This window comes from Pteronotus mesoamericanus, unplaced genomic scaffold (assembly GCF_021234165.1).
Source record: "Pteronotus mesoamericanus isolate MK-2021 breed Mesoamerican mustached bat unplaced genomic scaffold, CSHL_Meso_final contig_22, whole genome shotgun sequence".
NCBI classification, from domain to species: Eukaryota; Metazoa; Chordata; class Mammalia; order Chiroptera; family Mormoopidae; genus Pteronotus; species Pteronotus mesoamericanus.
Genome location: NW_026555090.1, coordinates 4,260,291 through 4,329,798, shown reverse-complemented (window position 1 = coordinate 4,329,798; position 69,508 = coordinate 4,260,291). Strand labels below are relative to the sequence as shown.

Here is a 69,508-nt window from a genome sequence, read left to right as displayed (position 1 = left end):
TTCCTCGGACTGGAGTGGACAGATCTAACAGGCCCTTCTTGGATGGGGGTTAGGAGGTGGAAGGAGAGCCCTGGCAACTATGGGACAGCCTGTCCTGGGGTCCAGCTCCTTCTAGCCTGGGCAAAACCAGAACGCAACCCGGTAAGCTCTGGGCAAAGTTTGCCTGGCTTGACTCCCAGCCTGGGCTGGCGTCCCTGCCAGGAGGTGGGGAGCTGGCCATTTGAGGTGGCAGAAGAGCAGCCAGGGGGATCAGCTGATTCATAGCTGGTGCCTGAACTTGGTCCGCCCAGCGTCCCAGGGAGAGAGGCTAGGCCTTCCAGGCGTGGGGAAGATGCGCTCAAATAGGACACTGGCGAAGAACAGCCGAGATTCGTGCACAGAGAGCCCAGTGTGTGCGTCAAACATCTTTGCCTACTAATGCACTACACACACACACACACACACACACACACACACACCCCTACCTGCTAGTGAACTGTGTCATGAAACACCATCCCTCGAAAGGATTCAAGACATTCCATGTTATTATACTATTTGAAAGTAGCTGTTAGTTGCATATTCTTATCTTTAAGTGAAAACAAGTTATTTGAAAAAAAGTTCCAACAATGATCTTTTAAAAATTATATTATCAGATTAAAAAGAAGAATCTTGGTAAAAAGTGTGTTCAACGCCCACCATATGCAGGCACGTTAGCGGGACTGTATCCAAGCTCTGTGGGAGGCAGTGGGGTCCAGTGGTTATGCCCTGGGCTCAGCAAGTCTGACTGCCCTGCTTACTCAGAGCTTATGAATTTGGAAAATCAGCTCAGGGCCACTGAGCTTCCCTTTTCTCTCTGCAAACAGGACAAATAATGCCTATTTTAAAAGATATGAAGCAGCGAGCATAGTGTCTGAAACATAGTAAGGGGCCAGTGCCCAGTAAGGTGTCACCATTCTTATTAGGATAGCACATTTAACCATTGCAACAAGTTCAGGGGCGAGTCTGGCTGCCCCTGAACTAAAACCGCTCCCAACATGCCCGTGGGTTGAAAGTACACGTGCAAGTGGTGTGACTAAGAAATGAAAGTGGTTTTTCTTCTTCCCGGGTCGTTTTATAGTCAGGTTTGCCCTAAGAGTTACTGCTTTGTTTTATGCCATTTAGACTTGTATTTAACTTATTTAACCAACATTTATGTACCCGGTACTATTCTAAGCACTTTACAAATGTTAGCTTATTTAACTCATTTTTAGAATAAGTATATACACCTACAAAAGTGTACACATTGTAAGGCACAGCTCATACCTTTCTTTCTTTTGAACCCACCATCTTGGTCAACGCCAGGTCAGAGCCACTCTGTGGGCTGTGGGACACGTGGACCCAGCCGCCCTCATACCTCCCCTGCTTCCTCCCGGCGGTGGAGGGTGAAATGCCGCCGCTGGGTGCCGCGCTCCGAAGCTCCACCACACCCAGGGCGGGCCAGGGCTCACACAGGTGGAAGCTTCTCTCTGACCTGCTTGCCCCTGGGAGATCACCTGCTAGGCATCTATCCAGAGCTGTTTCCCAGCAGGGAAGGAGCACTTGGCCCACGTTCGCCCTTCAAATCTGACATATGGGGCTTTCTAGGTGCCCTCAGTCATTCTCACCACATAGCCAATTTGTCCAGCTTTTAACCTAGGATTTTTTAAAAGTCTCTGACTCCCCAGTCAATTCCAACACAAGCACACTGTCTCCACTGCAATCCTTTCCATTTGTGGTTTGCAGGGGCTGGGGGATTGGGCAACAAACACCCTGTAAAGCATAAGTACACACCCCCCAGGGGCAGAGTTTGCAATAAAACTCACCAGACCAAACAGTGTAACCCCTTCCTCCAGGCGGCTTTCCTTGCAGTCAAATGCAAAGGATGCAAAGGCAAGGCCCTCCCCACGGGGCAGCAGAGAGGCCAGCGGCTGGCAGGCCCAGCCCTGCCGCTTCCAGTCAGGCTCCCCAGACGGTCCCTGGTAGTCCCCCCTGTCACTGAAAGCCAGACCAGGCGTCCTTCCAGTTATTCAGGGGCTGGTCCAATGCTGGGATATGTCATGGTGGCCTGAGAGTGTCTCGGCCTCTACTATTTAAAGAGACAGCGCCCAGCTTTGTGCGCTTTTCAGAACACAGAGATCCCAAGAGGCCCTGAAGGGCATGTAGAACCTGAAATCAACAAAGAGATGAGCCTCGGGTACGTCTGAAACCTGTGATGCCAAGTCTGTTCTCACGGGAAGTGCCAGCCTGAGTAATAGCCAAGAGGCCTCCTGGGTTCTCTGTGCCCAACCCCCGCCTCCCAGTGAATTCTGCAAAGACGAAATATACTGTGGGAAGGGTCTGTGTCCATAGTGTTGTATGTGTGCAGACAGATACTTTTAATGAACATCATTTCCAGGAGCTCAGACATTGCACAGATTATCTCTCCTCGCATCATCGCAGGGAACCAAGTGTCTCCGTGTCACTCAGTCATTCTTAAATGTTGATCTTCATGAGATGATTCAATTCAACTAAGCAATCCTCTGTTGAAAACTTTCTAACCTGTCAGGCAGGATAGGCTAGGAGAGGAATTGAAAAGTCATGAGGAGGTGGACAAATTCAGGCTCTTTGGAGCTTGGACCCCTTCAGGCTCTCTAAAAAGAGTCCTCCATGTCTCACAAGTTCTCCCGGATGGAAACGCCAGGACGAGGGGAGTTGATTTTATTGAATGAGTTTCTGGAAATTCTGGCAATTTCCCCACCTCTTATGTTAGGGACTCCCACTCTGGAGCACCCTGTAGGGTTTGGAGAAGTGCCCTCAGCCACAGTTTGTTTTGTTGGGCTGTTCAGTCAGAGTGTGTGTGGGGGGTGGGGGCCGTGGCCCAAACAGCCCTCTCCCCTGTGCCGCTCCTACCCAGCTTTCCCAGGCCCAGTGAAATAAGTTAGCCTCCTCCCTTTGAACAAGTCATTTTTATTGTTGCCAGCAGTGGTTCTCAGCCCTGAATGACTCCAGAATCACCCGAGAGCTTTGCAAACAGCCTCTCCTGAGCCTGGGCCCCTAGCAGCCGCCACTGTGGTCTGGGATGGGGCTCAGGTGTGCTTAATTTTTAATGTTCCCCAGGATGGTCCAGTGTCCAGTGTCCAGCCAGATTGTCATATGGTGTCACATGGTTCCTTGTCTCCTTCCAGCTGCCCTCTGCTGTGGAGCCTGAATTGAAGCAAGTCGGGTGCGGGCTGCCGTGTTCTGTATGTTCTAGTTCACAGTCCTGCTAGGCAAATCCGGGGTATGTGCACATTTGGGGGGGGGGGTGGTGTGTGAGAGAGAGAGAGAGAGACAGTAGCCTCCCTCAATCTTATCCTGACATGGAGGGGACCTGGAACATGGTTTGGGGGCCTCCCCAGACAGCCACCTTCCTACAGTGCCCCCCACGATGAGACCCTGAAGGCTGCTGCCCTCCAGGCCAGGACGAAGCCTGGAGACCTTTGAGAAGATCGGTTCTGCTCAGAGCAAAATGGCAAAGGGGTGGGGTGGGGGTGGCCAGCATGCACTTTGCTTCTGATCGGCTCTTCCTCCTTCCTCGAGCTCCGTGTCTCAGGAACCCCTTTGACAGCCCATCTCGGGCAGCCAAGCCCTAGAGAACCTGCCGGCTTTGGCTGCGACCTGTCTGACGTGATCCTTGAGGCTTCAAGGCCCCAGAACTGGTCCCTGCTGTGCTCCACTGCCCCCGCCCCACACCAGGCCCCGGCACACCTGTCCTCAACCCAGGCCAGGCTCTGCCTCCCCACAGCCACCGAGGAAATGCCTTCCTGGCTCTCTCCTCCTTTCAGCGGCCCCCTGCTCAGCAAAACAAGGCCCCCATTCCCAGCATTGGTGTCAAGCCACGTGTCTGTCCTCAAGATTGTGGAGAATATCCCACCAGGCCACTTGCCCTAAGAATGAATAGAATATTCACCAAATCAGCTTGATCATTCTTGTTACAGTCCTCATCTTCAAAAAAAATTTTTTTTTGTTTATTTATTTTTAGAGAGAGAGGGGGGAAGGGAAAGAGAAAGAGAGGGAGAGAAACGTTGATGTGTGGTTGCCTCTCACACGCCCCCTAGTGGGGACCTGGCCCGCAACCCAGACATGTGCTCTGACTGGGAATCGAACCAGCGACCCTTTGGTTCGCAGGCCAGTGCTCAGTCCACTGAGCCACACCTCCTCACCTTTTTGATAGGGAAAATGATAATTAGGCAAACTTCCTGAGGAAACCTAGTCAAGTCATTTCAGATGGACTCGTTCCCACACCCAAGCTTTTCTGCTGCACCATGCTACTTCTGCTTATTAGAAGCAAATCATCTCTAAGTCATGGATAAAAATCCTTATAGCAATAGCAGCTTATGGTTGCTTGGTACTGGCTCTGTGTGAGGCACCATTCTGAACATTTCATACAAATCAAATCGTTGAATCCTCCCAACAACCTTAAGAAATAAGCATCTCATCGCCCTCTGTTATGTAAGAGGAAACTGAGGCACAGCAAGACATTGAGTGACTTTCTCAAGACAGCCCCCAAAGGAATGGCAGATTGAAACCAGCTGTCCTGGCTGCAGAGCCCGCACTCCATGCCCTGTGATGTTTTGCATCCTACGTGCCTCTTCCAGGTTGTGTCTAGCACATCCCTACTTCTCTCATGCTGCTTCCATAGACACTGGATAATCTCATTTCCTTTTTCTTTTTCTTTTTACTGAAGTTCCCAACACATTATACCTACTTATAGATTCATGTTTCTTTTTCCATTAACAAACCTAGAAAGTGCCCTGAAACCTCCCTGATTGCATCTGCCCTGCAAGCCTCTGGCGAGGCCCCTGCCGCGTCCTGCCGGGGGCAGCGTTCGTGGGCTCCCTCGTGCAGCGCCAGTGCCAGCGCCAGCGCCAGGTGGGTCCTGCACGGAGCTGACAGTCATTTCGCAGGGCTGCTGTTGCCGGTGGCCCATGGGGAGTGGAATCTGGGCAGACTCTGCCCGTGGCAGGCTGCCCTTCCTAATGCACTTACAGTGACTAAAATGCTGTTTTATGCCGTGTCTTATTTGTCAGGGAATCATTAGGACCATTTTCTCTGTGGAGAAACGGAGGCTTGGAGAATTTGCAGAGTTCTCTCCAGGGACCAGCGAGGAAGCACCAGGACTGGGACCTGCAGCCAGTTCCTCTGGTTTTCAAACCTGTGATTTTTCCATTATGCAGACTCCCCACTCAGAAAACAGAGGCGAGTCTCAGTTGGGCCTTTGCCCAGTTCATGAAGTTGTCTTTGGAGTGTCTGTCTCACCAGGCATTCGGTCAGTATCTGGGCGTGTTTACACTACACACGAAGCCTTTCCTGTCTCATTGCAGCCAGCAGCCTGTGTGGGTGTTCTTGGAGAAGCTGGGATGCAGCTGGTCTGAAGGGTCCTCAGATGTCAGGCTATTGCTGCATCCAGTCGCTTTTAGACTCTTCTGACCTTGGGTTAGAGCAGCTGATTATTAAAAGAGCGAGCAAACAGGGAGAAGATGGCAAAGGGGAAGGCAGGGAGGGAGGGAGGCAGGGAAGGAGGGAGGCAGGGAAGGAGGGAGGAAAAGGAGAAAGAGAGAGAAGGGGAGAAAAAGAAGAAAGGAAGGACCTGAAGGAGCCAACTTGCCTTCTAAGAGCAGATCCCTTTGTAAATAGTCATGTTTGAAATCATGTGACCTCCAAGACCCTAAAAGGTGTTCCCAGCGAACAACACAGAAGCAGGTGAAAGCAGCTAAGACACGGGAACTCAAGTGGGCACAGGCTGTTCCCTAAATTACATGAATTTTGCATTCTTTGGGGGATAAGTTGCATCGTTTGCTCCTTCACCTGTGGGAGAGAACAAGCACAGAATGATGATGTTGTGCCATTGGAACAGTACAAAGTACAAAGGATTCCTTGTTCCCAGTGCAATGTTTCTTAGGAAAGCCAGATTCCATAGATGCAAGTGGAGGGGGAGAGGGCGGTCCGTCCTCTGACATCTCATGAGCCAGCAGAGAGAGGATTTGAGAACAATTTAAGCAAGAGAGCTTCCAAAACTGATTTGTACTTGGGATTAAAAATTCTGAAACTCTCCAAAGACCCTTCCTCCTAAGGGACATTTTTCTACTCCAGCTGGGGATACACTCATGGAGGTAAGGGAGTATAAGCTAGCCGGCTGCGTAGCAATGGATGGACTAAGAGAGGAATGCACAGATTTTCCAGGCCCCGCGGACCAGGCACGACAATGCTGAAGAAGGCAGTCTGCGCCTATTGTCAGTGGCGTCCTCATTGAGGGATGAGGAAGGAAAGGCAAAGGGAATGCTTGATTCAGGCAGACAGAGCCAGGCCAGGTTGTGGGACATTAATCTCCCGCAAAAGGGAAGACTTCACGAGCTGCTCTGGAAGGGAACCGGGGAGAACATGATGCCCCATTGTGCGCCACCCCTGGTCCCTCTAGCATGCCTCTGAGCTGGAGGAGCAGCAGTCGCAGATGTTTTCTTCATCTCTGAGTCCCTGAACCACTCACCAAGTGTGAAACTTCAGCCAAAGCCATGAAGATTCACAGACAAAGGCCAAATCCTTTTGAGAGGTTCAAAGCAACACTGGGCAAAGCGTCAAGTACTTTTACTCTTTTAAAGACTAGGAAATCCCTGCCCCTACCCAAGTGGTTCAGTGGATTTGGTGGCATTCCATAAAGCAGAAGTTTTCCAGTTTGATTCCCATTCAGGGCACATGCCTTGGTTGCACCTCCCGAAGACAACTGTTCAATGTTTATCTCTTACATGTATGTTTCTCTCCCTTTCTTTCTCCCTCCCTTCCCCTCTCTCTAAAAATAATAAATAAATAGAATCTTTTTTAAAAAGGACTAGGAAATACCCAATCCAGGAGACTTCAGTGGTGATCCTGGGCCTCATGGCACCATCACCTTAGAATTTTGACTCAAAATTAAAATTTTAGAAATGTATCTTAAAATAAGCATGGGTATGTAAAAATGTGGCTCTAAAGGTATTTATTGCAACACCCTTTAAAAAAAAAACATTTTATTTATTTTATTTTTAGAAAAGGGAAGGGAAGGAGAAAGAGTAGGAGAGGAACATCAATGTGTAGTTGCCTCTCACATGCCCCCTACTGGGGTTCTGGCCCTCAACCCAGGCATGTGCCCTGACTGGGAATCGAGCTGGCGACCCTTTGGTTCAGAGGCCAGCACTCAATCCACTGAGCCACACCAATCAGGGCCGCAGCACTTTTTATGATGAAGGAAAATATGAACATTCTAAATCTCAAACAATAGGAAATGGGTAAATTTGGGGATAGCGATAAGATGAAATGTTATGTAGATATTAAAAATAATGTCGAGGAAGATAATTTAGTGAAATGAGAAAATCAACAATGTGGTTATTTGGGAAAATGTTACAAATTACTCTACCTGCGATCTATGGACACTTCCCAGGCACTGTGCTTCGTCTCTCATTTATCACCGGCAGCATCCCAGGAGGAGTGTGCTGCTATGACCCTTGGCACCAAGAGGTGAAGGTAGTGCCCAAGGGCACACAGCTGGCGTGTCATGGAGCCACATGGAAACTGTGACACCTGAGGCCACGGCCCTGTCTTCTTAACCACTAGCCTCCACTCGTAGGCATACCCCACGTTCCGGTGACAGAGATGAGAGCAGAACCTGAATGGCTGCACAGCTTGGAGGGTGCGGCATGAAAGAATTTTCTTAACACTTGTTTTCAACATAAAAGGCAAAAATAAATTTACATGGAATTGAACATATCACGGGGCTAGTCATGATTAATAATCACACATCTTACCCTCATGCCTTCATCATGATAAATCTGTGACTTTCTGGCTGAAGTGGAGGGAAAGGACTCAGGGCCTGCCCAGGGCGGGGCCGGGCGGTCACACGCCAGGCCTTGCTTCATCTTTTGTGCTGTCTCCAAGTGGCGTCACATGCCCAGGCCAGGACTGAATTAAGTTCTGCATCCTACTTAATGTTGATGGTAAAACATAGGCATTTATATGAGCCATGAGTTTGGTAACCTTATTTTATACTTATGTAAACACACCAGAAGACTTGGAGGAGAGTGAGTATCCTGGACCATTACTGGTCTGGAGGAACCTTGAATGAGCCAACAATTCATTGAGTGAGTTATGTGACTTTGAACTTGAGAATCCCTGTAACCTACACCAAGAATGTGGTCACATGTGGTTCAGACAATTAAAGGTACACTGAAAATTGTTGTCCATTTGCCCAAGGTGGGAGACTCTACATGATTGTCAATGGTCTCTCACTACCACATTATTCTCACAGTTGATCTCTCCTCTCTCTCTCACCTTATTCATCCATTACAATGTGCAACCATAATGAAATCAAAATACCATTCATATCTGAATTTCATTGCCTTGCAAGCTCCTCAATGATTGGGAGACGTCACGACTTTCTGAATTTTCCTTCCCAGCACGGTATTTTCAACAGTCTTCCCAGGAGTGGTCTACTCAACACAGTCTCTCAGCTGACTCCTATACAACCATGGATCATTGACTATGCACCTGTCTTGTGGTCCCCCAGGAGGGGGGCTCACTTGAAGCATTTGAAGCATTTTCTAAATTTATTGGACCAGGGAACTTTTGTTCCCAAAACTTCATTTCCATGAAACTCCCCATTGGAACCATGGGAACTTCCTCTGACCTCTCCAGCTCCAACAGTCTAGTCTTCGTTGGTGAAGGCAAATGGAGGAAATGGCATTTCTTCAAACTGACTGTAGACACCCCAGGAAATGAAGAAGCAGCTGTGAAGGGAGGAGCCGGTGAAGGGCTATAGACCAGGTAGCATTTCCCAGGCAGGTAAGAGGTTTGTCACTGTGATCCCAAGTAAGGAATCGGGTGGGCGTGGTCTGAGGTCGCACTGTGTCGTGTCCTCCCCAGTGGCCACTCAAGCTCTCCCTTGTTATATGTTTATTCTCCTTTTGGGGGCACCACAGGGACTCAGCTCAGGGGTGGCCTGATCACAGTCTTTGACAGAACACCTGAAACCCGGTTACAATGCTACGTGAATGATCCAAAGGTGGCCTCCGTGTACTGGCTTGGACACTGTTTTGTTTCTTCACTGCAGGCTGAGACCCATAACAGCCAAAGCCTACTGGCATCTAACTCAAAGTTTTACATAGGCAATTATTTTAAAAATATCCCACATGAGAATATTTTTAGCCATTTAGATTCTGTATGCTTTGCATACGCCATGAAGCCTCACCTTACATCTGCTGATCATTGATGAAATAGAGCCCCGGGTTGCTACAGTCCTTTGGGGTTCTCTGATGTAGAGATTCCCAACGTGCAGCTGAGCAACATCGCCTAAACAAACGAGCCCCCCTCAGACCCCCTTCTTTCCCAGGAGTCCTCTTTCCCTCTTCCCATTCTGCATGGTAGGCTGTCTGCTCACTGTGGCCACCTATAAAACTCATTGTGTGAGACACCTTGCCCCTCATGCAACCCTGTCTGAGTGCCACCTATAAAGCTTGTTGTGTGCCACTGCCTCTTGTTGTCATATTTTTTCCTACATCATCCCCAAGACCCTCTAACAAACCTCCCACTTGTAGGGAGAGGTAAGACACAGAGGGGTCTTGGAGCTGGAACACACAGATCCAGCAATGCCTTAGGATTCATGTGTTCAGAGAAGGACAGGAAATCCTCCAGAGAAACAGAAGCATCCTGGTGGTATCATCACACTTCCCAGCTTCCTCAAACAATTCAGCTGAAGAGTTTCTTCCAGAGAACCCAGGGTGAAGGTGGTAGACATGGATTGCCAGTGACGGGCCCTCAACTGGAAGACCTCCTTCATACCTCCAGTCTGAGGAAGGTCCATTATGAGGCTACATGCGTGGACTACTCAGTTACGGAGCAATGGAAAACAATAACCTCTACATAAATCTGCGGGTACACTTGGTCCGCCAGAGCCCTACGCTAATGGAGTATGTACCACTCAGATGACTGACAGGGCCATTTTTCACCCCTCAATTTCTGCAGCTGGTCCCTAACCCTTCCTCTATACACAATGTTATGTATGAATACAGAAGTTGCACTGTAACCGGCCAGTACAGTCTTAACTACTGCCCACCGGAGCATTACTAGTGGTTGCTTCTCTAAAGGAAACAAAAGCCATGCCATTAATCTGACTAAGGTCCCTGGACTTGGTTGGCTTCTCCGTGATGACAGAGTAAACAGAAGATGACTCAGTGTTTTTGGCACCCAAGGCCATCCACAGTCCAAACCAGACTCTGGGAGAAGTGTGTTTTGAACATCTTAACCTCAACTATGCAAGAAGAGAAAAACCAAAGGCCTCTTAAAACAATATTTAGTCAATAGCTATTTATTGAGCAGCTACTATGTGTGGGCCAGGAGCGAACAACGTCACTTGGCCTCCTCAGTCTTCATTAAATGCAAAAATAGCTACAAAAGCCTCTCATTCCTATATGTGTGTCTCTTTACGATGTAGCTGTTATGTTCCCTCCATGAAAAGGTGCACTCCGTTCCTCCACTCTTTGAATCTGGGTCTGGCCAAGCGACCTGCGTTGGCTAATCGGACACCAGCAATGTGAGGTAAGCAGAGGCTTGCATGGCGTTTGCTGACTGGGGCTTGCCCCCTTGGTGCTGCAGACTGTTCCCCATCATCGGAACAAGCCCAGGGAGGCCTCAGGGAGGCCTCAGAGAGGCCTGCTGGGTATTGACCACGTGGAGAGTACTCCCAGCCAACTCAGCAAGGCCCTAGACACGTGAACCACCCCAGGAGAGAACAGCCAATTCTTGCCCAGACCAGAAGGGATGCCAAACAAGGCCAGGCCAGCCCTCAGGATTGGGAAAAGCAGTAGTTTGTCTCTTTACATCACTAAGCTTTGTGGTGATTGTTACACAGCAAAAGCACACTGACGCATTGAGAACCTGAGAAGTCGGGGTTGGCACCAAACACGTATGTTCAGAAGCAGGGCTCTGCGATAAATGACTTCCACTCTTGCTTGGTGCTCTGCAGCCTGGAAAGCGGACTCGACCACTTGGCTCAGCAGCATCTTTGAGGAAGGGGAGTGGTAAGCTGAACGAGATGGAGATGATTCCTGGGGTTCTGTGGAAACTGCTTGAGTCTGTGGAGACTCTTGAGTCTTTTCTGAGCCTGTGGCTCTATGGAAAAGCCTGTGGTCTGTAAGGGGTCCTGGGTGCCTGTGGAGTGTGCCCTGCGGTGCAGCACAGAGCAGGCCTTCTCACGCTCGTTTCTTCCTCCCTTCTGCCCTTTCTTTTTTCTTTTTCCCTCCTCCATCAGTTACATGATCCTGCTACACATGTGAGAGGGACATGTGCACTGATCATGCACGAGCCTGTCATGTGACATAAAGTTGCTATAAACGTTTCTAAGTTCTCCCTCTCGAGTTCTATACTTATGCCACAGCAGCCCTGTGACAGCTTGCAAGCTGGCTCTGGTGATGCGTGCTGGCCACACTTTGAGCAGCTGTAGAGAGGGCTGAGTTTGGCCCTGGGGCACGTACGGTACCTACAGTCCCTGGCCTAGAACCACCCACTCAGCTGGGGCATGAGTTTGACTATTGCAATTTTTCTTTGAACCCTGAGCCAAAGGACATTTCTTCAAGCCCCACTGCACGATCAAATAGCAGGGAAAGACCCCTTTCTTGGGAAAGGCACTGAATAATAAAAATAATAACAACATATAGCAGCTTATTGGCTAGAAAAAGCAGCGGTCTAAGCTGTGGGAGCAGCAACCGCAGCCAGTGGAACGACGCGGCTGCGCCTCAAGCCGCCGTGCCCCCTCCACCGAGCCCTCCTTTTTGACCAACCTGCGCACACCAGGAGCACAAAGGGTGTCATTCCCAGAAAAGTCTGCGGAGTGCTTTAAGAAGTGTCCCTCGAAGTGTCTTCCTGAGGGAGGGTCCTGCAGTGTTAACATTTTCTTTTCTCGGGTCAGAACAATGTTTGATGTATTCTGCACTGCTCTGCAGAAGGGGTGAAAATGAGAACAGAAGATGACCCGTCAAAGAGGCAGGCCTGCTGCAGCTCCTTGGCAACAAACCTTCCTGGGGTCCAGGACACTCTAAAGGACACTGTATTCTTTCATCCATAGGGGACAGGCCATTGATTTAATTTGACAACCACATTCACCTGTGCAGTACAGAACATTATCGTGAGCCCAGAGCGCTTCTTCAAGCCCCTCCCAGTCAATCCCCAACCAGGACAACCGCTGTTGACAGTATGATTTTGGGATCCATTGTTTTTATAGTGATTATGTTTAACAAATGAGGAAAGCAAAGCCTAGAAGAATTGAACCATTTTCTCAAAGTCGAAAACTCCAGGTCTTCCTATTTTCAGGAATTCATTTCCCCGCCCTGGCTGTTTTCTCTGTGCTGCCTCCCGGTGCTTTGCAATGCAGCGTTGTCCACAGACGGCTCGTCTTCCCATAAATACTCTGAGCTTTGTTCTAGAATGCAGTTAAATGGCTTGAAAGCAGTTTGATCCTTTCGGGCTTTGCTTCTGAGATTAGTTAGCAGGCCCACATTTGGACTGTGTTCAGTCCAAAGCCAATGACTGCTCCCTGCTGAAGCAGGATCTCCTGAGCACTCTCCCCAGTGGCCCCTGCATTTTTCCCGTTTGGACAGTGGGAGCAGGCGTCGTTCGCAGCCCCGTGTGGGCCCGGAGTGCTGGCCCCTCTCATCCCTTCAGGTGCTTTTCCCCTGGGTCTCAAGTGGCACACACACAGGTGCTGCTCAGTATTCCACTGACTATTTGAGGGTTCTCTCTCTCCGCTGCTCTCTGCGCCCTGAGCTCTGGTCCTGCCAACGTTGGCCGCTTTAGTCTTCTCAGAGGCTCAGCTCTGCTCCTGTGTCTCTTTGCAGTTCCTCCATGCATTCTCGCTTGAAAACTCTCAGTGTTGTGAACTGGGGGGCTATAAAAAGGGTTACCTAATTTCTATCTTGTCTCTCGGGATCACTGTTGTTTGTTCTCTGGTGTCCATTTTCTGTATATTTTGAGACGGTTTCTGTGTAGTTTTTGGTTGATCATGTTTCTTCTTGTTTTTGTTGTTTTAGGGTCAGAAGGTAAATAGAGTCCCTACCACTGGCTTCTTGTCCAGAAACAGAAGTCTCTTTGTTTCGTTTTTGACCAGCATTTTCCAAACAGGCCCTGTCGGGTCTTTCTCATCATTTGACCTCAATCACATGGTCATTATATGACTTACCTTCCAAGTATCAGCTCACAGATGACCCCCTTCCTAAAACTCCTCCTGACTCTCTCCCTAGCCCTCTATGCCTTGTAGAGAACAGAGCCTTCCGGCCCATGAAAGATACGCTCCGAGCACTCCATCCGTGTCCACATGGCTGCCCCCGACAGTCAACCCTTCCTCTCGAGAAGCCTCTGATTTCTGGAAAAGAACAATGGCTTCTTTAAAGGTCTTTAATGTTTTCTCATTATTTATCATTGTCACTAGCAGCTGGCTTTTGTTCAAGATTGTATTTCACAACAAAACTGAGATAGAATTTTACAGCTTTGAGAGGGTAATTGTGCAGGTGGCCCCACAGACAACCAAGCTTCTCTGGACATGGAAGAGGGGCAGGCAGCCACCTCCTCGCCAGCACGGTGACTTGTTCCTGCCCACACGTTTCACACTGTGCTCTCAGCCAACCAGTTTACACTTTGCCTTAGGGCCAGTAAAATCGCTACATATATAAACAAACTGTGGTACCTCCAGGCAATGGAATATTATTCAGCACTAAAAAGAAATAAGCCATCAAGCCATTAAATGACATGGAAAAAGCTCAAATGCGTATTACTAAGTGAAAGAGGTCAGTCTGAAAAAAGCTACATACTGTATCATTTCAACCACATGATATTATGGAAAAGGCATAACTATCGAGACAGTAAAACTATCAGTGGTTGCCAGGAGTTTGGGGAGAGATGAGGGATGAATAGGAAGAGCACAGAGGATTTTTAGGACAGAGAAACTATTCTGTGCGGTATGGTAAGGATGGATACATGTCATCATCCACCCGTCCAAACCTACAGAACGCACGGCACCAAATGAACCCACGTGTACACTCTGCACTTTGGGCGATTTGATGTGTTGATGCAAGTTCATCGACTGTAACGAAGGTTCCAGTCTGCCGGGGGGTGTGGGGGTTGGGGGACACTGGGCCTGTGGGGGGGCAGGGACTATACGGAAAAATCTCTGTTACTTCTCCTCAATTTTTCTGTGAACCTAAAACTGATCTAAAAAACAAATTTTTACAAATAAATCTCTGCGTGTCACACACCTGTGTGACTTCTCAGAGGCTGCCAACACCACGGATACCATATCCAGTTGTAACGGATCTACTTACACTTTATGGCATTTATTTCTTTATTGGGTTCCGCCTTCTAGGTTATAAGACTGTAGAAGCCTCTGGGACTTGTCTTATTATTTTCCAATTCCTACAGCTAAGGGCCTGGCATGTAATAGGTGCTTTGCTGATACCTGTTGAACTACTGAATGAGCCAGACTTGAAGCTGCAGTTTTTTCTCGTGTCGTTAGAAAAGCATAGAGCTCTCTCGCCTCCATGTGCTACTAGAAAGACTGCCCCATGGTGACCGGAGTCTATATGCCCCACACTGTGGCTGCTGAACATTGCTTTGAGCTGTTTTGCAACTCATTTACTTACATTATTTCAAACATTTTAAATTTTCAAACTTGTCAGCAACTTTACCTTGGACCTCCAGCCTCCAGAACCATGAGGAATAAATTTCTGTGGTTCAGAGACACCTAGTTTATGGAATTCTGTTATAGCAGCCCAAACGGACCAAGAGATTGACTCAGAAGATAGCAGCAATAAAGAACTCGAATGAACATCAGGGCTCACATAGCTGGGGTAGCACCTCTAGACGGGCCATTCGTGGGCACTCAGAGTGAGGTGAAGAAGAAATGGGCTGCCCTTGGGGTCAAAGGGTCATGGGAGTAGAAGACAAAGCAAGATCCGTGTCATTCAAGAAAGATAAAGTGACAAGTGATAACAGGACCAAGAGGGGAAGGGGGAGCTTTGGTTATTTGGATCAGGAAAAGCTTAATACAGGAAGAGAATTTAAAGGCAGAACAGATGAATAGTATGAATTGTGACAGAGTAAAGGAAATGGAAAGAATAAAGGCATAGGGAGGGGGTGGGGTTTTCTCGTTGGCTAGAACCAAGGGTTCAGGGAGGAGAGCAGTGGAAGGCATGCTGGGGCCATATGGGGGAGTAATCTGAACTTTGCCAGCCAGCCCATGAGGACTAGGGCAGAGCCGTGCTTTGGGAAGACGCCTTTGCCCACGGTTGCTGTGTCTATAAAAGGAGGGGTGGCTGGAGGGCTGATAGAATTAGCAATGAGTGAGATAAGGTTTGGAAGAAAGTAAGTTTTCCTAAGAGATAACTGCAAAGAAATGTAATTTCCATTTAAAAAGAAGACATCAAAGAAAGAACAAACTGACAGTATCGGAGGGGAGGGGAGAGGGGGGTGATGGGGGAAGGAAGGGGGAGGGTCGTCAAGGAACGCGTATATAGGACCCATGGACAAAACAAAAGGGGTGTAGCTTTGAGGGTGGGGCGAGGGAGTGGTGGTGCGGGGGAAGGAGACACCTGTACTTGGACAAGAATAAAAAATAAAAAATAAATAAAAGGAAGAAACCCAGAAACTCCAAGGCTGGTCTGGAAGGACGACCTCTTTTGAGGGAGGCCAGACTTGGAGCTACAGTTTTTTCTCCCCAAGGTTCTTCCTTCTGGAGATCTCTCATTAATTGCTGAGCCCCTCTCCCCCCACCACACACACACTATTTAGGGATGTGTTCTGGACTGAACTCTGTCTGCCTAAAATTCCTGTGTTCAGGTACTACTGCCTCGTATCTCAGAATGCGATGTATTTGAACAGGGAATCCTCAAAGAGGTGATCACGTTAAAATGAAGTCAGGTGGGTGGGCCCTAATCCAATATGACTGGTGTCCTTAGGAGAAAAGAAGGTTAGGACAGGGACCAACGCAGAGGGAAGGCCACGCAGGGAGCACAGAGCCATCCACAAGCCAAGGAGAGGGGTCTCTGGGGGAAGCGGGCCTGCTCACATTGTGATCTCAGACTTCCAGCCTCCCGAACTGGGGGAAAATCAGCATCCGCTGCCCAAGCCACTCAGCCGGTGGCATTTTGTCCTGGAAGCCCTGGAAGACTCACACGGTCTGTGTGGGAAACGACTTCTTTTGATATCTTACTGCACAGCCAAGAGAAGACATATAAGGCAGGCTTTCGTAAAATACGAGAGAGAGCAAAAGGCGAGCAACCCAACAACTAAGGTAAAACTAGTTCATCAAGCTTATAATAAATGGCTTGCTTTTCAAGACTTTTATGCCCCATCCCATTCATAAAATAGTCTGTCCAGGCATCACCACCTTTGGCTCCTGCCACTGCTTCGGGCATCAGGAGGTGAAGCCTGACATTACAGCCCCATCAGGTTTGTCACGCAGCCCTAGGCTCACATGTGCTCCGAGCGGGGTTAGGACTCAGGCCACAAGTGGCCTGTGGCCGGAGTTCGTGGCCAAGAAAAGAGCAGTGGAACCTGGTGTCACATCCCAGGCTTGTCCACAAACCAATCTGGACACCCTGGGCCTCTGCGTGGCCATGGCGTCCCCTGCCCATGCTGCGAGGCTCGTGCGCCGAAGGGGGTGCTCATAAGCGTGCAGACGAACGCTGTGTATTCCACACCCCCGGGCCTGTCTGTGAGCCTGCGGAACAGGCAGCTGCCCTGCTCGCACGTACAGAGAGGAGCATTACAGGAACATTCTCTGGCACAGGCTGACCCTCCAGAGCTCCAGGAAAATAGCTTTGAACACAGGAATTGCCAGGTCTGGATAAACATAGTTCAGTCCCTCAGATGTTTTGAACATGACTGAATGTTCATACTGCACAGTCTTTCATCAGAGGCCTTCAAATAGTTCACATAAAATCCTGATCCGGTTCCAGGCGGCGCTGATCCCCTGTTCTGGTGACCAGTGCCACGAAAGGTAGATCCTTCTGAGAGGCAGTGAGCAAGTGAGAAAGTCAAAGGTTTAGCCTGAGCTAGCGGTGCACCGTCTTGCGTACACGGGGTGGGGGGCGGGGGGGGCGCGGGGGAGGGTCCTGTTCTGGTCTTCCAGCTCATGGACTAGGGAAACATTGTGACACCTCAAAACTCGTTTTCCTCACGTTTAAAATGGGAATAATAAAAAAAAAGTGTGTCTTCTCACACACGGCTTCTAAGTTTTGCAATCAGATTGAAAAGCAAAAAGGACTGGACTTTGCCGTGGAATTCTGTTACAGCAGCCCAAGGTCCCTGAACACAATGAGCACTCAGGGAGCATCACAGGGCGTGGTGGCGAGAGGGCGGTGGCCCAGAGGTCCTTTGTGGGGGAGCAGCATTCGTCCCCGCACTGGGCATACCAGAGACACTCCACGCTTTAAGACCCGGGTGAGCGTCCTCTTCCCGGCTCGCAGTCGGCCGCCTTTTCCTAGTGTCCTCACTGGGTGGAAGGGGCCAAGTTGCTCTCTGGTGGCTCCTTTATAAGGGCATTAATCCCATTTACAAGGGCCCAGCCATCAAGACCTAATTATCTCCCAAAGACCCCACCCCCTAATGTTACCCCCTTGGGGGTTAGGTTTCAACATATGAACTTTGGGGACCACAGACATTCAAACTATAGCAGTCAACAATGTGAGTTCCTGGTAGAAGAGAGATTTTTCTCTACCACTTCATATTTAGGTTCATAGAAGAATAGACTTTGTCCTCTCCGCCCTGTGGAAGAATGTTGAAGAGAACACGCTGGCCTTTCTCTACGTACTTCAAGGGTCCTCCTCAGAAATCAGTGGGGATCACTGATTCAGCAACACTTCAAATGCATTTGTCCGGGCAGGGTCGCAGAGTTGAAGCCCGAGTTCCTGGGCCACACACCCTCTCCTGTATTTTCAGTGGCTGTCTAAAGCCACCTGGGTCTCCTCCATCGTGCAGGAGAGTCAGGGAGCTGGGTCAGGATGTCTCTCATATTCTCTCTCTCTCCTCCCACCCCCTTGGTATCTGAGAATGAGGGCTCCCAGATTTCAATTCTGGGGTAAAAGTCAAGAAGTAAAAGATACCCCCCACCATCTTGTTCCAAGCTTGGGAACTCTCCTTCAGCCCAGATACCACCTGCGCTTTGCATTGGGATGGTGGGCTCTTCACGGCTGTGCTCAACAGCCCTTTGGAAAGGAAGCACAACAATGAAAATGTTTCTCTGTCAGTTAGAGAAACATGTATAAACTCCACCAAGAGGAGGAGAGAATGGCCCTCCAAACCACTGTTCGTGCCACGGTAGAACACTCAGAAGGTTAAAGGAGGGGGATAAATTAAATAATTGGGGCAGTTCTTGCCATAAAGGATAAAACATAAAACCAGTTGGAGATATTGCAAGGGACGTTTTCTTATTAGCACAGGGAAAAGTCAGATTCTTTGGAGGTTATCCGCTTTGACCTTTTCAGATTGTTCCCCATTTTCTGAGATTCAAAGAGGTGAGGTTTTCTATATCATCTGCCCGAGGGAGACAGAGCTCTGCCTCTAATGTTTTCACCAGTCACCAAAGTACAGAATCTTCCAGGCACAGGGGCTACCTCCCCACAAATTCTTGACTCAGGAAGATTCTGAGCTTAATTTGCTGGTAAATTACCTTCCCAACCCATCCACCCAATGGGAAAACATTTTCCAATGAAGACTGTAGAAAACGGGATACATTTTAGTCAACTTTTACTAAATGTATTCATCCTATACAATGTGGTCTACCTAACTCAGCTAAGCACTTAATTTTGTTTTCTTTGCAAATTATTCTTTTTAAAATTTATACATTTTTGGTGTTGTTATTATCCTTTTGCGTTAAATCCTGGTTCATGAAAATAAAAGAATCAATGACTTAAAAGTGGTTTGTTAGACAATGAGTGCGACGAAGACAGTAATATAAATACTACAGTTCAAAATAACATCATATACATAAATAGGAAAGAAGGCTCCATTTGTGTTCAAATATAGACTATAATCTGCATGTCCTAGAACAAGTAAGTGATAGGCAATTAGGTTTCCCACAAACAACCCACTGAAAAGTCAAATGGGACACCGGACAAGGAAGCTTTCAATCGAATTTCATTGGACCCAGGGACTTATTTCTCTGCTCTACAATGATTTGTCTGTTTAGAAACTTAAATAGGAATATGAAGATTTTGTATTATTTTTTCGCAGTGACCTTTTAAGTAAACCTATTGAGAATGGTTTGTTTTTTTTTTTTAAGAACAAATACAAAATATGGCTTTCCAGTTTTACAGTGAATATCTTTATCTAAGGGTCTAAAACTTCAACGTCTTCTCAAAAGCATAGCCAGGTTTGAGTCAACATATGTCCCTGAAGTTTACAAAACCAGTTTGGAGGACAGGCATGTGGAAGTCCTGAGGCCCTGTCGCTGCCCGTTTCCGGCGCTTCGCCTTCCACGCGCACGGCGGCGCGGCGTCTCCCCGCCGCCCGGAGTTAGGCACGGCCACGTGACCGGCGCCCTCGGAGGGAGGAAAGCGGAAAAGCGGCCGGAAGCCCCGGCGTGGGTGGCGCGCTCTGTGCCCTGCTGCCGGGGCAGCTTGTCAAAGCTCCACAGCGGCCATGCCCCCTGCCGGGACCCCAGGGAGGGAGACGTGGCACGGGGCCTTCAGCTCGCCTGCGCCGGACTCGGGGTTCGCTCAGTGAGCTGTGGGGTCAGTTACCGCGGCGCAACGTAAGCCTGTCTTGACGATCCCCACTGATGAAGTGCTTTCACGGGTGGACTCAAGTTGGACGAGGTGGAGGATTAATAGCACGCACTATGGAAGAGCAATGTCACTGGCGCTAGGCGGGCCGTGTTTGCTTTTGGTTTGTGGTTAAATGAAACCACCGATGTACCAATTTTTGAACTACCTCCTGGAATACGAACGACGTTTATTTAAGGAAGACGAGGTTGGAGATATTTTTCTGTTAGAATCTTCTAGCACAGGAGAAGACGGTGTTTATTTGGATTGATAATTGCTGTGTGAGTCACGGTAGGGGCTGGAAAATGTGTGTCAGGGTCGGGGACAGGGAACCCTGCTAAGGAAGCTCTGAGGAAGGTAGGTGTCGTGCAAGAAAAGAAGTCACTCCTGAGTGTCCGTCGCCTCGGTGTTCCGTGCTATACAAACTAGTAGAGTTGCCCTAACACAGAAAAGACACTAAAACTGGGGAAATTAAAATTGAGTGGTACCCATTTGGTGTATTTCTTTCAGCACATGGCGTGAAGGTGCTGACAGAAAGTACAAGGCTTCATTTTCCACACCAGCTGGATTGGGCCGACGCTCGCCAATGAGTATGTGAAATAGAAATGAACTTGGGGGCTTTTCTTTAAGCGTCACTTCGTGGCAGCGGTCATATCAGTCAGGGTCCGGTTACTGGTATCAGATGATTTGCCCGTGTGGTATGTGGAAAATCTAACTAAAACTTTGTTAATTTATGAAGATTCGTAAAGATATGGACACAGTGCAAATGACCTAATCGTAAAGAATTTGAATACTTTCTGATATTTGATACCTTTTGAAAATGACTACACGGAGAAAGAAAGAGACGGCATGTTATTGGGTAGACTATTTTAAAACTGTAACCAAATGATTCCACAGAATTTTTAAAATTCCAAAGCTCGATTCAACCTAAAAGCAGATTAGTAACTATTCACTGCTACCTCCTATCTTTTGAGTTTAATATACTCATATTTTACTTCTAGACGTTTTAACTGATACAGAAAGTATGGGAGGCTTTCTTACAAGCTATTTAGTTTTCCATCAGATACTTCCTGACAGAGCCACCTAGAATTTGCTTCTAGTTTCATTGGCCAATAATTGTGAGTTAGAATTTTGTGCTTTTGGTATTTTTACATTATTATTAAATGTCCTCCATTTTCTTTTTGTGCATTCATGTTTTTTAAGATATGTAATCTAGAATTTACATTAGTATATTACATTAAATTACTTCTAAATTTATTATTATTATTTTTGCAAATAGCCTTCCTTTCTCCAACTATTGTAAACATTGATTTTTATTAGATTCACAAATATATATGGGACTGTTTTTGGATTTTCTATTTCACTGACCTGCCTGCCTTCCCCAGTTTTAATTACTGTAGTTTGAAAATATTGATTCTGAGTGGCTGAGTGACATTTTTAAGGATACTGGAAATCCTTACCTTGCCATAAATTGTTATCAGATCATTCATCTATCACTAGAAGATAACACATGCAGTATGATTCTTCCAAGATGTTTTGTTTCTCATTCTCCGCATTGGGTTCTTTCACCATGCTTTCAAACCACGAGCACGTTTTTTCTACGTAGAAGATACTAGGGAAAAAACACCGGCTTTCTCATGTTTTTCTGGATGATGCATTTCTGTCCTTCCTTTCACTTCTGCTCAACACCCGTTGCCCGTGGCGCATGTTCCCCTTTCCCTTAAATTCCTGTGTTATCTGGCTACACTGTGCTCCCCAAAGAGAACTATTAAAAGTTATCAGCTACCTCCTTCAAGTCCTTCAAGTCTATTTCTGATCGTCAGCCTCCGGCGACCCTTTGCATCGTCAGCACACTGCTGGGCTCACCTTCGTCCTCCTGGCCGCTGCCTGGGCCTGGACCTCCCCTGGCTTTTCTGGGGCAACTTCTCTACCTCCTCCCCGGCCCCTTTGCTCTTCCTGTAGTGTCTCACACTTCTCCTGAGAGAATGGATGGGTGGCCCCCCACCCCCGGTTACTTAACTTTGCTTTCCCCAAATCCAAAGGCTGTGAGGTACTTTAGCTCGTGTGGTTTAGCTCACACGGCTCGTGTTCATCGAGCACCAGCTGAACATTTTCACAACTCAGTCAACTATCAGGTAACACCTTCCTGACTTAAAAATTAAGGCCCACCTTCGTGTGAACTTCCAGAACAGTTCCTCTCCTTCATATTCCAGCGCCACTGTTGGCCCTGGTACCTCTGAGACCTCTTCTGGGTGTGACAGAAAAGAGCCTCTAACTTACCTTGAAACACGGTTTTCTTGAAGCCCTCCCTTCTTTCCACCCTGACACCACACTAGCTTATCCGTCCTATGTCCTGCTTCCTCAGGAGCCTCCACTGAGCAGTCCACTCAAAGCTGCCCTGCCACCAATGGACCAAATCCAGATTTCTGAGCCTGGCACGCAAGACCAGCACAGTCAGCAAACATGCTCTGTTTCCAGCCTGTGCACCCACTGCCTCTCTGATTAGTATTCAGGTCAGAAGGACCTGGGTTTCAGTCGGGACTCGGTCTCTCCATCGCCACGTGGGCTTGGGCGAGTCGCTTAGCGTCACTCTCGCCAAGCCCAAAGGCCTTGCAGGTGGCACAGCCAGGGACGTTTCCCAGCCTGTGTGTGCCCAAGAGCTTGCAGAGCAGAGGGGCAGAGCTTGACTTCTCTTACACAACAGTGGGGGCTCCACCTCCAGACCCCCTGAAGGGGAGCACAGGGACCCCTTTTGTGTCCTTGGTGCTCTAGGAGGTCCACCAGCCCTCTCCCTCCTCGTTCTTTCCTCTCAGAGGTCGACAAAGTGATCTTCTTCCTGCTCACCTCCGTGACCCCACTTTATTTCTTGGCATCCCCAAAATACTCCTTACACTTAACAGATGCTCTATAAAACTATGAAAATAAATGGCTCTATGAGACTGTCCATTTGCAATAGAGAGAAAAGATCACCAAGAGTCCAAAGATCTGGGTTTATATCTAAATGTGCCCTAACCTGGCTCTGTGACGTTGAACAACTAAATAACTTTCCTGAGCTTTGGCGACCAAAATTTTCCTGTGGAGCTCTAAGCCATTGTTCAATAGCCACATGTGGCTGGTTGCTACCATTTTGGACAGAGAAGACAGAGAGCATTTCCCTCATTGCAGGAAGTTGTATCAGGGCCGATAGACAAGGCCCTTTGAGGAGACCGGTGGGACCGGCAGCAATGTCATAAAGTAGTGTTTATGGGAAATGCCTAGGACAGAAGCCTCACTAACAACAGAAACACGGTCATGTTAAGTGGAAGAGACAGCCAATTGTCTCTGGGATATATGCCAGCTCATCTGAGGAATTAGATTAGTGAAGATTCAGACAAACAACCGAAAAACCTCATCATAATTGTCTGGGAGTTATCTGGGCTTATTCAATAACAGGGAGAAACATGGGAAAGGAGCCCCCACCTTATGTGGGAGTCTCCAGCATGAAGCCAAAGATACAGGGTGACTCAGAAGTTATTATGAGGCTTCAGATGCAAAATGGTGGTTTTCAAATCTTTAAGCTTCTTCATTGATTTAAGAAATTGAGCCTTGAGTTGAAGAGGCAAAGGGAATTGATATTTAACTGGGAGGAAAAGAACGTTGGAAGAAACCGGTAAGAGAATACAGCCTACTCCAACCAGGAGACTTCGTCAGGTGGAGTCCCCTCCACACCCCTGGGTCCTCTTCAGTGTATTTCTACAGCATGTTCCTTTAATAACACCACCTGGTCAGATCTGGCTTTACCAGCTGCACTATAAATTCCTAAAGGGCAATGATAACATCCACCCTTCTCTTCCAGAGTGGTCCTTCCAGGACAAACGTGCAGTCCTTTAGGCATTGAGATTATGTCCCTCCCTGCCTAAAACCTTCCAACTGCTACGTGACAGATCAAACTCCCACATTCTGGACCACCTACATACTTTGAGGGGCCCAGTGCTAATTAAAAATACACAATTCCTTGTCCAAAACTGATTAAGAATTCTAAGATGGTAACCACAGAGCGTTAAGCCAAGCGTGAGCCCTTCTGAGCCCAGAGGCCAGAATGACCGCACAGGTCTCCTTCACAAGGCAGCCAGCCCATGTGACCCAACTTCTGTACGCTGGGTGGGCAACAGCAGGCTTACGGCTGTGAGTGCGTGAAACAGAGTATTTCTAGTTATTAAGTGTTGTATTATTTTCCATACGAACAGCTGTAAAGCTACTTTGGCCCCACCCTGTATAGCTTCTCAAATTTTTAACCTTTTAAAATGTGATTCTCTTGACCTAGAACAGCCATGAGCGCTCTCCCACCCCCACCACATTCCATATTGATTTCTTACCTTTTTCTTATAGCTGCTTAAATGCACAACTTCAAGAAAGCCTTCCAAGGCCTAACCCCTCTCATATGTTTTCACACGTAACTCAGGGCTTTGTGTGATTATTTGATTCTCAGTCTAACCCACTGGACTGTACGCTCCATGAGGGCAGAGACTGTGTCTATCTCGTTCATCATCATATCTCCAAAGCCAAATGCAGCACTACCCTACGGAAGGCACACCATAAAATTGTACTTGTTGAGTAAGTGAATGAATGAATGAATAAATGAATGAACTGCATCCTTCTATGTACTGTATCTCCAGAGAATTGGCTGGTGGGGCATGAGAAAGATGACTCTGGAGGAGAGCACATCACGTTCCCAGGCCAGATCCCAGTTCCCAGCATAGTCTCACTTCCTACACCCTGCCCTGTGCTTCATCAGAAATTCAGCCCGACTGCAAGCAGGCGCACAGCACAGGGAAGGGCGCCGAGATGGGCAGTGCTGATGAGGGAACCAACCTTGCCGTCCCTGTTGGGCCTTGGTGTATTCTTCTCACTTGCCAGTGGATTTCACTTGTTAATATTTTATTTAGGGATTTTTATTGCTTACATAAAATACTTAATTTTTTAAAGTCCTCTGTTTGTGTGCTCTTGCTGAACTCCCGCTTTGAAGGACACCTCATTAATGGCTCCCAAAAGGTCAGACAAGGCAGTCTTCCCAGCCGGGACCATGAGACTGTCTCAGGCCACCAGGAGTCCTGGCCTCTGAGGAGAAGGTCAGAGGAGAATTTAGCCTCGTCTGTAATGTTCTGTTATTTTAAAAGAATAATGTATTTCTATGTTATGTAATTTTAAGTAATATTAAAATATGAAATATAAGTCCTTTGCTTCATTGAACTGGCCATAAAAAATTTAAACTCAAATCCTTAAAAACTATGATGTCCTATATATATATATATGCACACACACATATATATACACACACGTATGTGTGTATATATAATATACACATATGTGTTATATGTACATTTATGTAGTTTAAATGTAAAAATAAGCCATTCTCTTGATAGTATCAGTCATATAACTGACTTTACTGAGCTTTTCATCACCAGATTGATTTTACTGACTAGTTTAATTTTTTTAGTTGCCTTGATCTCTTTACTGAGCCAGTGTGATTTCATTAACTCCAATTTGGCTTTCCAATTTTTATTTGGTGTTTCTGCATCTCCCAATTATACTAACCACGCAGCCCTCTGCAGATTCATGCAAGAATAGGTGCCACCAAGTCCTTCACAATGACCAGTTTGGGGTCTGCAAAGTCCTTCACTACGCGTATCCCACGTGTACTTCTCCCTGTTGTTGTCCTGCCGCCACCTCAAACTTAACATTAGAGAGTTTCAGGCTGCTTTATTTTTCAAAAATCGAGTTAAACTGCATGATCACACTGCCGTGTACACATGGAGGAATGTGTGTTGTACCCTGGGTTATCTCTGGTTGATTTCTTGAGATCACATATAATACTGTTAAAGTTATTTTATAGGTCTTAGTTCTCCTGAATGATTTTTGATCCATTTCTCATTTTCAATTAAACTATATACTAGAGCAGCAAATTAAAACTATTTAATATTACCTATCTCTGTTGATTCATTTTTGCAATTCAGGGGCTGGTTTATCTCAGGCCCAGTGTAGCCAGCAACAATATAATTCACAGTATGAATATAGTAAACCTATGTTCCAGGTCTGAATGAGGGTTCAACCCCACCATTATCCTTACTACTAAATTGCTTTGTAAAATAATCATCTGGAGATTTCGTAGTATTATTTTAGTCTTGCCCTCTCTCATCTCCACAAGCTAAAGCCTTTTGACTCTTACAGTGTTTAAATAACCGCAACAGCAGGGCACAGCCCTGCCAGCCACGCTGGACCACATCCTGTTCGACATTAACTGGCCAGAGCACAGCAGTGGCTCACTCTGTGAGACTGGGCACACGCGTTCCAGTTCATTCCAGGCCTGCCTTCCAGCTCCCAGCAGCCTCTGCTGTTTCCCCGACACAGAAGTGAGATTTCAGCTACCATTCATCTTCTTGATTGTGCTGTTGTTTTTCTTACAGCAAAGTTAAACCAGGAAACAAATAATCTTTGCTTCTGCATCCTGGCTGGCCCCAAAGACATTTGAGTTTACCATCCCAGCCCTAGAGCCTCTGAAAGTTTGACACTACAGGGCCTTGGGTTGCTTTGGCTCTTCTGTAGACTTGGGAACCCCTGCACCCCTGTGCTGATGGCTCCTGGGCTTGGAAGGCCTTGCTATGTCCCACTTCCAACCCCAAATAAGTGCAAATGATTTGTCTTCACCTGCTATTTCTAGGGAGGGGATGAGCACCTGCCCAGATGCTGAGTCAGCCCGACTACTTGTGCCCTGAGAAAGTAATGAGTCTGAATTTCACAGTGGAAAATGACCTATCCCCATTACATCTCTGCTTTCAGCTGTTCCATGTGGCTGGTGTATCACTCAGGATAGGCTAGGCTAGGCTGCAGAAGCAAACAACACAAAAGTGTCATAGCTGCTGATTACACAAATATATTCCTTACACATGTAACATGGCTGCTGGGGGTCAGCAGCTAAGTTCGGTTTAATGTAGTTATTCAAGGAATGTCTCAAAAGTTATGGGTTGTCATGTGCAATGGTTAATTTTAAGTGTCAAGTTGACTGGACTAAGAGATGGCCCGGTAGTTGGTAAAACATTATTTGGTGTGCCTTTGTGGCTATTTCTGGAAGAGTTTAGTGTTTAAATTGGTAGACTGAGTTAAAAAGATCGCCCTCACCAATACCAGTGGGCATCACCCGATATGATGAGGGCCTGAATAGAACCAAAGTCAGAGGAGGAAGGAACATGTTTGTTCTCTTTGCTCGAGCTGGGACATCCATCTCCTCCCTCCCTCAGGCATCAGGGCTCCTGATCCTCAAGACTCTGCACTGGGGATGAATTGCCCCACTGGCTTCTCTGGCTCTCCACCTTGCAGATGACCACTCATGGAACTTCTTGGCCACCATAGTTTGTGAGCCAATTCTTATTGTATGTATTCAGTCATACATACTGTTGACATACATATTGGTTCTGTTTCTCTGGAGAACCCTGACCAATACATCATGTCAAAGGAAGAGAATTTTGCAGAGTCTCCTGCTGGCTGATAAATACTCAAGCCTAAAGTGACTCACATCCCTGCTACTTGTAACTCATTGTCCAGGACTAGTCACATGGATACACTCATCTACAAGGAGCCAGGGAGGTGGAATGTGATGCACGACACTGATGACTACCACAGTTGGTTCCAGTGACAGTGGTTAATGAAAGGACCTCAATTCTTTTCCTGGTTACAGGTTTGCCCCACATGCCCACCAAACCATTATCTGGTTATCACATTTCCACATTTTCCCATGTGCAGTTTATTGCCTCAAACTTATTTTATATTTTACCGATAGCTCTATCTTAGCCTAATTCATGCTCAAATTCTTTCCTATGAAAACTATTCATTTGTCTTTAAAATACATCTCACATAGGTAGACTGGAAAACAAACCAAACAGTGATTTAGTATGTATCTCAGAAGCATGCCCCAGTGGGTTACTATTCTCCAGTTTTCTCTTCCATAAACCAGGGACAAAATTCCTACCAGTTATCACATTATAACGTTGAGACTATGAACTGGAAAAAAACAATTCTCTCTTCTATGTCTAACCATGCCTTCAGTAAGTGGTTTCCTTTCCAAGTTATAAGACTGATTATCTTTTTGTCTTTAACAGTTGCAGCATTCAAAACCATTATATATTTTGAATAAATTATGTTTTAATTTTGAATTGAGCTCTCTTTAAAAACAAGTCCAAACTTCTAACCGTAGTCAGTCAGTTCAGACTAAACAATTTCTCACCAACATGCCACCTTTGCACAATTCCAGTTGGGGTGGTGGGTCTGGCTCCCTCAGTATCTACTCAAACCTTCTGAAAGTATGCCCTACTGTAGAGGCTAAATCTTTTGAAAAACGCCACTTCCCAGGCTGTCTTGCAGCTTAGATCTCGATGTGATTTGGGTTCCACAAATCAGATTGTAATTGTGTGAGGCTTGACTTTGGAACTCAGCTACCTGGGACAAGAAGAAGGAAGTGATGTGTGATTTTTGCTTCTGCAGGTGACAGAGGTCATGATCCTGGAGCTGGTAGCTATGTTTCTGCTTCCTGATTTACTGAAGGCAGCTTTCTGACCCCAACCGAAGTGGCAGCAATCTGGATCTGGTAGCTTCAGTGGGGGCTGTCACTTCAGTGGGAAGTTTCCTCTTCCTGATGAGAGGCATCATCCTTGGTGGCCTAGTTTAGCAGTGTGGTTTGGGGGTTACTCGGGAAAGTCAGCCAAGAGTCTGTTTTTTCAGCTTTAGGAGCAACCATAGAAACCATTTAACATCCTATGTCCCTTTAGTCTTCGTGAACTGACCGATAGAGATGGTCATTATTTCACCACGGGTGGGTCTTTTTGTCTCATTCCTGAGCCCTTGAGCTTTCCCCTTCCTGAGATATAAACATCTCCTCACCTCTTCTTGAAGGCAGAACAATAATCACGTCTTGAAACTTCTGTCCATTTTGAAGGTAATTACTCATCTTGAATACCAACCAACCAGAACTCAAATGACTCTCAAAATTCTCACTGATAGCTCTGTGCCTGCAGATTTGGGGTTTTCATTGACTCCTCGTCTCTGTATGTCATAATTCGGCTCCTTTGCGCATCCCCTAACACTGGCACTCCACCATGCTGAGTGGAATTAAGACGTTCCTGAGCTCCATGTGAGCAAAGAAACAGGTTGTGATCTAAGGGTCTCAAAATCCATGTGATGAGATGAAGAGACTCTAAATCAAAGTGTAAAAAAGAAAAAAAAAAGGGAGGGGGAGGAAGCTAGTTCTAAATTCTCTTTTCTCTCTAGAGGAAGTTAGCTATTTTTGTAGCTATAACTCCAACTCAGACGACAACCTAAAATGCACATGTACGGGAAAGAACCTATTCTAGTTAACTGGGGCCAAAATGCTATTGCAGGTAGTCACTAAACATGGATCCTTCTCACTTGGAAACGGATGCTTTTCAGGAGAAGTGTGCTGCCTCGGGTGTGCGGGGTCAAACCTACCATCCATCAGTGTCAATGGTCACCGCCAACAGGGTGCTGGAGGAGGGCAAGCGAAGAACAATTATTGGATTTCTAGAGCTGAGGACTTTCTATTAAGTTGTTAGAAATTTTTTCTTCTGACAAAACAGATACATTCAGATATTATCCTTAAGTTACTTAAAGAGAGAATCAAAGTCTAGAGCTAGAACTTTGCAATACTGTAATGAAATTATTGTGTTGATGAGGTTGATTATTCAAAGTATCACACCTTTATAAATACCTGTCGACAAAAATTAGATGTTGGTTTTAAAAATAACTTTCTTTAAAAAAGAAAACACAACCTTTGAGAATGTCTAATTCATTCTAAACAGCTTAGAAAGAGGCAATGAAAGCTTGGAGCAAACCTGAATTCAGCTTCTGATTCTTGAGACTTACTAGTGGTTGGACTCTGGATTATTTTACTTTTTTAAGCCTCAATTTCCTCATTTTTAATGTAAATAATTAAGTATCTGCACCCTAGAGAGCAGCTGTGATGATGAAGCAACGCGCTGAAAGTTCCTCTGCTCTGCGGTAGGTAACCACCACCACCCTCGCGCGCATGGATGTCGGGCTGTGACCGACGGCCCGGAATCTAGACCCCACTCAGGCTTTCATTGTATACAAATTTTCTGAAATTAAAAACTTATGAAATGCTTCAGCCCTCAAATCTACGTCCATCAAGGCAACTGTTTTACACATTTTGTTGTTGTTGCTGAGAGTGGAAACCACTCTATAACGCGGTGGTAAAGGGCTCAGACACTAGTATCAGATTAGGGAACGGAACACTAAGTCCACTATGATCTATCTGAGTAACCTCAGACTAGTTGCTTAGCCACCGTGGGGTTCCTTAACCACTCTGGATCTCTGTTACCCCATTTGCAGAATGGCAATAATGGCTGTCTTATGAGATTGTCATGTTATACAAAAGAAACAGTAATAAGCACTGAACAAATATATTAGATGCCCTTCCTCTTCAGGTATTTGATATCTGATGAGCCAATGAAAATTTGTTTTGGTTGCCTGTTACTCACAAAAAAATCATCCAAAAATTTAGTTGTTTAGGACAAGAGTTTATTGTTTTGTATGATTCTGTGGGCTGACCGGATAGCTCTGCTTCCCTTGGCCTCAGCTGAGGCCCTGGGAGAACCAGACGTCTCCAGACAGGCCCCTCACACAGCTGTGGCTGCAGCACATCGGTGGCTATTGGCGGGGTACCTGGCTCTTTGCCACACGAGCTTCTGCACATGGCTGCTTGAGCCTCCTCACAGCATGGCGATCGCGTGGTAGGCCGAGTTCTCACCTGGCACCTCGCCTTCAAGGGCATGCAAGCAGGAGCTGCCGGGCTTCTAGAGTAGTGGTGGTAAGTGGATTTTTCAAGGACATGAATATTTAAAGGCATGGTTATTTCTCCTCGAGACCCTGAGAAACATGTTACATCTGCCTTAGGAAACTGGGAGAGTTAGCTGCCCCTCAAGAATTATCTTAGATGTCAATGATTTCCTCTTTCAGACTGTGGTATGTGTGGCACTCTGGGTTCTTATCTATGGCCCTGGATTATTTTTCTCCCCAGTTGCCTGGACTCATATCTCTTAAGGAGCCTCTGCCGTTGCTACACACATTGAGTGGACCAGCTCAGGTTGGGAGGTGAAACCCACCAGCTTGCTGCAAGTAAATGAATATCCCCCAACACATATGTAGATTTGTGTTATCAGTAAATACACAGGTTTCCATAAAGAGCAGAGTCACAGGCAAGCAGAATACCATTTGGGGAAAGTAGAACAGTATCCTTGTTTGAGTAACCACAAGGCTAAAATATGCAAGATGTGAACTTTTAAACTCAATCCAATGATATCATTTCACCTGACAGGAATAAAAACAAAGTAATTGAGAAATAAAAGTAATTTATATGGTTCCCACAGCCTTGCTCATACACAATGGGATATGATTTAGAACAGTAGTGAAAGGCTTCCTGTCCCCAGGAAGCTCCCTCGTCACGCTGCCAGAGTTGCTTTGTGGATCATGATGCACTCTTTAGAAGGTCCTGCTAAGCAGAATAGACTGGCAGCAGAAAGGCTTTCCTAATAGCTCCCAGCAAAACAGCAAACAGCAATGACTTCTTGAAGTTGAAAGATAAAGATCTGAGCTGAAGGAGAATTCAGAAATGTGTAGAGCAGGGGTGACTGTCTGTGCTACCACCTCTCCATCCTGTACCTGTGCAGACAGAAAGAACTATCCTGTGGGACCTCTAGACTCTTACCTGCCTGGGCTCATGTGCAGCCTCAGAATCCTTCTCAACTCAACACTCCAAATAAGCACTGCTGCGGTCACGGGCTGGTCCGCAAGGGGACAGAAATTTTGCATCCCTGGTGAAGAGGTTAAGGCCCTATGGTTTATTTTCCCCATGAACACACATATATCAATGTAGGATTCAGGGAATATCATCCACACAGCCTGCACAGAAGGCTGGTCTCAGCAGTCAAACCCGTGGTGGCCCCCGGCTGCTGGGAGCAGCCGAAGGGCCAGAGCTAGATGAACGGACACGCACAGGGTAGACTGGGCACCACAATGAACAGCAACTTCACTTCCTCCTTTGGGCTTCAGGTCAGCCCTATGGAAACGATGCCTGTTTTCAGAGGAAAACAAAAATTATAACCTAAAGCCAGACCCCACCTCAGCTATTTACAGTGTGAACTCAGGATTCAAAAGTGCCAGGTGAAATGTTTATGACAACACTCTCCAGGGACATAAATGGAAATTACTAAAATTATAGGTGACTCGGCTATTTAGGGGCAGTTACGCACACTTCTAAATCTGAATGACGCTTGGGCAAGTGGAATTCTTTGACATTCCAGAAGCCCTTCATTAAGCAACACAATATTAAAGATAGTTCGGGGTGAATATATACAGCCCGGTCACATGTTGGCCTTTGCGGTCCTGTGAGTCTTAAACGGGACTACACTCCGTGAGCCTTGGCTGCTCACCGACTTCAGCGCTAGAATATTTGCCCTCACCGACTAGCTGCAACATTTTAAACTGGAAAGCAAATGTTTATTTGTGGAATTTAGCCTTGCCCACGGTTTACCAAAATCACAAGAAAATTAGCCTTTGTCTATGTTTGGACTGCATTTTCCTCCATTACATTCTAGAAATGCTGGGAACATATGTTTAAGTAAAAGAACACCAGCATAGGCTCCTCAGAAAAGATAACAAAATTGTAATTCATGGGAAAAGTTTGCAAGATTTTCCCTGAAACTTCTGACAAAGAAATGTGATTCATGTTGCTTCTCACTATTGTCTAAAAATGAGAACTATCAACACTTGATTGCTCTAATTGCTGAGTGTTCCAGTGGCACTTACATGTCTTTGTCTCCATTAGAAGCAAAGAGAGAGTGACAAAACCTACAATTTTATTTCTAAAATGACATACTGAGACCACAGAAGGGACTGTAGTAGAAGCTTACCATGTTTATGTCAATTCTACCAGTGTTTTGAGATGTTCTGTGGAGTTGACTAACCAAGGCCTGGGGAAACTTTAAGAAACAGAGAGGGAGAAACGGGATTGAGGGCGAATGGGCAGAGGTTGGGGCGGAGAGCAAGGACACCCACAGGCCTGCGAGAGATGCTCGGCACAGGGAGGGGCATTCGGATAGAAACAGGGGGAGGAAACGGGAGAAACTCTTTCCCTCTGGGAAGCTCATCTGCCTATTTCACAACTTCTAGATTGAAGGCTTCAAAGCTAACATGCTATCTACATCATATGGAATTGAATTCCAGTGGGTTAAATGCAAAGAAATCATTAAAAGAATTGGAAGAAATTTTAAGTCAATAATCTTGGGAAGAGGAAAAGCTTTCCAGGTCTAACTCTAAGGGCATAAATCATCAAAGAAACACTTATACATGTTACCCCCTACATTAAAAACCATAAACAAACTGTAAAGGCAAGTGACATGTAAAGAATATGTTCAGTACCTATGATGAAAATGTCACATGACTGAGACACAGGAAACTCAAAAATAAATGAAAAAAGATAAATACTAGAGGAAACAGGCAAATAACAAGGACAAGCAATTGGCAAAAGAAATTCAAGAGCTTAGTGAACAATGTTCTACAACACTAGCTCCCAAAGAACGTGTTAAAGTATTAAGACCACTTTTATACTGAGATGGTAAAGACAGCCTGCACAGGTTACCAGGAATGCGGGCAGACGGGCTGCCGGGAGGGCAGGGTAGCAATTTGTCAGCACATTGTAGAAGCCTTTTTAAAAATGTGTGTAACTTCTCATCCACTGATTCCATATCTATGACCTTATCTTAAGAAAAATATTAACGATGCTTGCAAATATTTAGCTAACGAGTCATGGCTCCATTGTTTATTATGAAGCAAGGCACAATATAAATATCAAGTAATGGGAAATTAATTATAGAACATTCTAGAACCTCAATACAATGAAATATTAAAAAGCCATTAAAATGAAGTTGTGAAAATGTTTAAATACACGGGAAGAGTGCACATTAATGGGCAAAAAGCACAAATGTGTTGGGGCTGACAAATAAGTGCTTTATAAGTGCTGGCTACTTTATTAAGGAAGATTCCAGTTTTGAGAGAAAAATATGTACATATATGCAGAAATAAAATCTGTGCATATCAAAATATTTAGAAATCTGGAAGATTTTTTCTCTTTTGCTTGTCTGTATTTTTGCAATTTCCACCAAAATAAGTGATATTTACCATTCTTAGAGATAAAAAAAGGAAGGTTTTAAAAAATCATATTGTGCATTAACAATTAATGCAATGGAACCCCATTTATAATATTTAAATAGGGAAAAGGAGATTACAAATCAGCAGTGTGATCCCAAATGTGCTATCTTATGTGTTTAGATATAAAACTATATATATATTTGTAAATAAATATAAACGTTATGATTACCAATATATGTAAATAACATATACATCTAATAGTCAGTTGTAGAAGAAGGATTGAAAGCATACACAACAGAGTGTTGAGAACATCAGTGATTGCTTTTGGGTGTTGTGATGAGTGCTTTTGGGGAGTTCTGTGTCTGTCCATTTTCTCTCTTTTCCAAAATGCATTTCATGCCAATGTTTTTTGTTTGTAAAACTGAAAAAGTTATTTTTAAAAAACCCGAGATACTGCCCAGCTTCCTAGAATTCGAGGCACGTCCCGCCCTCCAGTCCGCCCTCCAGCCCGCCCGCGGTCCAGGCAGCCGAGTCCACATCCGGCTGGAGCCCTCGCACTCCCCCGCTGGGAAAGGGTCGCCGGGCCCTGTGGCTTTGTCCCAGTCGGTTTGCCTTTCTCCTTCCTTCGTTTCCACTGCCATCTCTCCAGTCCAGACTTTCATCGCTCGGCCGTTGCTTCGGTGAGGCCGTCTCCCTGCTCCAAGATGTCCATCAGTTCCCCCAACCTGAACCTGGAGGTGAAGGTCCCCATTTTTCCAGGCACCTCACCCACTGGGTCTCCTCCTGTGTGCCCTGCCTATGAATCGGTTGGACAGCTCTACTTACTATTGCTCCAGATGCACTCTACATTGCTCCACCTTTGTTTCTGCTCAAACTGCCCCAGCTACCACATACCCGGGCCCTTTCTCCCCTCTCTGGATCTCTTCTGAGGCACAGGTCCAAATCCACCATTTGTGAGTCCTGCTCCTACCACCCCAGAGAAAATACATTTCTCCTCACCAGCCCATTCACGTTACACTGAAAATAAAAAGGATAATGCAAATAAGTTTCTTTTTTACCTACTCTGAAATTGATTATATTTCTTTACATCCTGCTCTTAGCCCAGAAGCCTAGTAAATAGTAGAAAATTAAGGTTTGGATGCAAACCAAAGGCTTTCCAAGACAGGAGGCTGATACATTTCAATCGATACAATCCTTTAATAAGTGGATATATCAGCACTCAGCCTAAACACTGCGACGGGGCTCTGTTTCCACCTTTCCTGTGGGGTGAGGAGGCATTCCTGATGGGGCCCCTAACAGAAGCCCACCAGCCGGAGGGTGTTGGGGAAGCTCTTGCGCATTCCCATGCATTTTTCCTGGCCGATGTACAGAGAATTGGCTTTGACAGCCAGGTCGTGTTCCAGGGTGGCTTTGGTGTGAACCAGGGACTGCAGGGTGTCCTCAGCCTCTCTCAGGCGCTGCTGCAGGGTCTGGATAGTGTCACCCACCTCATATACCTCGCTAACAAGGCTGTGGGACCAAAGAGACACCAGTTAGGTTAGCAGAGGTCACATTCCCAACAGTGGTTATTAGCTGATTTAAGGACATGCCTTCTCAGGGGCACACGTGTTTACGAGCTGCACATGGCTCTCCTGGAAGCTAAGAAGGACATAATGAGCCTCCGTGGCCAAACTGAAGCACTAGTCCCTTGTCCGACCGCACCCTCCGCCCTCCAAGCTCCGTGAGTGAAGGGCAGAAGCAGAAACCCAGCCAGGTGGCCTCAGCAAGCTGGGCGCCTTTCCACAGGACCGGCTCATTTCCATCTGTAATCCCCAATGTGTAGCGGTGCCAGATAATAAACAGGATGCCCAGTTACATTTGAATTTCAGATACATGTGTCTTTTTTTTTCATATAAGTATTTTTTTCGTTGTGGTAAAATACGCATAGCAAAAAAAATGACCACCTGAGCCATCTCTGAGTGTCCAGTCCAGCAGCATTACCTGCCTTCACGTTGCGCAGCCGTCACCACCATCCGTTCGCGGAGCTCTCTTCACCTTGCAAAGCAGCGTCCCTGTCCAGCACTAGCTCCCAATTCCCCTTCCCCAGCCCCTGGCACCCACCTTTCTACTCTCCGTCGCTGTGGGTCTGACCAGTCCGGCACCTCATCTAAGTGCCATCAGGCAGTGTTTTGTGACTGACTGACTTCACTCAGCATAATGTCCTCCAGGTCCGCCCAGGCTGTAACACGTGCCGGCAGTCCCATGGGACAGCGGAAGTAGTTTTACTTAGCATAAGTATTTTTAGTTTGAATATTGCATGCCATATTCGGGGTATGTATACCGAAAAATTAGTCATTATTTATTTGAAATTCAAATTCAACTGGCTGTGCTGCATTTTAATTTGCAAAGCCTGGCAACCCAGCCACAGGGGTCTGTACAGTGCCAGGCCCTGAACGGGCTCTCACTGAATGTTGAAATGGCACCAAAGCAACAATTTTTCTCCCCCAAACCCTTCCTGCTCTCCTTTCCTGAAGGGCAAATGGTAATTCTACGTAAGGAGATGCACCAACCGGCAGCTCTCGTGGAGGCTGCGGCCGTGAGAGGGCGGACAGAGCGGGGGCGGGCGGGCCACTTTGTGTTCCAGGTAGATCTGTGCTATTTGAACTTATTTCAAAATCAGAATATATCTTTATCTTGTGAAATTAAACCAAAAAAAAAAAAGCTTTTTTAAAAAAAGTAAGCAAGGCGGAAAGTTTGGCATAAAATTAAAAAGGAGTAATTTCTTCCTAGTGTTATCTTGTAGTGAGTATGAGCATATGGCAGAAGGAGAGGGAACGACTTTAATGTCCAATGATAACTGATGCTATCGGCAGACAATGAAATACTATACAGCAATACTTTAAAAGAAACTCACAAAATAATGTTGGTTGAAAGAGTCAGGGTATCAAACCCTTCATGCAGAAAGATCACAGTTTTGTTAATGTGCCTGGTGGCAGATACAACAGCTGGCCAACATTGGTTATCCCTCAATGGCACTAAGAATTGAGGATACTTTTGATTTCTTAGTTCATTTTCTGATTTTCTATCATGAACTGATACTCCTCTTAATGGCAAGAAAAAAAATCAATAGATATTTTTCAAAAAAGAAACACAATTTTGAGAGACTTGAACTCTCTTTGACCCTTAGAGAGGTTTTTGAAGTGACCGACTGGCCAGCGCAACAGCTGGGAGCCATCAGTTCGCACTTGGACAGCACAGCCACCAAACGCCGACTGCGCTAGAGACTCCCCGGGGCGGCCCTGCACGCCCACCTCCTGGGGACACCCTTCCTGGTGGATATGCTGATGTGTGGCAGCTGGGCCCCCCGCACCCCAGGCCACCTGCATGTCCCATCTCAGGCAACGGTAACGTCATCCTCGTGGATGCTGAGGCCAAGCCCTCTGGTCCCCTTGACCCCACCCTCTCCTTCCCAGCCCTATCCCTCAGTCATAAAGTCCTGTTATTCCTGCCTCCCCAGGAGCCTTACTGTCACCTGTCCTTCCCCTGTGTTGGCAGGCACGTCCTGGAATGTGCTTGCTCGGTCTCTGACCTCAGAGCCCTCACCCTTCCCACCCCCTCAGCCCAGCACTTCACCCACCACCCACCTACTGCCATCAGCTAACTCATGCCACCCTCCAAGCCCAGAGGAGCAGACACTTGTCCCTCGAGTCCCTCCCTCAACCCTGGGACGAGGGAGCGGCCCCAGGTCCACGACGTCCTGTGTCCCAAGAGCACCAGCCCTCCCGCAGCCCTCAGGGTGCTTGTCACGCCTCTTCCTACATTTGCTCTGTGGGCCGTCAGCTCCCAGGAGGCACCAGGGCCCCGGGGCTGGCCTCCCCTGAGGCTGAATCCAGCAGCCCCTCCTGCAGGGGACAGGAGCGCCATGGGCTTGTTGGACGAGGGCCAACTTCCATGCCCTAGGTTAGGGAGGCCACGGTGGGAGGTAGGGAGCTACCCCAACGTCCAAGTCCACAGGGTCTTTCAAGAACAAGAACCAGACCCCACCTGAGGGACACTGTGCTGGACGGAGACTGGAGGCTCAGCGTCTAACCCGCCTGCAGGCAGCCTGAGAAGGGGAGGGACAGCGCAAAGCCCTGCCACACACCTGCCCTGCAAGGCTCACGGAAGCAGCCGCAGGCCCTGAGGAACCCCCACACCGTGCAACCACGCGTCTTCTCCCATCGCAGAACCTGTACCTGTTTTCTCACTTTCCATGGGGGAGGGAAGGAGTGCAAACTTAAGCACCAAGTTTTTTTTGGTCTAGCATTGGTAAACACAAAATCTGAGAACTCATATAAAGCATATTTTGATGTTGTTTAGATCAAGTTGGGTTCAAAATGTCTTTTTTGACAATCCCAGGGCATAAAATACCCCTAGAGAAGAAACAGGTCTTCAGGGAGGCTGCCGCCCGCAGCCGGCCTCGGCATCGGCGACGAGGGCTGTCGACAGTCCCGCCGGGCCGGCCCCTCGATGCCCCCACTCCCCGTGCCCCTTCCACGGCCTCAGAAGGAGCCCGAAGCCACAGGTAGGAGCAGGAGCGGGGAGGCATGTGAGTCTTTCCTCCTCGCAGCCTAGTAACAGTCCAGTGGAAGATTTATCTGAGGGAACTTTTGAAAATATACAGATTAAAATGTCAATGTTTTCCTTAAAAAGGAATTCGAGAGCCATGGAGCACAGGCGGCGGACATCCCCGTTTCCCACTGCTGTGTGAACGCGGCTAGGACCGGCTACCTCCCCTTGCTTTCACCGTTAGAAAGACTTTTTCCTCGTCTCTCAAGCCCATACTTCCCTCTCGGTTTTCTCGTTCTTGGCAGATCACAGAGACTGTTCTGCTGAAACCACTCATTTTTGGGGAATTACAGAATTCAAAAACATTTTGCATTCAAATACAAATAAAGCTACCATAGTTTAAAAAAAATATATCAGAATTATTTAAGTAACGCAGAGCCTGGTCTGGCCTGCCACCAGAGATGCCAAGAATGTTTAGAATTACTTTTGAAAGAACCCATTTAGAAAATTTTAAATGAAAATAAAAGTCTTGAAATGAAAACAGCAATTTTTCTCAGTCTTCCCCTCCCTTGAGTTTATGGGCTTATTTTTTCTTAATCTAGCCGGCCAAAGGGCTGCTTTCAGAATGATCAGTTGAAGAGGAAAAATACTCCCCTCCCCCAATAATAATCCTAAATTCCACTGTTGTTACTCTGGGACCATATTTTTGGCAAAGCTATTTTAACAAGAAATCTTTACAGAAACAAAAGCAGGTTTTGTCCTCAAGTCAATGAAGGAGCTGAGGAAATAGACACGCTACAAAGTGGACGGGAAGTAAAGGAAAAGCAACTTGTGTTTAGCTGTGAAGGAAAAAAAAAAGAATAAAAATCATTCAGCTTTTCAGACGCCACTGTGAATGCTTCATTGTTTGATAACTCCGAAGTCAAATTAGACCACTACTCCAAACCCTTTTACAAAGCAACTCTGGGTTTGCCGAACGGCAGCCTGAGCCCCGATCTCTGTTCCTGTGGACGCTGGAAACGTTTCCAGCAGGGCAAGAAACTTCCGCTCCGCGTCCCCTAATCTGCTCGCCTAAAGCCGCCGCTTGTGAGCCAACCCTGACTGGCCAAAGGAGCATGCAGCCCTACCGGGCTCTCCTAAAGCACGCACACCCTGCGCACTGGCCGCCGGGGCCCCCCACCTGGCTTCTGGAGTGGAGGGCAGCTCATCCGAAACGACGGGCTCTGTGGGCGCCGGGCTTCCAGGGAGCTTACCGTGACGAACACGGGGCCACGCAACGCCTATGCGGCTTTGGCCTGAGACGACAGCCCCGCGGGGAGAAGCGCGCGCTTCTTAGCACCCGGCAGAGATACCACCCACGCTCTGTGCGTGGAGTGTTTTGCAGTAGCAATCTCCTCTGTGACCCTCAGTTTCACCCTCTGCGAGGGAGATGAGGACACAGTCTGTGCTTTGGTGACTCACCCCAAATGGGCATCAGGGTCAGGTGAGACTAGACACGTGACGGGAATGGTAAAAACACCGCACTGTGAGGCTGGGGGAGGCCACAGCCGACAGTCGGGTTCGTGGGGGGCTCTGCAGGGAGCCAGGCAAGGGCTCAGACAGCAGCTCTCCTCCTTACCTCCAGGTGCCACGTGGCCCCAGTCACTCAAGCCGTTTCTGCCTCCGTTTCCTTATTTGTAAATGAAGATAAACAATGAGATGAGGTGCTCAGGACAGTGGCCGGCACAGAATGAGCTCAGTAAAGGGTGGCAGTGGTCATTATTACCTCTGTCCCTGTCTTTATTATTATTTATTTTCATCTTTGTTGGCCCACAAAGATCGCCCTTTCTTTTCCCTCCAGAAAATCCTCACTTGTTTCTTTGGTGGAGCTCAAGCTCCTTTCACCCCTGGAAAGAGCCTGTGTGCCCAGGGAGTTCTGGCCGGGGGCCAGGGAGCAAGACGCGTGGCCTCCCTCCCCAGAACCAAGCCCGGCTCCCGGGGCGGCCCCGCTCCTCCCGTGGCCTTGCCTCTGGGGAGGAGCACTTCCGACCTAGAAATGGCAATGACGAAGGCCAGAGAGGAAGGCAGGAGCAGGTACTGGGACATGAGAAATGAAGCCAGAAATGGGAGGGAGGGATGGGGGGGACCTTGGCCAATTACTCCCAAGCCCATCCTAAAAGGAATCTTCAAAGTGAAAGTAATAAGAAGATACATGTAGTGTTGAGTACATAGACCGGGTGTCAGGCTGCTCCTGCCACGTGCAGGCGGGAGACGTGCTTGATAAAGACCAGTTGTTCTCAATTTCTGCCGAGAACAGAACAAACTGAAATGACCCTGAAAGACCATTAGAGGTTTTAGAGGACCAGGAGGATGGTCTTACTGACAAGGCAGATATGTTAACTGCCATAGAAAGAGGCCAATGAGAGCAATGGATGAGAGCAGACAGACGGGGTCAATGGAATCGTAATGCAAGTCTGTTTTCTGACAAGTCTCTGGCACTGAGGAATACACAGCAGGCCAACACGCTCTGCCGCCCATGAGAAAGGTGTTCTGGAAACTCCTGAAGCCTTCAGGGAAGGGCAAGGAAACCAAAATCCACCTTGGCCTCCTGGAATGAGCCTGATGTTCATCACTTGTTTGTGTATAATGTTGATGTCATTTCCTTGTAAAAAATTATGGTAAACTATACATAACACAAATTACCACCTCAATTATTTTTAACTGTATAGTTCAGTGGCATTAGGTGCATTCGCAAAGCTGTGTATCCACCACCATCATCCATCTCAAGAGCTGTTTATCATCGCAAGCCAAAACTCCATGCCGGTTAGACACCAACTCCCCATTTTCAATACTTTTAAAAAGGCCCCGGCACAGGGAGCATTACTAGGCGCTTCCCCGTCACCGGTGCGTGGGCAGAAAGCACTTTCCTAAAGAGCACGGAGCCAGGTAGGCTGGGGGACTGTGCCCTCCTGCCCAGGGCGAGCCCTCTCCTCACCGTAACTGGGCCATGTCCCTGCAGAGCTCCAGGTTCGGTCTCCTCGTCCGCTCGTCCAGTCTGGTCTGAGCCACCTTCAGGAAGGCAGACTTGTCCCTGATGGCCTTCTTGATGGCTTCTATGGTCATTTCGGTCTGGAAAATCTCCTGTAGTGTCTGCACGGAGAGAAGCAGATGCCTGAGCCTTTGGTGCTCTGCTGCTTCCCACCTGCTCCCTTCCTCCTGCCTCCTTGGGTGGGGAGGCGGATTCCCTGAGCACCTGAGCACACCTGCTCTTCTGCTTCGGCACCCCCACCCTGCCCCAGTCCCCGGGGAGCCTGCAGCTTCCTCACTGCCCTGGAGAGCACACGGCTTGCACCTTCCCAACTCCCATTTCCAGGTGAAATCAGCCGGGTGGGAGGAGGCAGGGGCGAGATTTACGTAGCAGATCGGTCAGTGCTACACATCAGAGCTTCCTCCCCAGATCACCTGTTGTTAAATATTGGCTGTGGGCTGTGCGTCCCTGGGAAACGTGGGGCTGTGAGGCTGGAGGGCGCTTGCCCCTGATCTTCCGCTCTCCCTCCTCACTAACCTCACACAGAGGGTTTCCTGCTGGGGGAGGATTTGCCTCGAAGCAAATCAAGGTCAAGCTTCAGGGAGTCTCACTTGCGAGGGAGGACCAGTGGCGATGAGCAGTCCTGATTTTGTTTCTCTTTAAGAGGGTCCGCCACATTGCACGAACCTGGGCCTCGGCCTGGTTTGTCCTCCCTGAAGTGGGCCCCTCCTCTGTGCTCTGAAAGCCCTTCCTTCTCCTGGACCCCTGCACTCCCATTTCTCCACCCCCCCCCCCCCCCCCCCCGCATCACTCTCCCTCTCCCTCTGCCCCTTTCCTTTGGCCTGGAGACACACCCAAGTGTCACCCAATTCCTTTAAAACTTTACACCTTTACACCACTCTCTCACCCAATCCCACCTGGGCGCTTCCAGCTGGTGCTCTCCTCGCATTCACAGCCAAATGGGCTCAGCAGCGGCCTTGCTCATGCCCTGCACCCCTGCTCACCTAGCCTCACCGTGGCCTTTGTAGTAGTTCTCTGGCCCGTTGTCCTCATGAGACTTTGCCCTCAAGGCCGATGATGAGGCCTCTCTGATGCACCCCCTCCCTGAATCCCTCACCTTGCTGAATTTCTCTGGCCAACTGCTGCCCTACTTCCTGGCCTTTCTGACTACGGCTCTGCACGGCTAGTGTAAGGTATCATTCCCAGACGGCCCTCTGCTCCGTCCCGTCCGCCCTGGCGGAGACCTCACCCTGGTGCAGAGTCGGCACTTGTGTCAGCCAGGGGTTCTCCGACCCTCACACCAGCGCCGCCCTCGCCCTCGCTCCGGCAGCCTGCATTCAACGACCGCCATACTGTCCCTATCGCCCAGGCCACGCCCCGGAACTCCCTGTCTCTCACCCTTGGAGACAACCACGGCTTCTGCTCAACGAGCAGCGTGTAATCTGTAGCTCCAAGGGGCTCAGTCTGCACCTCGGAACTCATCGTTTTGTATGTGCAGGTCTTGTCTCACTCTACTATCCAAGGTGGCGGTGTCAGTGTGTCATTCGTGTATGTGTCCCCACAGGGCCCACCTTGAGTGTAGCTTTTATAAGCTGAATTCTACCCTCTTCTCCATCCCCACCCCAAATTCATATGTTTGGGTCCTAACCCCTAGTACCTTAGACTTGACTGTATTTGGAGATGTAACTAAGTTAAAATTAGGTTATTAGGCTAAGTTCTAATGCGATATGACTGGTGTCCTTAGAAAAAGAGGAGATTAGGACGAAGGCACATGTAGAGGGAGGACAGGGAAAAGATGATCATCTGCAAAGCCAGGAGAGAGGCCAGAAGAAACCAACCCTGCCAGCGCCTTGATCTCAGACCTCTAGCCCCCGACCGTGAGACAGTGCATCCCTGCTCTTTAGGCCCCTCAGTCTATAATGTTTTGTTTGGCAACCCTAGCAAACTAATGCAGGAGTAAGTAAAATTTTGTGGCACAAAGCAACTCCGTCATGTCCATCTTCTCAAAGATCTAAGATTTAAATGGCTTTTTACTGCACAAAGGCCACCTTTCCAAAACTGCCCTCCACAGCCTTTCCATGCTTCTCTCCCAGAGCGTACACCGCCGCGCCGGCCCCCTGGGCCTCTTCACGGGCCTGAGCTCAACCCTGACGGGCTCCCTCTAAGGCTCTGTTCAAGACGTTCACCTGCAATGTTTGCTTCCTCTTCAAAATCCCCAAAACACTTCCTGTATTTACTATTTGGCAAAACACTTCCTGTATTTGCTATTTGGTAACCACAATTTGTAACTTTTCTATTGTTATGAACTATAGGTGACCTTTCATATGAATGCATTTTTTTTCTCTACAAATATAAGCTTCCTGGGAACAAAAACTATTCAGTTGGCCAAAAAGTCTGTTTAGTTTTCTCCATAAAATAAAAGACACATTTTTCATTTTGACCAATAACTTTATTTATTTGCATATTTTGAGTATGTCAGCTATCTCCAACTATTGGCTTATAGTGGGTAGAGGCCAGGGGTGCTACTAAACATCTTCCAATGCGTAAGACAGTTCCACAGCAAAGAAGTATTTGGCCAAAACGTCCATAGCATCGAGAAACTTCACAAACCACTTTTGACAGATTCGATCAGCCACAGCACCTTCTCCATACATTGCACAAATCTTTGTGTGTTTTTTTTGCATCTCAGTTGCATTTTTACCTTTCTTGAAATAATAAAGCAAAATATGCCAAAAATGTTGCATATTTTCTTCCATCTTCAATAGTAAAATGGCTGCACAAAAATTCACCAATTTGGTAAGTTCTTTTTAAATGCATGCTTATATGACAGTTGTCACAATACAATCTAATAAAATTGTTTCGAATGAGGTTAAAGACAATTAAGCACTACTAGAGCCATTGTATGGAAAAAACTAAATGAACTTTTTGGCCAACCCAATATGTGTTATACTTTGCTCTGCTCTTCACAGAAGGTAGCACACTGCCTGACTCAGTGAATACGTGGTACCCAAAGAAGGCACCATGAGAAGAAAGATAAATTGCTGCATCCTGAGAAAACACGGTGCCCTCATTTGGGTAAAATATCACTTTAGAGTGACATGAATAACTTGTAAGGTTCTTTAAAGAAGGAGTGATAAACAGATGCAGTATAATCCACAGAAATATTAAGGGCTCCCAGACTGATACCAAGTAGAAGAATAGCTCCTTGATTATCTTGAAACATGAATTCTGATCGAATCCTTGATTTTATTGTCATTGTGAAACTCTTAGAGCACTTAAAAAGTTCAATATCAGAAACACTTTGAATTACCTAATAGTTTCCAGTATTTTGTTTTGTATTTCTTTTAGGGGGATTTTTGTATTTATTTAAGGCTCCTGAAATAAGATAACAGAAAACATTCCTATCATATGTTCTAATAATAAATTTACTTCCTAGTTACACTTTAATAATATTTTTGTTTCTGTTAAAAATACTGGGAAGCTTTATTACATAGAGCATCCTTTGTGTTCCTGAAACCAGTAGATGCCAATTTCAACTTGACACCTGGGCTACCTTGCTAAAATAAATGGTGTAATTTGTACTCTTTTTAATTTCTCTTAGTCTGCACGGCCAGGAGGTCGTGTGCCTTCTGGCTTCTGTCCAGGAGTGGTGACGGGTCTGTGGTCCCAGGGCCTGTGCCCCACCCACCCACGTCAGCTCAGGCACCACCCGTGCCTGACTTACCTTTCCTAAGTGAATCTGAATCTTATTTTTAGCATCTGCAGTCTCTGCAATGCGATTAGTGAAAGCCACATTTACTTTGTTGAACTGATTCCACATCTCATTGGCAGTCACAACCAAGAGGTTTTGAATGTCATCTCTTAGTTTGGCTGAGGCTGCTCGTTCACTCTGAGATCGAAGAATGTTATCATCTGTAAATTTGGCCCAGGACTCGGGTACTGAGACCCTGAAAAAAGGAAGCAGAACCAGACAATGGTGACAATGATGAATTGGCCTAAATGGTCTATAAGCAATCACTCGTCCGTTCAAGAGAACCAAATCACTGGTCGTGGTTTTGTTGCATACAGCGTAAACGTCAGAGAAAAGCTTACTTTAAATTTTTCTTAATTGCTCCTTATTCCACTGTTAACCAATTTTCTGTGAATCCAAAGCATAAAGTAACTCCTCTGCCATCTTGGTGGGGTGGGGGAGAGAAACTGGCGAAGGGCGAGAGTATTTAAGTTCATCACAAATGTGTCACACCAAGTTAATGGGCCTATAAAAATGTTCCACCGCAGGAATAGTCAAAACAACGATGAAAACAACAACATACTAATAACCTTCTTATTATAAAAGCAAAGAATGACGAGAATAATGATTTGCTGGTGAGCATGTCTAGAGAAAGAGCCTCTCATGTCCTGCAGGCAGGAATGCTGAATCGGTCTGATCATGATGAAGGGCAAAAGGCCAGCACACGCCAAGGTCTTTTCAAATGCATGCAATCTAGAAATGCCACTTCTGGGAATATTTTCATTGAGATATAATAGACATATAACATTGCATTGGTTTTATGTACACGATATATTGATTTGATAATGTAGGACCTAAAAAACAAATAAACAACCCCAGAATTGTCTTCTGGAGGGCAGGCCCCGGTAGTGCAAGCTCCCCGCCTGGGTGCGCGCTCTAGGAACCCATCTGAAACAGTGCTCCAGCCGGCGTGGCCGTGAGGGGCTGCGTCTGGCTTCAGTGAATGTTTTTTGAAGACTCTTTCAACACATTTGTCCATTTCTTGATGGGTGATTTACAAGTGCACCTGCCTACACTGTGCTGAGTGTTCAGCGGTTTTTGACCAGAAAAGGCATGATCTGCGTCTCCCAGCCTCCCTATTCACCTTATCTCACCCAAGTGACTTTTTTGTTTCCCCTGATGAAAAAACTCCTCAAAGGGAAACGTTTTGCCAGTGTGGAAGAGGTGAAACAAACAAACAAAAAAAAAGCAGAAGCACTAAAAGGCATCAAAACCGATGAGTTCAGAAACTGTTTTGAGCAGTGGAAAAAATGTCTCGACAGGTGTATTGCATCAAATGGAGAGTCCTTTGAAGGTGACTGAAGTTTAAACATGTAAGAATAAATACACGATTTTTTAATAAATAAATTCTGAGCTTTTTGGGTTCTCCCCTTGTATGTATATATTTCAAAATGATCACCACAGTCAGACTAGTTAACATCCACCACCACGCATAATTACAATTTTTTTCTTGGGATGAGACTCTTAAGATCTACTCTCTTAGTCACTTTCAGATATACAATAAAGAATCAACCATAGTCACTCTGTTGTGCATGACATCCTTAGAACTAAAAATACGAAGAGAAAGCTTTGCGAATTACCGCATCATCTTCACGCAGGGGCCATGTTAACTGTTGTCGTTCTGGGTTAATGTGTGTGCTATTGGAACAAACACTACAAAAATTTACCCTAAGGAAACGATGCTCTCAAAGATGGGTACGTGAGGATAGTCATTTTCAGCAATATTTATGTCAATGTCTGAAACACTGGAAACAGCCTAAATGCCCAAAGGTAGAATTGACTAAAGGATGGTACCTTTAGAAAAGTCATCCATATAGCGTGCAAGCTGATATTGCAGAAGAATATTTCCACAATGTTTTTGGATATATCATGAAGTGAACAATCAGACATGCTATTCAAACAGCATGTGTGAAATACCATTATTTAAAAACATAAATCGATCTCTACATGTGTGGAAAGGCACTTGAAGGACTAATGGTTAATTGTTAACATTGGCCTCCCTGGGTGGCAGGCTCATGGGTGACATTTCTTTACCTGCTGGTGCAACAGGATATCAAACAAGATTCTTACTGTTGGCAAGAGGTTTTAGCTCAGGCCCTGATGGCCCAAAATAACACCCCATAGAGCCCGTACCCCGCCAGTCTGTAAGAGCTGGCTAAGAATTCATGCTGGAAATAGAGGAGGCCCTTTATGGAGGGCTAAGCGACCAGAGTGTGTGGTTCCATCCCAGCCTACTCTGCACTTGGAAGGAGCAGAGGAAGACACCGCACACCTCAAGCCAAGTGGGAGGCATTGCATGGGACCACTTACGACATGTAGAGTCTGAATCTGATTCGCACCCGCAGAATCTAAAAGCCAACACTGGCCTGTCTCCTGCTCCTATGACAGGAGCTCTAAGAGAGGGGGCTGCGTAAGGGTGGCCAGCCCCACAGGAGAGAATCCATTTGAGATTCATTTTACAAGGAGAAGGGAACCTGACTCTGGGAAAGAGCACAAGGGAACTTCTTTGGGAGGTGAAACTATTCTTAACTGTGGTCGTGGTTCCATAGGCATAGAAATTTGTCAAGATTTATCAAAATGTACACTTTCACTGAATGCATTTATTGTAGGTGAATTTCCCCTCAATCAAGTAGATTATTTTAAAAGGGAATGACTGGAAAAGACCATGAACCCAAGACTGCATGCAAGAGCCTGGCAAAAAACCACTGACAGGGCAGGTTTACCCATCAATGGTAATAAAAACAGCACACCACAGAGTCGAAGGCATCAGACACAGGCAACCCTTTTCCTTATGCTTGTCTGTGTTTTCCAGATTTTCTACATCAAAGGGCTGTTATTTTCATAGGTAGAAATGTGAATAACAGGTATTCTTTTCCATTTGCAAGTGTCAAGGCCTGCAATTGTTAAGGCCTGACTGCAGAATGTGCGAGCTTACGGAAGGCTTGTTCAAAGCCTTACTGAAGGCTTACCTTTCCACATCTTCCACATGCTCTGCTTTAACCTGTAAGCTGCATCTTGTTGAAAGAAGGGAGAACAGGTTAAATAACATCACAATCATACAAGAGGTGTGTGCCTGACTTACGTCGCATCGACCCTCTCCACTCCGCAAAAGTAGCTGACGCCTTCCGATGTGTTTCGCAGATGGTGGCATTTGTCGTCAATCTGGTAAGCCCGCTGTTTATCACCCAGGTCCTTCTCCAGCTCGTGCTGGGCAGCTCTGTCTGCTCTGTAACACAGGGGGAGGCCATGGAGCTCCAAGTGTGCGCAACAGGCTCATAAGAGGAAGAGCAGTTGCCCTTCTGGGTGGGGCCCACCAATTACTGCTCTCCAGTCTCTCCTCCTTCAACAATGTCCAACTTTTCCACTGAAAGGAGCCTGCCCCGGAGATGTGCACATGTGTGAACGATCAGAACCCTGCCCACAATGCCTCTTCCGTGGGGCAGAGAGAAAAGGTACAGGTAAACAGGACTGCAGCCCCTCTTCCTAAAACACTGATTGTTCCAGACAGGATACTAGTTTAACACATTCTGTCCACATCTGTGCCTCCTTTTCCATCTTCCTTTTCAACTTCTACATCCTAACCCCTTTCTCTTCCATTCTTGGACAAGAAGTTATAGGTATAGATAGCCCAGCCTCTGTAGGAGACCTGAGAAGTTGTCCAGGTGATAGAAACCAAGGGTCAAGATTAGGATCCTGGGCAGGAGTGAGAGGGCTTGGAAAAAAATCAGGAATGGATGGGCACCTCAAGCCACCCTCCTGGGCTCTGAGATGCATGGTGGTTCCTGCCCTGCTGAGCAGGAGGGAGACCTGGCAGCTCCCTACCAAAGAGGCCCAGGGCATGGGCAAGGGGGACAGGTGAGCCATACTTTCACTCATGGAGGAGTTTGACAAATAATAATTGGGTGCCTATTACATGCTAGGCACTGTTCTAGAAGCCCACAATATGACAAAATGAACATCTCTTCCCTGAAGGAGTATGTGTCCTACTGGGAGGAGGCAGGCAAGGCTCATAAAGAATAAGCAAATCATGTGGTTTGTTAGCAGCACATTGCAAAAGCAAAGCAGTGTGAGTGATGATTTTAAATAAGACAGTTAAGTGAGACTCCTTGGGGAGGCCACGCTTGAGCAAAGGCTTGCTGGGGGAGAACTGGATCATGCAGAGCCTTGATGGACATTAGAAGCATTGGGTTTTCTTTCTGGTGAAGTGAATGGTGACTAACTAACAACTCAGAGCATCATTCTTGTGTTGGGTTGAGAACAGATTGCAGGGGGCAGGGAGGCCCATGAACAGACAGGTGCAGTTGTCCAGATGAGAGATGGTGGTGGCTTGGACTGAGGGGTGAAGGAGCTGAGAAGTGCTCAGATGCTGGCTATGTTTTAAAGATGGACCCAAGAGAATCTCCTAGGAGACTGGACATCCGTGAGAAAAAAAGAGCTGAAGTTCAGTAGTTGAAATAGCAGAATTCTCTCAACTAAGTTAGGCTAGGCTGTGGGTGAGTAGGCTGGGGGAGGGAACAGAAGTTAAGCTACATACTGAGCGTGAGGGTCCATTAAACATCCGAGTGGAGGTACCAAGCAGGTATTGGAACTTGGGAGAAAGTTTTAGGCTAGTAATAAAAATTTGGGAGGCATTAGCACATAGATGGTATTTGCAAAAACAGAGCAACTGGTTGATCTTAATCATTTCTGTATTCCCAGAACCCAAAAATTCTCAGCATGTAGGAGCCACTCAATAAAGGCTGCGCTGAATTGAATAAACTAATTCTAGCTGCAGCTTCCCTTTAACTGAGCCTGTGTCCTTCCTTGGTAAGACACTTGACCCGTTAGATCTCTTTTTAAATTATTATTTGTAAAGTGGAAATGAGGGTAGCTGCATGCAAGTCATCTGCATCTTGTGAATTCTAAACCAGTATGCATGTGCAAAGGACGAAAGGTAACAAACCTTCTCCGCCTTGCTACGTCTCTGTTCTGCCCCTCGCCTCAGAGTATTGGTTGCAACTCGAGGATTAGGAATGAGGATTAGGTCCTCATTCACTGTCTGGGACCACGGTGCTCCATGTTTCCCTTTCTGACCCCTCTGACCGGACCTTACAATCTCCTAAGGAAAGTCCTGGAGGCAGCACCCTGTCAACCTACTTTATAGCCCAAGATGGGAAACCCTTGGCCGCCATGTTGGTGCCTAATGAGATTCCATTTTCAGCTAAGATCCAAACTAAGTGTTTCACTGCTCCTTCCAAGACAAGCACAGTTGAAAAACCTTGCTGCCATGACCTTGGCTGGACCAAACCCAGTGACCACATTAGGGATTCAGGCCCCCGCACGTCCTGAGGAAGCCACCCCAGGAAATGAGGTGGGCATTGTGCCCATGGCGTATCAAAGGAAAGCCAAGCTCTTTAAAGGGTCACCAGCACAAGAGAACACGCAGAAGCAGGACTGCCTGCAAAGGCCTGTGCTAGGGCCAGTCCTGAGACCCTGTGCCATGGAGACTGGGAGGAAAATGTGACTGTTCCAGGATCGAGCCACCTGGGCCAAGAGGAGCAAAGGACACAGAGACGGGCAGCAGGCCTTAGGTTATGAAGGAAGGTGGGGCTCAGGAACTGGACCAGAAGAGAGCAGGGCAGAAACAATTCTCTGAATCAAACTAAACGGGGTTTCTGAAATTCCCAGGCAGCAGAAACCAGAAATTAATATTGGAACTACACTGCCCGGCATTTATAGCTTAAGTAAATTGCAGTTAAAACTACCATGAGCAGTGAGTCATCCTTAATTAATCTTTTATCTATTGTCACCGATTTCTGAATTAAAGTCTTTTGAATCAGAGTTCAAGAGATATCTCGGGCATCTGAACCTCGCCCACCAGTATCGCATCAATCTTGATGGGCAGGGTGGGCAAACGAGGGAAGAAGTACCAACGCCCTTATAACACTTATTACTTTGGGTATATAGCACATAATCTTTGATAACATTAGCATAAGCAGAATCATTGTTTCCATTGTGTGATATCAGCACGACTTCCTCCCGTGTCCATAACTGAATGGACATTGATCTTCTATTCATGCCAGGCAGCAGCCCCAGCCAATACCTTTCCTACGTTGACAGCTGTCGTCACTACTCAAGACCCCGCTTGGATTGCCATACCCCCTCTCCAGTCTCCTGTATCTGCTATTGCAGAGAAAGGAGGAATGTGTATTCTTCCAGAGAATAAGGTGGGTGAGCAATTATGAGGCAACAGATGTAATGAATGTTGCGAGGGTATGATCGGAGCAGTCAGGAGGATGGACCAGGATGTGCTGGAAAATCAGGGACAGCTGCGTCCTTAAGGATGGAAAACAAACATAAAAGTGAGGCCCAATTTCTCTTCCAACTCTTGGGCTGGACATACACAAGTCAATCTCTTATCAAAGAAATAAAAGTTTCTTGAGTTAAAAGAAATCTTAGCCATCCTCCAAGTTAGGCCTGAAATCCCCTCCATGGCATCTCAAACTGTTTTTAAATAGAAATTTAAAGCAAGTACTGTGAGTACTCATCTTACCTCCAAAGAAAAAATGTGTACAGGTATGTGTGGGTTTGTGTATCCATATATAAGACATCCCTTATATATATAAGAAGCTGAGAGGAGTCTAAATGGGGGGCAGGCGTGAAAGCAGAGTTTCGTGGTAGATTTCACATTGTATAGAAAGGTAAAGCGCTTACGCAAGCTGGGCAATGGCCTTATCCAAATGCAGCTTCATCCTTTGTTGACAACACAGAATAATATCAACTTCCTACTTGATTGAAAAAAACACACATTAATGCTTTTGTTATTGGGTATGGCATTCAAAGTCAACAATGTAACAAGACATCAAAGGAAAACTGTTTCTGGGAAGACTGTGAAGTAAAACAAGTAATCAGCTTTACATCCACTTATTAACATACATGTCCCCATAATATTGCAATCTAAATAGTAGTTGAGATTTGCTCTTTATAGGGCTATAGGGAAATTATATTATGGAACAAGTTGGGACAGGGGTGAAATTTTAGGGTTCTTTAAAAACTTTTTATCTGGTTCTAAATACATAAATAAACAAACTTTCGGTGATGTGCAGGTTGAATGTTAACTATTCTTCCATGACCAAGTGAATCAGGGAGGGAAAGAGGGCAGCCAAGTAGGGACTTCTCTCTGGCAGCGTGACCTGAACACAGCCAGCTCTTTGCTCCCAACAGAGGCTGCCTCCCCGCCCCGCCCACATCCTGCCCGAGCCCGGCAGCCCCGCCCCTAGACTTCTACAAACATCTTCGCTGGCCATGCCACCCTGCTTGACCCCATGTGGGGTTCTGATGCTGCTGTGGAGTGTACACCATATACAATATGTTGTATCAGAGTTTTTTAAATAAACATTTACCTTGCTCTGAAATTCCTAAATTCATATTCACATTAGAAGATCTAGGAATTCAAAATAGTACCAAGAAGACATTTTAAAAATGCACAAAACTGTTACTGCTTTCTCAAACGGAAAGTGATCATACTATACAGTTTTGTGATTTGTTTTTTAATTTTAAACTTGAACATTTTCCTATGACATTAAACAATGCTGTGACGAACAACTTCAATAGACTTTGCCAAAGGGTATGCGTTTTTTCAAGGTTTTGACAACTACAGCCAAACTGCCCTTCAGAAAAGTCATGCCCATTTACAACAATGAATGAGTGTGTATTTCCTCACCTTGCACATCAAGTAGCCATTGTGACTCGTCTCAGTCTCTGTCAATGTGATAGGACCCCCAAAAGCACACTTGCTAGAATTTATGGGTGAATGTTATTTAACCCAAGTATTTGTTCATCAGTTGACTTTCTCCTTTTGTGAACCCCCTGTTCATATGCTTGTCTACTTTTTCTGTTATTTTTAAATTAACTTATGTGTTTTTATATTTAAAAGTCAGTCAATCCTTTCCTATTATATGTGTCATATATGTTATGTATATATATATGTGTTTTTTTTATTTTTTAAAGTTTGGCCCTTGCCTTTATATTTCCTGCATGGTGTTTTTGACATACAGACATATATGATTTTTATGATTTTAAACTATCAAATAATTAAAGAGCCACTTTTGGTTTCTGCTTTTGTTAACTTGTTTATAAAGTCCTTCATTCCAATATTAATTATTAATCAACTATATGATCTCATCTTTTAACATCTAATTTTTAACATAAACATATTGACTATACCTAGAGTTATTTCAGTGATTACTGGCTGATTCTCTGATACTCTGAATTAATGAAGTAATGAAAATCCAAATTCGCAACACACGTTATCAAGGTTTCCCCTGCCTGTATGGGCAGTAAAGATTCCTCACACGTGTCATAGTAGGTTGGGCATCGTTCTGAGTTTTTAGTGTTGGTCAGCCTTCATCTTCATGGTTTGCAGCGTGTGTGTGCGCGCAGCTATTTCACTGAGGTGTTAGCAAAAGATACATGAAGTAATGCTTAAAAATACCACTTAAAAACCCTAAACCCTAATAAGCTTCTATACTATGTGTACACAGCGCACACAGGGGGCATTCCTAGGACTTTTAGTGAAAAAAAATACATTTAATGAGATTCTTGTTATAAAAAATACTTTAACAATAATTTTATTATCTGAACTTAATTAATGTCCTGTGGAAAATGTAAGATGGTTGGAGGCAGAAAGGTCTAAAGGCATAAAACTCAAGGCCTTTGAGACTGTCCCCAGTGTTAATTTATTCTTTAATTTGCACCCAAAGTTTCATTTGGCTTCAAAGTCCAAGAAGCTAGCTTGGTCTGGGAATACAATTATTATAGTATCCTGATCAATTCCCCAAAAGAGGCCATTCTGTTATGAATACCACTGATTGTAATAGTCAACAAAATTCATGAGAAAATATTTCATTCCACCCATAGTTTTCAAAAGCAGGCCTTTAAAGGCTATTTTTAAAATTTTTAAAAATTGATATCCATTTTTGCGCAAATAAAAGACATGCCAATATCATTCCCTTGAGTTGGCTACAGGATACATTCCCGACTCGAATAGATTGGCAATGGCTAAGGCATCCCCTCAATTGATGAACCATTACTCCAGTTGCAGACTCAGCTATTTTGAGGTAAAGCAGGGTCTGCTACAGACCTAGAAAATATTTACCTCTACAGCAGTGTTTTGGTTTTTTAAAACATAGTTTTATTGAGATATTGTTCACATACGACAGAATTCATGTATTTTACTGTATAATGCGATGACTTTGAGTATATTCACAGAATTGTGTAACCATTGCCAGGACCAATTTTAAAACATCATTACTCACCACAGAAACAACATACCCCTTAGCTGTTACCCCAGGTTCCAATCCCCCAAGCCTCCTTTCTCCTGGGCAACCACTAATCTGCTTTCAGTCTCTATAGATTTCCCTGATCTGGATACTTCCCATAAAAGGAATTATACAATGTGTGGCCCTATATGACAGGCTTCTTTCACTTAGCATACTTTGTCCAAGGATCATTTGTGTAGCAGAATGTAGCACTACTTTATTCTTTTTAATGGCTGAATAACATTCTATTGTATGGAAAGACCACCTTTCATTTATCATTCATCAGTTGATGGGCATTTGGGTTGTTTCTGAATGGCTGTTATAAATAATGCTGGTATGAACATTCATGGACGAGTTTTTGTGTGACCCTATTCTTTCTTTTCTCTTGGGTAAATACAAAGGAGTGGAGCTACTGAATCACGTGGGAACTCTGTTTAACCATTTTCCAAAGCAGCTACATCATTTCACATTCCCATTAGCAATGTGCGAGGTTTCTAATTTCTCCACATTCTCACCGATACTTGTTATTATCTGTATTTTTTAGTACAGCCATCCTAGTGGGTGTGAAGTGATATTTTATTGTGGTTTTATTTAAATATCCCTGATAACTAATGCTGCTGAGCATTTTTTCTTATGCTTATTAGCCATCTGTACACCCTCTTTGGAGAACTCTCTATTCAAACCCTTTGTCCACTTTTGAACTGGGTTACTTGTCCTTTTTTTGTAGTTGTAAAAGTCCTTTATATTTTCTAGATACAAATCCCTTATCAGACATGATTTGCAAAGATTTTCTTTCATTCATTCTGTGATTGTCTTTTCACTTTGCTGGTGATATTCTTTGAATCATAAAAGTTTTTTATTTCGATCATGTCTAGTTTATTTCTCATGTTGTTTGTGGTTTTGGTGTCAGATTTAAGAAACTATTGCCTATTCCAGTGTCATAATTATTTATGCCTATGTCTTATTTTTAGAGTTTTACAGTTTTAGCTCTTATATTTAAGTCCTCCATCCATTTTGACTTAACTTTTTTTTAATGTGGTATGAGGTAGGGGTCCAACTTCAATCTTCTGCATATAGATATCCAGTTGTCCAAACCCCATCTGTTGAAGAAAATAGCCCTTTCCTATTTGAATAGTCTTGGCACTCTGGTTGGAGATCAATTAATCATAAATGTGAGGGTTTATTTCTGGATTCTCAAATGCTGTTGCATTGATCTATGTCTATCCTTATGCCTGTACTACACTGTCTCACATATTATAGTTTTGTAGTAAGTTCTGAATTCAAAAAGTGCAAGTCCTCCAATATTCTCCTTTTTCAATACTATTTTGACCATTCTACATCCCTTGAAGTTCCATGTGAATTTTAGGACGTGTTTATCAGTTTCTGCAAAGAAGTCAGCTGGGATTTTCAAAGGAATTGTAGTGAACCTAGGATCATTCTGGGAAGTAATGCTATCTTAAAACTATTTAAGTCTTCCAATATATGAACGTAGTATAATAATTTATATATTTATTAACTTCTACCAATAATATTGTATTGTTTTAAAGAAGTGGTCCTTAACTCTGACTGTTAATTAAAACTATTTGGGGAAAATTTTTAAATACCAATGCCTCAGATTTGAATCAGAATCTCTGGAAGTGGAATCTAACCACTAATATTTTAAGGACTTTCAGCAGGTACAGGTTTGAGAGCTAGAATAATGGAAACACCAAAGTTGTCAAGTTTCAAAGAAAAATCTTTTAGAAATACCATACTGTGCCTGTGGGCAAACCGATGAAGTTAAGCCATTAGAAGTGGCTTATAATGTACTTCACAGAGAACATCTCAAGGTCAGTGACAACAAGGCATTTGGGGATTTTACACTCACCAGCTATGAAGGAGGAAAGGATGATTTAGAACAAGAGTAGGGAGAATGAAGCGAAAGAGAGGTGGGAAACAAAGCAGAGGGACAATGTACAGGAGCTGAAGCTGGCCACAGAGAGGGAGGAGGGACGGTCAGCAAGACCTGCCCGGGCAACCGCAGAGCCTTGGTACCATCAGTAGGAAGGAGAAGGCAGGGGCCATCGGGATAGAAGAGGGTTCATTTTCAGGTTTCATGAATGTGAACCAAAAGGTGAGTTACCAGTGTAAATATATTTGACAGGTACTTAGGGATACAGAACTAATAGTTAACGGGGGATATGGCTGAGAGGAAAAAAAGAAAAAGAGAGATTAGGGAAGGCTCCAGGCACATAATGGCTAAAATTATAAGGAATGGCAGAGATCTCGTGGGAGCAAGTCTAGGAAGTGAGGGTCAGAGAACTTAGAACTAAACAGTATTTAATTGGTGGAAGGTGGAGGAGGGCATAGTGAACAAATCGGATAGTAGTGCAGATACAATATTCTGGATGGCAATTTGGTTATATATCAAAAGCTTTCCAAATGCATGTACCCTTTGACACATCAATTACATTTTTTGAAATGTATTCTAAGGAAATAATCAGAAATACATACACTTATCAATAATACTTTTGTATGCTGCAATGTTATTAAAATAGTAAAAAAAATGAAAGCAAAAAAAAATAAAATACTTAGGGAAACCACCTAAGTATTCAAAAAGAGAGAATTTTTTTTTTTAATGATAGTGGAATGCTATGTAACCCTTAAAATAATGTCTTAAAGCATATATAATGATATGGGGAAACAACTCCCAATATAATATTTAAATGAATAAAGCACTGTTGGGGTTGAGGGTGGGGTGAATAGGCAGAGTAAGAGGATTCTTAGGGCAGTGAATATACTCTGTGTGATTCTGAAGTGGTGGGTATATAACATTGTACACTCATCAAAACCCACAGGATCGACAGCACCAAGAGTGAACTCTAAGGGTAAACTAGGGACTTCAGGTAATTACAATGTGGCAGTGTAGGTTCATCAGTTGTAACAAATGTACTATTCTGGTGGCTGGGGGTGGGGAGGTTGATAACAGAGGTTGATATGCGTGTGTGGCTACAACGGGTATATGTGCCTTCCTCTCAATTTTGCTGTGAACCTAAAATTGTTCTAAAAAAATAATGTATTTTTAAAAGTAGCACTGCCTTCTCACATGTATATTTAAGAATAATCAGCATTGAGCATTTATCCACCAAAAAAGCCCTAATCAAATTCACATATACTGCATAATTCTAATCTTGAAGACATGTCTGTGTGTCTTTAAGTCGGGTGGTCCCTATCTAAGTATGATTAATAAAAAAAGACTTAAATACCCCGAAGTTAATAGAGATTTCTGTGTAAGTGAAATTCAAATGATTTTGACTTTTCTTTATCCTATTCTTATCTTTCAAATTCTCTAAATGAACATCTATTGCTTTTGTCACCAAAAAAGTTAGCTTTTCTAAATGTTATAAACCCTAAACACTATAACTCCTTATTTATAGGTGGCTTTATGGAACGTCAGTTCACTTCTGTACATTAAATGCCTGTTTGTCACTAAGTTCCTCGTGGAAGCACTGTCCCCACATTTACCGTCAGCAGCTCTGTTTCCACTTCGTCGTGAACTAGGTCGATGCCCATCCTCTTCTCTCGGTGAAACAGACATTCTCGCGCCACCTACCGACACACAAACAACGGGAACCACCATTGCAAACTAAAGCCAGGGACCAGAATGGCCTGTTTCGAAAACAAGTCAACAAATACTCCCAACTTTTCAAGTCATTTTGTTGGAAATATAGCCCGAAACCAACCATGACAACGACGTCAATCCCCGCTTGTAGTTAAAAGGTAAAGAGTTAGCACTTCAAAGTAGTGGGAGAGCGCCCCTCATTTGGAAAGTTGGCAAAATGATGTAGATGGCTATTCTTGATCTCCACAAATTAGCATCTGAGAGTTACTTGGCATTCATTTCTTCTACAGAAACACTTCAGTAACCTGAAATATAGTCTTCAAGATATTATTTCCAAATATTTTTGACAGAAAAGAGTAAGGATAAAACAAATGATTATCTTTAAAGACATTAAAATATTTATGTAGCCAAACTCGACGTGATTATTTTTGAAATATCAATTATAAAAATAAATTGTCTTATCCATTAAATACAGAAAAATAAAAGATGATTTAGCCATAGTCCTAGCACCATTTTGTTTGTTTGTTTTTAACAAAGCAGAGATTGTATTGTCCTTATAATTTTACAGACTTCTTAGGGTTAACATTAAATGATAGGTCCTAGGCCCTATTCATGAAATAGTCTTTGAGACAAAGTATATTAATGACTCCAATGGAAAACAGTTTAGATTGTTGACAGTAAATTAAATACAAAAGAACATTATGTAATTGTTAAAATACGTTTTTCAAATACTATCTCATGATATGGGATGATTGTATAAGGCTAAATTTAAAAAAATTAAAATATAATAGTATGCATATTGTAATTCAGATATAATATCACTGAACAAAATCTTTGAGTGAATCTTTAATTTTTTAATAGTACAATTTACATTTGCTAGGAGATGGTTAAAGGGTTGGCAGGAACTCTGGTTATTCTAATGTGTATTACTTAATCACTTTCCAGGAAGTTTCTGCTTATCTATAGTCCTACCAACAATGAAAGTGTCCATTTTCTGCACTTTTGCCAATCCGGCATGTTATCAATTTTTATTCTTATTAATTTGAAAGGTCAAAGATGGTTACTTCATTGATTTTGCATTTTTACTGAGTTTTAACACTTTTTTCATATGTGAGTTGATCATCTGTATTTTTTTTGAGAGGTATCTTTTATGTGACTAATTTTAAACAGGACCTTATGATACTATGTTGATAGTTAATGTTCAAACACTCAAGAACATCTGGACAAAAATTACAGAAAAATATTCAAATTAGCACCATCTCACTGAAAGCAGGCATCACTGAAAGGAGCTCTTTTCTGAATTAATTTACAGTAACTGGGGCCTTTGATGGGGTGGGGTGTAAAATAGACAAGAAATCCTCAAAAGGAACACAGCACAGCAAAAGGATAGAAGGGCTTCCAATCACCAAAAGCAGTACGTGATGAATTAGTGAATTTAAAATGACATCGTTAGTGTCTATCAACCTCTCTCAAAATGTCTGGCGGTTGCATTTGTGTGTGCTTGTTTTTAGTGGGGCAGGGGCACAAAAAGAAGGAACAGTGTGCAGGGGTCTCCAACAAACTCCTCAACCCACTGGACTTCCTCTCCTTGATCCCCTAAACCCTGGCATTATGGATGTAACAACAATCACCTACAGCGAATGCGTATCACATGGGGAATAAGTCATACAAATGAAGAAAATGGTATGAGCTCTGCTCATACACACACACACACACACACACCCTCCTTTCTGTGGTGCTGGGTAAGATGAGATTAGACAGCCCCTCACACACTCAGGGCCTGCCTGGTCAGACACCAGGGATCCACTGCAATGTGGCCTCGGTGACCACACCAGAGTCACCTCAGTCCCAGGTCTCTATTTCATCAAACTCATTCCACCTTCTACAAAGGTCTCATTCGATCATTTCAATGAGCCCTGAAATGGAATCATAACAAACGCCCTGGAGGCATTTCACAACATAGGCTAAACAAACAGTTGCTTTTGTGGCTTTTTTCTAAATATTGTTTATGCTAATTTAGGAACAGCAATAACCATGCAGCCTATTTAAGTGATTTGCATCTTCCCATCTCTTAAATACATTATGTATCCTAAGGTGTCTCTTTAATTAGCCTTCTCTGCTTTGCATTCAGAATTCTTTTTACTTAAATGGTTGTTCCGTACAATGTGTAAAATGGGAATTGTTTTACCATTCCTGATACCAGTTACAGGTAAAATAAAACACAATTCAACCAACAAATAAGCTTAGAAATTCAACCAGTTGATTATAACCATGAAATGCAGGTTTATAATAAGGCCTTATATTTACCTGAAGAGGGGCTTCTGTCTCCATCAAGGCCCTCTCCAATTTTTTCTTAACATCAGTTAGTTCATTTGTCTCTCCAATCATTGCATCCAACTCATGAATGATTTCAGATTTCCAAAATCCTATGTCATTGACTCGTTCTCCCAAATTTTGGGTGGAGTCCGCCTGGGTTTTTCTCATTTGTTGGTATTTGTCTTGAATCAGGCGAGATGTATCTACCCTTAGTCTCTCTGAATTATGTCGGGAAGTGTTGGAATCCTGGTAGTTGGTTAAATTGGACCTGTACCAATCATCAGGGGTATACCTTGTGAAGAGGGTAGTTCTGTTGGAAACGAAGGGGAGCATGGTGCTCTCGGACACCTTCTGGGAACTGGTGCAGTAGGGGCCCAGGCTCGGCGAGTTGGAGGCTGCTTTGTAGTATGTGTTTGGTCTCCAAGGAAGGCTCAAGCTGTGGGTCAAATTGTAGTGGGGGAAGCGGTTCCTATAGGTTGATGTCATGGTACTGATGGCTGGTAGGAAGTTGGTTGGTGTTGGTCTAGGGTGGGCATAAGTTGCCGTTAAAGTAGAACCTAAAGATTCCATGATGCTCAAGCACTACTTGTAAATCTCTCCTGTTTAAAAAGAGAAAAAAGGTAAAATAGTCACATAACTAAATCTTTGGCGAAAACTTGCAAATCCAAGGACTTAGAATTAGTTGCAGTGCTCCCTAATACATACATTCCAATTTCTTTTCATATCTGTGTCTCCAGATATATTAAAAATTACCTTTTTAGATTAGCTATTTGAATTTTTAAAATATTTTTTAATTTACAAGAAGTAATAATGTCTTGCAACAAATTCAAATTAAGACCCTGAACTGTGCATCTTAACACATAGGGGTTCAAACCTTGGCTCTGGTATTTACTAGCTATGTGACACCGGGCAAATTACTTAACCTCTGTGGTGCAGTTTCATCATCTCTGAATTGGGAAAAACAGTACTCACCTCTTTGAATTGTTATGAACAGTATTAGCAGCAAGGGGTTGCCTGGCAGCCCGCCTCCGCCCCCTTTCACCAAGTCATCCTAAACAAACACACACACCATCTGGGTTATGATGGAGTGGTTGGCAGGCAAACGGTGCTCGAGGTAGGGACCTGGATCCCCCTTCCAGACGCCTGCCACCTGTACGCACTTCCAGTACAGACATCCTGGGGCAGCCTCAGGGGCATGAGGACCCGGTGAGACAACTGTGAGTATGTAGAATGCTTAGCACAGTTTTGGGCACATTGTAAGTGCGCAATAATTGCCAGCTTTTACAATTACTAATACAGACGAATATATAAAGTAAAAGATAAATATCCACTTTCCCCCTCAAAAGCTGAACTCAGAAGTAGACACTGTGAACCGTTCATTAATAGTTGTCTCCAGATTTTTCCTATTCATATGACAACATATTTATTATATTAAAACCTCCATAAATATACCATTTCTACACATGCAGAGATTTTTTAATCCAAAAATAAATTACCTTAATTGTTATAAGTATCACTCTAGAACATACAGATCCACTTCATCTTTTTTACCAATTGAAAGTATTTTATTGTCTGAAAATTTGGATCATTATTAGTCTAGAAAGGCAAGGTTGCCTTAGACTATGAAATACATTTCAGCAACTAAACGTCATTCTGTTTGGGAGTTAATGTCTATGGACCCACTTACTGAAAAGGAAAAATAAAATTAGGTCCAATTCCATAGCTTACTCAGAATAAAAATCATTCAATTATTGAAATAGCTATATTTGAAGCCTCTTGTATCCTAACCACAAAATAATCTATTTGTAAAATTGTGGTCAAATAACACCCCCCCCCCCACACACGTCATGAAATGGCTTCCAGCTGCCAGCGGGGTGTCCCGCTTGACGTGGGGTCCCTGGCTTTTCAATTCTTCCTCCGCTTAGCTCCCAAGCACCCATCTGGCTGTGCTTAGAATGTGACGGTGAACAAGAAACCTTAATAACCACTTGCAGTTCTTCACTTGAGTTTAAAACTTAAACACTGCCTTTTGAAAAATCAAATTCAAAGTAACTTGAGACCTCAGGGTCCTCACAGTAAATCCTAGGCTACTCGTAGTTCCCACCCCTTCCCCAAGAAATAATCCAGTCAGTTTTCTTTCAGCAAGAAGCTTCACATGGTGTTAGACAACTCTCACTTGGCTCTTCTTAATTGTTGACAGTAAAGGATCTAAAAGCTGATGTTTCATTTGATCCTTCAACCAAGGATTTCCAAGTGTAGCATTTACTATGTGTTGACCCCCCCTATTATGTGGAAATCTTGAGGGAACTATGTTTGTCAAATACTGAACCACAGTCACCCACTGCACAGGGTGACCTGTGAGGACGCAGAGGTTCAGAGGCCACAGGAGACATGAGTTGAAAAAATCAACATAGTTTGCAAAGGTGTCCAGTGATGTTTCTTTTAATTAGGAATGGGATATATTTCAGACTCTGGACTCTGAAGGATAAAGCTCAGCTGTTCGCAGATGTAGAGCCCCTCAGGCAGGGCAGTAAGTTTCACATGAGAAACAACGTTCCACAGCCACACGGAAGTTGTAGGTTCAGCTGGCCGTCTCCTGTGTCATTCAGGAAGACCGAATAAAAGACAACAAAATGGCAATGTCTAGTATTTTTGGTCACTACTGATCAAGAATATTGAGAGTGTCAAGGCCTAAGAAATACTCAAAAACTCAAAATAGACTCTGCCTCCAACCAGGATAGAGAAATAAAAACTAGACCTAGCCTCCTACATCTGAAAAACTAGACAAAATACATGAAATTGCTTTCAGATGTTGGACAAAATGCATCACAGGACTCTGATCCCTGAGAAAAGAGAAACAAATAAGGCGAGCCCTCAGATGGGAAAAACAGGTGAAACCCAAACAGAGCCTGGCAGCATTTGTGGGTTGAGATCAGAATGTGGGGCACTGAAACAGCTTGAAGGTGTGAAGCAGGGTTCTGGAATAAAGCAAGCTATGCAGAAAAAGAGCTCCATTAATCTACGCAGGGGTCTGCTTGAGTCTTTGCTGAGTAATAGGCTGCCCATACATCAAGGGACATTCCACAGACCTTGGCAAAGAACGACGGCAGGATTGTGAGCAGAACAATTTCTAGAACTCATAGAGAGTGGAGACACATTTTGAACGTGCACCAGTCAGAGTGGAGAGTCATTTGTAATCACCTGGAGCAGCCCGCGGACAGTCTGGGCAGGTCACACAGTAGAGGCGGGGCTGAACTAGGTCTAGGATGCACGTATTGAAAACCCACTTGAGCAAAGCTTAAAAAGAGACCTCAAAGAGACCAGACTGCTCCACAAGTAATTAAACTGCCTGACTACATCAAGACAGTCAAGTACATAACATCACGATACCCAGCATCTGATCAAGAACTTCCAGACGTGCCAAAGAAGCAGACATCGCTCCATAATCAGGAGAAAATTCAGTCAATAGAAACAAGCCTGCGAATAGCAAAGATGTGACAGCAAATGACATATAGGCATTTGATGGAAAGCAAGAACATAACAGAGACACCGAAGACTTTAAAAAGAGCCAAATGGAATTTAGGGATAAAATATCCAATCTATACTTGACATAATTTCACTGGATGGGATTAGCAGCATATTAGACGCAGGAGAAGTGGAGATCAGTGAGCTCCAATCTAACCAAGCCAAGACAGACTTTTTTAAATTAAGAAAACAAAAAAGAGCCTCAGTAATCCATGGTACAATATCAAATGACTTAACAGCATGTACTTGGAGTGTCGCAAAAAGAAGGGAGGAAAACAAAACTTTTTGAAGTGGCTGCATATTTTCCAAATTTAATGAAAACTTTAAATCCCTTGGTATAAGAAGCTCCACACAATTCAGCAAGATAAATACACACCCGTACATGCACACACGCAAGCATTACTACCACCACTACTATCAACTCAGGACTCACCATAATCGAATTGCTAAAAACCCACAATAAAGATAAAAACTTTAGAGTTAAAAGATACAGAAGTTAGAAAGGAACAAAGATAAGAATTAGTGCAGAATTCTTGTCAGAAACCATGCAAGCCAGCAGACAGTCAGACAACATCTTTAAAGGCCGGAAGAGAATGTAAGCCTAGAACCCTATATCCAGTAAAAATATCCTTCAAAGATGAAGGTGAAATAAACTTTTTTTCATAAAAATAAAAGCCAAGAGAATTCATCAGCAGCTGAATTGCTCTAAAAGAATTGTTCAAGGAAATTCTTCAGGCAAAAATGAAAATTATACCAGATGGAAACTTGGATCTAAACACAAAGAAATGAAGTGTCAGAAATGGTAAGTATGTGTTCTAATATAATTCCTTTTTACTTTTAAATTTCTTTAAAAGATGGTTGTTTAAAGTAAAAATAATAAAAATGTATTGTGGAGTTTATTTTAAAAATAGTAGTAAATGATACGGTAAAAATAGCACAAACGATGGTAGGACCAAAGTGGAATTTTATTATTGTAAGGCTCTTATTTTATAACTAAAATGAAATAATGTAATTTAATATAGACTGCAATAAGTTAAAATGCATAATGTAACCTTTAGAGCAGGAGTTCTCAAGATGTGAGGCAGGAATTCACAGGCTTGTCTAAAACCTTCTAGGGTGACAAGGTGAAAATACTGAGGTACAATTTGCCATTTCCATTCTCACTCGCTCACAGATTTACAACAGAATTTTCCAGAAGTGACGTGATATATCACAACAGACTGAGTGCAGAACCCAGCTACTAAGACAGAAATCAAAGGACTTTGCCAAAAATGTAAAACAATGTCGCTCTTCTCACTAACTTGTTTTTTGTTTCAGAAAACAGATTTTTAAATAAAAAATGTTAAAGTACTCTACAATGGTTTTATGGTTATTTTTAAAAGAATTAATATTTTTATTTCTAATATAATTAATATCAAGAGAGGTAATCCATTTAAATGAAAGGTTGTTGAAGCCATTTCAGTGTAAAGGGGTTCTAAGGCCAAAAAGTTTTTGGACGGCTGACCTGGAGCAAACGCAAATAAATAGATAGATAGATAAATAAATAAATAAATAGGAGTTAAAACTAATAAGCTAATAGTGGAAGGGGAAAAATGGAAGACTTACAAAAGACATATGATTACTCCAATAGAAAAGAGAGAAAAATAAGACAAAGAGAAAACAAATAGCAAAATGATAAAACACAAGCCCAATCATACTGATGACATTTACAATAAATGGCTTAACAATCCAATTAAAAGGCAAAGATTCTTAAACTGAACTTTAAAAAGCAATATTGAGCTATATGCTGCATAGAGAAAAATAAAATTTTAAGTAGAAAACACAGACAAGTTAAAAACAAAAGTATGGGAAAAGATGCTACGTAAACACTGATAAAAACAATACTGAAGTCACTATATTGCTATCATACCAAACAAATTTTAGAACAAAAAATATTATCAAAGATAGAGAAATAGGATAAAGGGATTAATCAAGGTGATACAACAAATGATCTTAAATGTCTATGTAACCATTAACAGAATTTTAAACACATAAAGTGAAACTAGCAAAAGTAAAAAAAAAAAAATAGGCAAATCCATAGTTACAGGTGGGTATTACAACACTCATCTGTCAGTAATTGATAGAACAAAGGGAAAAGTAGTTAATAGATGGGATATTTGAACACTGCAATTAACTGAACCGAATATACATCTATAGAACACCCCTCCCCAAACATCAAATTACACAATATTTCCAACTGCAAAAAAGACATTCATCAAGGTAGACTATATTCTGAAGCATAAAACAAGTCTATATAAACTTAAAATACTGAAATCATACAGACTATATTCTCTAACCATATCTGAATTAAATTAGACATCAGTATAGAAAAGGCATTTGGAAAATCCTCAAATAGCATGAAATTATACAGCACACTTCTAAATATCCTCTCTGGGTTGATGAAAAAATCACATGGGAAATTGGAAACTATTTTGAACTGAATGAGAATGAAAACACAGCATTTCAAAACTGTGAAATGCAGCTAAAATGGTTTTGAGGGGCAAGTTTTAGCTTTAAATGTTTCTATTAGAAGATAAGAATGAGCTAAAATCAATAATCTACTCTTTCATCTTACTGGCTAGAAAAAAAAAGAGAGAAAGCAAAGTAAACCTAAAACAGAAGAAAGGAAATGATAGAGAGAGAGAAATTAATTAAAAGTAGAAAATGAACAAATAAGAGGAAAAAAAGCAATGAAATCCTAACAGTAAAACTGATAAACATCTTGCTAGGTTGATCAAGATAAAAAGAGAGGACAAATTACTAATATCAGGAATAAAAAAGAGACTATTACCACAGACCCAGCAAACATTAGAAAGTTAATGAAGCAATATTACCAACAATGCTATGCCAAGAAATTTAACAACATAGATGAAACAGACACATTTCTGTCAAGACGGAAATAACCAACACTGTCTAAAGAAGAATCAGATAACCGGAAAAGCTTCATAGTAGTTGAATAAAGAAATTGAACCTACAGTTTAAAATCTTTACTCAAAGAAAACTTCAGGCCCAGATGCATTCACTGATGAATTCTATCAAACTTTTAAGGAAGAAATAACACCTCAGTTTGGTGCTTCACCTTTTCCAATGTTTAAATTATTCTCTAAATTTTAACTCAATCACTTACTGAGAGGGTATGTGTGATGCATACTAAGATCATTAACTGTTATTATAAATATCTCATATTTGCAAGTGAACTGAACAAACCTTGGGGGAACATAAATGAAAATAGCTGCAGAAAAGTCCATCTCCTAAACCATGCCATTGTTTATTTATTATTATTATCATCATTATACTTTTAGTAACAACCAAAAAGCATTGTAAGAAATAAGACATGTGCTGCCAAGTCAAATACAGTGTTTGACCGTGTTCATTTCATGTGGGGTCAATAGTCATTTACATACTGGAAAAATGCTATCATAGTCTCATAAATATTAACATGATAAAAATACAATCAATCACAGAGAGATTTTAAATACTAGAAAACTTCACTTACAATCCAATAGGTAGCCTCCCATTGGGTAAACATACTTTATTAGAAAAGTTAGGCAAGCCTTTAAGATCGTAAGTATTTAAGGTACAAAAATCTACAGATATTTTCTGCAGAAGCCATGGCAAGTGCAGAGGGCTGCCACGGCTTGACCCGCACCCTGCCTTGGACAGGCGAGGAGCATTGGCTGGAAATGATCGCATCCAACCCCCATTCCTTTGGTCGTGGTTATTTAGTACTCACAGCTTCAAACTGGAGCAGAAATAAAACATTGCCCCAATATAGTAATAAATATCAGAATTAGAAGAAATTTTATCCAGCTTCGATGTTTAAGTAATTTATCTTTCTGCATATTCTTCATATTAAATAAGGATGCAGGAAAGACTGAATAACCTCCTTCTTCCAAAAAAGAAAGTTTGATAAGAAACTCTCTTCATTGATGGTGGAGGTATAAATTACTATATTACTATATATATTAGAGAGCTATGTGATAGTATCTAGTGAAGGTGAAACAGAACATTCCCTATGATTCAGCAATTCAATGTTTTGACATCTACCTACCCAGAGAAACTTATGTATACATCCAATCAGAACATACAAGAATGTTTCTAATACGTTTTAAAAGGACACAGGCCAAAAAAGTCCATTGACTGCAGTCTGCATGCATAATTTGTGAAAAATTCATACAAAAATTTTCAGTTAAAGTAAATGACCTAGAGCGTGTATAGCATGATATCACTAACTTGAAAAATAATACTGTATATAGGGTTTTGCATAAATTCATAAGTAGCAATAGTATACAATACGCAGAGTCTCAGCAAACGCTAAATCCTGGCGCTCAGGTAGAGGAGGGGAAGGGGAGGGGGCAGGACTCCCGAGGGTGCGGAGGAGGCCACAGCCCCGCCTGTAACGGTTTTGCGGTGGCTGTTTTAATTGAGGCACCAGTACGTGGATGCTTGAACTCTCTGTTGCGTGTAATTTTTCACTTTAAGTCAGGAAAAAAAAAAGTAGAATTTGTATCAGATACCTCAAAACACTTTGCCTATTAGGAAAACTATTTGCTTGTTTTTTTCACAATGACCAAAAGAGTAACGTTTCCCTTTAGAAAATGTTGTTTATCCAGAACACCGTAAGCATCTAGGGAGAAAACATTTAAAAAGTGGGGAGCTTGGTTCCAAACTGTCAAAACACAAGTGAGAGCTTCACAGCCAGAGCTCAGCAGAAATGGCCAGGGGCGGCGCAGAAGCCGCCTGGGCTCCGGAACGCCCTCCCTTGGGCTGCACTTGGAAGGCCTGGCCCACGAAGCCGGAAGGACAAGGAACAGTGTCTGGGGACACAAACACCACCGCGGAAAAGCGCGGCGCTGCCAACAGGTGGTAGCGGAAGGTCCGGGGTTCGGATGCCCCTTTTCCCAGGTTCACATTTAGAAAGAACTTCTTAATCCTTCAAAAGCCTCAGAAACGTACCTTAAGAAGGCTTGGGGTGAAGGCCTGGCCAGGGCACCTATATAGGTTTATGTGGTTTTTATTTGGGGTGGGGGTGGGAGTGGAAGTGAAGGTGGGGTAGGAATTCCAGGGTTTCCACGACTTCACCCGAATTCTGAGGTGGGACGTCGGAGCCCTGGTGGGGAAGGGGCCTCTGTCGGTGCGTCCCAGGAGGAGCCAGCGAGACCACTCACCTGTCAGCGGGTGCAGGGCTGTGGGGGCAGGGAAGGGGCGGAGAGCGAGCAGGGTCGCGGACCCACCACCTACCGCCCGCAGAGGCTCTGACCAGACCGGTCCAGCCCTGGCACCGCCTTGCTGTGACGTCAAAGCCCGCGGGCCAGTCAACGGCCGCCCCTGTCGGTTCCCCGGGCGTCGATTGGCCGGAGGGTGGAAAGGCGGGCGACGGAAGCTGGAGATACAGGTTACCATGGA

General features: G+C 44.5%; 1 protein-coding gene across 1 annotated transcript; it reads right to left on the bottom strand.

Moving 5' to 3' along the window:
- Positions 1–35,290: 35,290 nt before the first annotated feature.
- Positions 35,291–61,108, bottom strand: TEKT3 (tektin 3). The gene is made up of 7 exons (XM_054571079.1): positions 60,530–61,108; positions 58,126–58,209; positions 52,016–52,086; positions 48,405–48,548; positions 45,257–45,479; positions 41,500–41,654; positions 35,291–35,507 (listed from the first exon to the last, which is right to left on the bottom strand). The coding sequence occupies exons 1-7, from the start codon at positions 61,106–61,108 to the stop codon at positions 35,291–35,293; spliced, it is 1,473 nt and encodes a 490-aa protein (XP_054427054.1).
- Positions 61,109–69,508: the final 8,400 nt, after the last annotated feature.

Excerpts from the sequence above, each read along its gene's own strand:
- TEKT3 (XM_054571079.1), bottom strand. The coding sequence starts at position 61,108 with ATGGAATCTTTAGGTTCTACTTTAACGGCAACTTATGCCCACCCTAGA. Across the intron at positions 52,087-58,125 it reads TGGAAACAGAGCTGCTGACG|GAAGTTGATATTATTCTGTG; the intron begins GTAAATGTGGGG and ends TCAATCAAGTAG. Across the intron at positions 48,549-52,015 it reads AAGGCCATTGCCCAGCTTGC|AGCAGACAGAGCTGCCCAGC; the intron begins GTAAGCGCTTTA and ends CCTGTGTTACAG.